This window comes from Glycine soja, chromosome 13 (assembly GCF_004193775.1).
Source record: "Glycine soja cultivar W05 chromosome 13, ASM419377v2, whole genome shotgun sequence".
NCBI classification, from domain to species: domain Eukaryota; kingdom Viridiplantae; phylum Streptophyta; class Magnoliopsida; order Fabales; family Fabaceae; genus Glycine; species Glycine soja.
The window spans coordinates 138,924-211,012 of NC_041014.1; the positions used below are offsets into that span (position 1 = coordinate 138,924).

General features: G+C 33.6%; 3 protein-coding genes and 1 long non-coding RNA gene across 4 annotated transcripts; all 4 read left to right on the plus strand.

The window, feature by feature from the left end:
- The first annotated feature begins 13,486 nt into the window (after positions 1–13,486).
- LOC114381499 (methionine--tRNA ligase, cytoplasmic-like) lies at positions 13,487–18,327 on the plus strand. The gene is made up of 14 exons (XM_028340770.1): positions 13,487–13,929; positions 14,044–14,188; positions 14,508–14,658; positions 14,985–15,140; positions 15,288–15,518; positions 15,598–15,741; positions 15,927–16,017; positions 16,335–16,441; positions 16,565–16,679; positions 17,144–17,271; positions 17,353–17,418; positions 17,539–17,667; positions 17,780–17,923; positions 18,013–18,327. The coding sequence occupies exons 1-14, from the start codon at positions 13,815–13,817 to the stop codon at positions 18,166–18,168; spliced, it is 1,878 nt and encodes a 625-aa protein (XP_028196571.1). The 5' UTR covers positions 13,487–13,814; the 3' UTR covers positions 18,169–18,327.
- A 17,173-nt stretch (positions 18,328–35,500) lies between these two features.
- On the plus strand, positions 35,501–44,867 carry LOC114382648 (ATP-dependent DNA helicase PIF1-like). The gene is made up of 2 exons (XM_028342208.1): positions 35,501–35,570; positions 44,395–44,867. Exons 1-2 carry the CDS (start codon positions 35,501–35,503, stop codon positions 44,865–44,867), a joined length of 543 nt encoding a protein of 180 aa, XP_028198009.1.
- A 12,527-nt stretch (positions 44,868–57,394) lies between these two features.
- LOC114382194 lies at positions 57,395–68,469 on the plus strand. Its single transcript, XR_003660207.1, has 3 exons — positions 57,395–57,819; positions 58,026–67,825; positions 67,920–68,469. It is a non-coding gene; the product is annotated as an uncharacterized LOC114382194 (long non-coding RNA).
- Positions 68,470–70,555: 2,086 nt separating this feature from the next.
- On the plus strand, positions 70,556–71,414 carry LOC114382193 (late embryogenesis abundant protein At1g64065-like; the record flags this gene model as incomplete). Its single annotated transcript, XM_028341453.1, has 1 exon — positions 70,556–71,414. A coding segment is annotated over one exon (594 nt), but the record flags the coding sequence as incomplete, so codon positions are not given.
- Positions 71,415–72,089: the final 675 nt, after the last annotated feature.

A 72,089-nucleotide genomic window follows, 5' to 3' on the forward strand; every position in this document is an offset into this window, starting at 1 on the left:
AAGTTAGTTTTAGTTAGAAATGATAAATTTAATTTAATTTGATAATTTAATATGTGTTATTAGTTTTTTTTTATCTTAAGTTAGTTTTAGTTACAATTTATAATTATAATTTTATGAATATGTGTTATTAGCTTTTTTATCTTAAGTTAGTTTTAGTTAGAAATGATAAATTTAATTTAATTTGATAATTTAATATGTGTTATTAGTTTTTTTTATCTTAAGTTAGTTTTAGTTAGAATTTATAATTATAATTTTATGAATATGTGTTATTAGCTTTTTTATCTTAAGTTAGTTTTATTTAGAAATGTTAAATTTAATTTAATTTGATAATTTAATATGTGTTATTAGTTTTTCTTATCTTAAGTTAGTTTTAGTTAGAATTGATAATTATAATTTTATGAATATGTGTTATTAGTTTTTTTTTATGTTAAATAAGTTTTAGTTAGAAATGATAAATTTAATTTAATTTGATAATTTAATATGTGTTATTAGTTTTTTTTATCTTAAGTTAGTTTTAGTTAGAATTTATAATTATAATTTTATGAATATGTGTTATTAGCTTTTTTATCTAAAGTTAGTTTTAGTTAGAAATGATAAATTTATTTTAATTTGATAATTTAATATGTGTTATTAGTTTTTATTATCTTAAGTTAGTTTTAGTTAGAATTTATAATTATAATTTTATGAATATGTGTTATTAGCTTTTTTTATCTTAAGTTAGTTTTAGTTAGAAATGATAAATTTAATTTAATTTGATAATTTAATATGTGTTATTAGTTTTTTTTTATCTTAAGTTAGTTTTAGTTAGAATTTATAATTATAATTTTATGAATATTTGTTATTAGCTTTTTTTATCTTAAGTTAGTTTTAGTTAGAAATGATAACTTTAATTTAATTTGATAATTTAATATGTATTATTAGTTTTTTTTTATCTTAAGTTAGTTTTAGTTAGAATTGATAATTATAATTTTATGAATATGTGTTATTAGTTTTTTTTTTATGTTAAATTAGTTTTAGTTAGAAATGATAAATTTAACTTAATTTGATAATTTAATATGTGTTATTAGTTTTTATTATCTTAAGTTAGTTTTAGTTAGAATTTATAATTATAATTTTATGAATATGTGTTATTAGCTTTTTTTATCTTAAGTTAGGTTTAGTTAGAAATGATAAATTTAATTTAATTTCATAATTTAATATGTGTTATTAGTTTTTATTATCTTAAGTTAGTTTTAGTTAGAAATGATAAATTTAATTTAATTTGATTATTTAATGTGTTATTAGTTTTTTTTATCTTAAGTTAGTTTTAGTTAGAATTGATAATTATAATTTTATGAATAGGTGTTATTAGTTATTTTTATGTTAAATTAGTTTTAGTTAGAAATGATAAATTTAATTTAATTTGATAATTATAATATTTGTTATTTATTTGAAATTTGGAGACTATGTGTAATTTTTATTATTAATTTTATTGTATTATATTTTATTGTGTAGGATCAATGGCATCTTCGTCATCATGTGCATCAAGTATACAAACGAGGTCTGGTCCAATTGAGGGTGACGTTTTGTGGATGCAACCCAAGCATGTTTCAGAACATGTTTGGAATGGAGAAGCAGACAGAAAACTACACATCAGACGAGCAGTGCCGACGTATCAAGGTGAATAACAAATACCAAAGGAAATTGTTCCTCTGCTTCGGCAATGTGGGTTTTATTGGATAATTAAGATGGGATACCTAAAGATAAATGCGGCCTTAATTAGTGCGTTCATTGAAAGATGGAGGCCTGAAACCCACACGTTTCACCTGAGATGCGGAGAGGCTACCATTACTCTCCAAGATGTGTCAGTATTATTAGGTCTTCGTACTGACGGGACACCACTAATTGGTTCAACAAATCTTGATTGGGCCGACTTATGCGAAGAATTATTAGGAGTCCGACCACAGGAAGGCGAACTTGAAGGCAGTGTCGTCAAATTAAGTTGGCTGGCTCACCATTTTTCTCACATAAATATTGATGAGGGTAACGTTGAACAATTACAAAGGTTTACCCGTGCGTGGATCCTTCGATTCATAGGAGGTGTCCTCTTTGTTAACAAAAGTAGTAGCAGAGTTTCCTTAAGGTACCTACAATTTTTACGTGACTTTGAACAGTGCAGCACGTATGCGTGGGGACCTGCCGTGCTTGCGTATTTATATAAAGAGATGTGCAGCGCCACCGATTACAAAGTTAAATCAATCGGAGGTATGTGCATCTTAATCCAAATGTGGGCATGGGAACGATGTACAACTTTAGCTCCAAAGAGGACGCCTCCCGTCATAGAAAATAAACCACTTGGACAAAGGTTTGTCATTTAAAAAATTAGATTTGAATTTAAAATATTTAATGATGGAACGTGTTGACAATGATGATTTCATTTTTATTGTAGGTGGCTGCGACGTGGAAATCAGCATATTGGCAATGATGATCTTAGAGTTTTCCGTCGCAAATTGGATCTGATAAAACGACATGAGGTAAGAACATCGTAATGTAATGGTTAAATGAAATTTTAATATGTAGCCACTTGACTGAAAATTGACAAGTGTGTTGTTATATGCAGTTTGTCTGGGAGCCATACACAGCAACTGTGATGGCAGTGTTGCCTCCAATTTGTGTGGTTGGAAGTGTAGCCTGGTTTGCGGTGGTGCCACTGATTTGTTTCCATGTTGTTGAGTGGCACCAACCCGATAGAGTTTTACGACAATTTGGATTGCAACAACCCATTCTCGGGTGTCCTTCGCAACCACAGAATCTCCATGGCATAACGCTCAAAGGAAAACAAGATGAGAATTGGTTCCACCTGTTGGCCCCAATCATTGGTCAGTGGAACAATCAAGTAGAGTTTAGGGTCGACGTTTATCCTCGACAGGAGGGCCTACTGGGTTATAACTCGGTCTACATGGTGTGGTATAGGCGTAAAACAAAGATGTTTGTCGACCCAAACAATGCAAACACAGCTGCATTGGTATTTATCTGTTTTTCAATGTTTAACTTTTAATTAATTTCTTAAGCATGAGTAATAATTTGTTGAGTCTACTAATTGCAGGGTGAAGTTGTGGAGACTTTACAATATATTGTGTCACCACAAGGGAGGAACACGTGGACGGTTGATGATCTCGTGCCTTACGTCGATAAGTTAGCGATTATATCTGAAGAGCAAGAGAGAATCACTGAGCCAGTGTCACATGGTCCAGCATCAGAGCGTGAATTCCCAGTCCCAGAGTTTCAGATTCTTCAGTCAAGTGTTGAAACTCGGGGCATAGGCAGACGAAGGGAGCCTGTTGAAGCCGAACAATATTCTCAACAAATGATGGAACGTGGTCATGGAATGTATTACACGCCAGCAACATTTTCCGAATATCCTTCACAGATGTATCAGTATCCCTTTGCAGGTCATCATATTGATACTTCTGAGACCTCACATTCGTTCGGTGGTGTTGCGGAAACACAACCTCATTTTTCATGGCCCACTATGACTCCTTCACAGCAGCACGATGCCCCCATGGCAACACCTAACGCCCCATTTGCTCCGCAATGGAATGTACCCGAAGCAATACCTGATATGGGCGACTTATTAGGTGTTGATTTGCGTCAGGAGTTTTCTGCAGAGGCTGAGCAAGCAGAAGCGGGGAGACAACGCGGCGGCAGAAGAAATCCTGATCGTCAAGCCCGAAGATGGGATCGACCATGTGGCACATCCTCACGACATCACGGACACCATAATGACTGATTTTGATGTATCTGTGTAATTTAGTTGTTGTTTGTAAGACATTTGATTTTGACAATTAATCTATCGCATTTGATTTATTATGCCTTACTAATGTATAGAGTTTATGTGGCGCATCAAACTATAATAATAAACTAAGTTTACAAATAAAACTAAAGTACACAAATGAAATAATAAACTAAGTTTACAAATAATAAACTATAATAAGTTTACAAATAAATTTTATGTGGCGCATCAAACTATAATAATAAACTAAGTTTACAAATAATAAAACTAAATTTACGTTAGGGTTAGGTTTTATGGATTATGGTTAGTTTTTAGGGTTAGGGTTGATGGATTAGGGTTAGGGTGTATGGTTTAGGGGTAGGTTTAAGAGATGAGGGTTAGGGTTTAGGGTTAGGTGTTATGGTTTAGGGTTGATGGATATGTTTTAATGTTAGGGTTTATGGATTATGGTAAAGGTTTAGGTTTAGGGATTAGGTTTTCGAGTTAGGGCAAGGGGTTAGGGTTAGGTTTTATGCATTAGGGTTAGGGTTTAAGGGATTAGGGGTTAGGGTTAGAGGTTAGGGGGTTAAAGGTTAAGGGTTGGATTAGGGGTTAGGGTTAGAGGTTAGGGGTTTAAGGGATTAGGGGTGGGATTAGGGGTTAGGGTTAGAGGTTAAGGGTTAAAGGTTGGGTTAGGGGTTAGGGTTAGAGGTTAGGGGCTTGAGGGATTAGGGGTTGGATTAGGGTTTAGGGTTATAGGATTGGGGTTTAAGGGATAGGGTTGGGTGGCTTGGGTTTGGGATAGGGTTAGAGGTTATAGGGTTTAAGGGATTAGGGGTTGGATTAGGGTTTAGGGTTAGAGGATTGGGGTTTAAGGGATAGGGTTAGGGTTAGAGGTTAGGGGTTTAAGGGATTAGGGGTTTGATTAGGGGTTAGGGTTAGAGGTTAGGGGTTTAAGGGTTAAGGGTTGGATTAGGGGTTAGGGGTTTAAGGGTTAAGGGTTGGATTAGGGGTTAGGGTTAGAGGTTAGGGGTTTGAGGGATTAGGGGTTGGATTAGGGTTTAGGGTTAGAGGATTTGGGTTTAAGGGATAGGGTTGGGTGGCTTGGGTTAGGGTTAGGGGTTTAAGGGATTATGGGTTGGATTAGGGTTTAGGGTTAAAGGATTGGGGTTTAAGGGATAGGGTTGGGTGGCTTGGGTTTGGGTTAGGGTTAGGGTTAGAAGTAATGTGTTTAATGGATTATGGGTTGGATTAGGGTTTAGGGTGTGAGGATTGGGGTTTAAGGGATTAGGGTTTATGGATGTGTTTTTAAGTAACGAATTCATTGAAACCCACAAATAGGTAATGTACACAAACCAAAATAAGTAATGTTTTTAACTAACAAATTTATTCAACCCCACAAATTCAATACATTGAAGAGAACTTAAACAAATACAAGTCACTCGACTAACATACATAAATCAATGATTCGAACAACTCCCATGCTCAGATTGCATTGGACAGCGACGCCTGTTATGCCCTTCGGCTCCACATCTACTGCATTTTTGTCGGTGGTCAGATGGTTCGACCCAATCCATCTCATTCCTTATCCTTGTTGATTTTGGCCGACCTTTCGCACAAATTGAAGTTGGGTCAGGGATTAGTGTCCATGCGTCATTAGAGGGAGGAATAGCCGCTTCATTCCCAAGAGGCCACCATTGTGGGGAGTAAGCTTTTAAGATGTGCTCATTTGTATAAACAACATCTATATATTGGTAGTAGTTCAGGCTCACGTAACCACAAGCTACAATAATGTGTGAATATGGATAGTGAAGCGCAGAATACCTTCCGCATTGACAATGACGATCATTCAAGTTTACTGCCCACTTTTGTCCGCCACGTTGCGTTATAGGGTTGAAGCTTTCCTCTACTTCAAACCTTGTGGAGTGGATATCATACACGCGAACGATGTGCGTACAAGCTTGTTCTTGATTTTTCCTCAGTTCTTTAACAAGCTTTGAACAATATACTTGGCCTTCATTTAACTGTCTTTGGGCTTGGCGGCCACGCTCAACAAAGTACTTTCGACACCTACTGTACGTTGATTTCACCAATGCTGTTATGGGAATGTTGCGACAATCCTTTAAAACCTTATTGATACATTCTGAGAGGTTCGTTGTCATGTGGCCATATCGACGTCCTTCTCTATCGTAAGCCATCGTCCATTTTTCCTTTGAGATGCGATCAATCCATGTTGCTATGGCTGGACTCAGTTCACGAAATTTTTCTAAATTTTGATCAAAAATGTGCTTGCATGGAGTGTAGGCTGCATAAAATTAGTTATGAATAACAATTTTAAGTATAAATGAAAGTAAAATAAACGTGACCATCAAATATGAAATCTTACCCAATTTCTTCAACATTTCTTTTTGTTTGGCATTATTGAATTTTCGATTGAAGTTGCTTGCTATGTGTCGCACGCAGTAGACATGATAACCGTGGGGAGGTTGCCAACCAAGTGCTTCGTTAGCGACAGCGGACTTTATACTCGCGTGTCGATCAGATATCAGACAAATACCATTTTTATCTGTGACGTGTTCACGCAAGTGTGCCAAAAACCATGACCATGCTGTCAACGCCTCACCTTCAACCACCGCGAATGCTAGAGGAAGGACACCACCATTTCCATCTTGTGATGTGGCCATTAAGAGGGTCCCACGGTATTTGCCGTACAAATGTGTGCCGTCAACTTGTATGATTGGCTTACAGTACTTGAAAGCCTCTTTACATTGGCCAAAAGTCCAAAAAACTCTATGAAACTGACGGTGTTCGCGACTAACCGTATTCCCAATGATAAAATCGCCATGTAGTACTTGAAAATATGATCCAGGAGAATGATTTTGCATGTGTGTTAGCCACGACGAAAGTTTCGCATATGACTCATCCCAATCGCCATATTCAATTGCAATGGCTTTCTATTTCGCCAACCACGCTTTTTTGTACGACACCTTGTACGCAAATTCACTATTAATCCTCTCTTGAATCAAAGAAATTTTTATTGATGGATCTTCTCTGACCATGCCTGTCAATAACATAACAAAATTTAAATGACAATTAACAAAAAAATAACATAATATGAACATAAAATACGTACCTACTACAAAAGTGGCAATTAAATCTGAATCAAGTTTTTCGTGATCTTGTGTCATGGTCATATTCAGACATGTGTGTGGTCCACCCCATTGTGTGACTTTCCACGTATCTGTTTTTTTGGATAAAATTGCCCTCATATAGAAAGGGCAAGGACACTCTGCATTTTTATTCAAGCAACAAACCACATACTTGTTCGATTTGCTTTCAACAACTTTGAAACTTTGATGCACCTTCATCACATATTGTTTGAGTGCATTTTTTACCGCATCTTTACTATCAAATTTCATGCCAACATATAATTCTTGGCCAACATTAAAGGTCGATGGCATCTCCAAACCGCAAATGTCCTCCTCATCAGGATAACTCCAATTGATATTGTTATAATGTAAAACATCATTCCAAAATGGATTTTCAATTCGTTGTGCACCTAACAGTTCAAAAAAAAAATTCAAATAATGCTTATTTAGCATTAAATTCAATTGACATCAAATAATAAATGTATTGTCTAATTTTTTAATTGAGCAAATTATACCTTCTGCTGGGTGAACAATTCTTACTGGTTGAGGAATGTCGGTGACTTCATCGTCTGTATCAGAGATACCGTCAATGCTGTCATCTTCGTCTAAAGACTCTTCAACGTATGAGTTAGACACAAGATAATCATCATCATCATGATCATCATCTTCGTCAAGATTTAAATTGCTCATATTTGTTGGCGGTTGTGTGTCATCGTTAGATACATAATTTCCACATGATGTAAGGGAATTTGTAGAATGAAACATTGAACCACCAGCCACATCATTTTCTATGTACAATTCAAGAACTGACATTTCTTGTTGTTGTTTAAAACTTTCCAGCATTGTCTCAACGTCTTCGTCATCACAAATTTGCAAGGCAATATATTTTCCTGACACTAAAAATCTACAGCTGATAGCAGAAATAATTTCATTATTTTGTAACTTTACCTTATCTCCAATTTTTTTCTTCAAAGCATTGAAACTGATTCCACGTTTAATCTGAATCGCTTTTTTACTGCCTTCAAATATTACACCATCATTATCTTCATATACCCTTCCATTGAAATACAACACTGTTATAATCGAATTCATCATGTACCTACAAAAACAATATTTTAACACGTCAAATAAATTATAAAATGGGACACACTTAAATCAAATGAATAATTTCAAACTAATAAAATCTAATCACAAAAGGTCCCTTTATTGGAATTTCACATTAAATTTGTCTTTTAAAATAATTTAATTAAGAAATAAATTTCATGGGACACACTTAAAAAAATGAATAATTTCAAACTAATAAAATCTAATCACAAAAGGTCCCTTTATTGGAATTTCACATTAAATTTGTCTTTTAAAATAATTTAATTAACTTGAAATAAATTTCATGGGACACACTTAAAAAAATGAATAATTTCAAACTAATAAAATCTAATCACAAAAGGTCCCTTTATTGGAATTTCACATTCAATTTGTCTTTTAAAATAATTTAATTAACTTGAAATAAATTTCATGGGACACACTTAAAAAAAATGAATAATTTCAAACTAATAAATTTTAAAGACAAAATAAAAAAATTCATGAACGAAATTAATAATATAAATAATTAATCTTAGCAATAATAACTTCAAAATGAAAAACGGTAATTACAAAATTACTACAAATATATTCAAATAAATATGATACGAGAAACAACAAAGCATCGTCAAATAAATTATTATGGTGTCTTTCGTTAAATGATTTGACGGAAAAAAATATAACAAAAATTTAAACGTATTGTTATGGTGTCTGTAATTTGTAAGTGTCTATATATCAATAGCATCAATCATTTGTACAATATCTCAATTAGGCGGACATATAAATAGTTAATCTTCACAATAATAACTTCAAAATAAAAATAGGTAATTACAAAATTATTACTACAAATATATTAAAATAAATAACACTTTCAACTTCAACGCATATAAATTTTTAACACACCAACAAATGAACCTAATCTAATTTAATTTAAAAAATACTATAACTTCATATTAAAAAAACACCAACATAAACACACTTCAAAGAACACTCATAAATTTTTAAGACACTAATAAAACATAAACACCAACACCAACTTAATATAATTATAAAATAACTATAAACTTCATATTCAATACAATTTTTTTTACACCAACACCAACTTAATATAATTTAAAAATAACTATACACATTTAAACTTTTATACCTTAAAGTTGTACCTTAAACCTGCCTTCAGCAACGTTTTTAGGATTCAACACAAAATAGGATAATAAACAATTTGAAACTCACTATTTTTTAGAAAAGGCACATAAAATATCAGCTCTCAGGTGATTTCAAGAAACGCACATGAAATGGGCGGAGCTGTGGTTTATAAAGGAGCTGAAATCGCCATTGCTAATGGCTACTTCATGCTCAAATTGCTAGTGCTACTGGCTACTCCTAACTGCAGCACAAATCGCCAGTAGCACTGACGCTTTCCACTGCCAAAAAGTTGTCCCTCCCTCCTGCAACGCTGCTGCACGTAGTCTGAGAGGACAACAGTCCCCTACCCTCAACTCGCCAGTCAAACTGGCGAGTCCAAGCTTCCTGCAACACGCCATTGAAGCTGGCGACACCATGGCCAGTTGTCGTGTCCAGAACGAAAGCGCCAATCCCTCCTGCGATTTGCATGGTCTCTACGTAAAAAAGAGCACCATGCAGGGATTACTTTAGAAACAGACCCATTTCGGGAAAATTTTTCTAAAAGTAACCCCATCTCAAAGCTCAGTTGATTGATCTTCCAAGGAGAAAAACCCTAAAATTATTACATTTTCGCTAAACTGCGAGGACAGGAAGAGGGGAAAACGGGAAAGCGATAAAATATAAGTACTTCAGTCGATGAAATATTCCAAGCCAAAACCAAATGACGTTATCCTTGATCCTTCTCACTAAGGCTTAAACTCTCTCTCTCTCTCCGCCTCTTGTAGGGAATCCCGGCCACGGGCGTTGATTGTTGCAACCGCGCAATTCTCTCTGTGAAGCCCTCCTCTCCGGCGGTTCCGACTTTTTGCCCTCAGGCTTCTAATCAAAATAGTAATTCTTGAAAAATAAAAAAGGCTTGATGGTAATTTTGTTAACCATATTTTTTAAGATGGAATCCTTCATTTAAAGTAGAGATGTTTAGGGTGTGTTTGTTTGGTTTGTATTTTTATTTTTTATTTTCATTTATGAGAATTGTTTTTAATGGTCAATGAATTCTGAAAACATATTTGTTGGTTTGATTTATTGTTTTCTGTTCTCATGATATAAAAATACTAAAAATTTAAAATATATTGATTTTTGTCTTTTTTATTTTTAGATTTATTTTAAATTATATTTATTGTCACCTCGTTTTTATTTCACCCATGAGTTCCTATTTTCAACTGAAAATACTGAAAATGAGATTTCATTGTTTTTATTTTTATTTTCTGATTGTTTTCTGTTTTCATTTTCACTGAAAAATCAAACACATTTTCATCACCATTTTATATTTTTGGTAAAAATAAAAACAGAAAACAATCAAACCAAACACCCCCTTGACTTCTTCTTTTTTTAAATCCTAAATCCTAAATCTATACTTTAGTCTCATTACTTTAAAATAGAGACATTTAATTTTTTATATTTATAAATTTGATAAATTTGATCCATCTAAAAGCTTTTAATGGTTAAGAGATAATAAGTATTGACTATGATATAAATTAAATAATAAATTAAGATCATATAAGTTAATTTCCACTTTTTCTACTTTTGTTGGAAGGATAAAAATTGTGAATTTTAAAATATTGAAGGATTAAAAGTCTTTATTTTAAATGATGAAGACTGATATTGTAGATTTTGAATAATAGGGGGACTGCAATTTTATTTAAGTCAAATAAAAATAAAATTAAAACTAGATTCATATAGTTAAATAATGATTTTCAAAATTGAATCAGATCAACCAGTTAAATTGGATGACCCTAAAAAAGAACCAATAAAAAATGAGTGGAACTAGTAAAACAATTAAAATCAATGTTTTCACTAGATGGATTAATTCAACAAAATTCAAGTTTTTTTTACCTTTTAGTAAAGAATGATAATTATTTTTGTCTCAATGTTTTCAAACTTGAATCAATCGTCAATTTGGCCGGAGTGCTAAGTCACTGAGTTAGGATCAATCACTTAGTAATTGATATGCATGATTCGATTTATATTAAAAAAATATTTAAATTTATAACTTATGAGCTTTTATACTTTAAAAATCATTAAAAAAATAATCAAATCATAGTGTATTTAATAAATTATAATTATAATAAAATATAAGGATATTTAGTAGTTTTTGTCGATTTTTACCATTTTTTATTGTTTTTTTTGCTGAATTTAAGTGTTTTTTCTTACTAATTTTTGCTTTTTTCTAGTGAATTTTAGCAAATTTTTATGTTTTTCAGTGTTTTTATGGTTTCGAGAGATATTTAACAAGTTTTTGTGATTTTCAATTTTTTGTATTTTATTGTTGATTTCCAATGTTTTTCAGTGATATTTTGATGGTTTTGATTGATTTTTAATTGTTTTTGCTTTTTTTTTTATCATGCGTTGTATTTAACATTTTTGTTGATTTACTATTATTTTGAACCTTTTGGCTAATTTTGAGTATCTTTTAACTATTTTTATGTTTTTAGTGATTTATAAGTGTTTTTGCTGTTTTTTTGTGATGATATTCAGTGTGTTTTAGAAGGTTTTTGATGATTTTCAGTGAATTTTTGTTTTAGTTTTTGGTTAATTTTGAGAGGGTTTTAGTAATTTTTAATTTTTTTGAGTGATTTAGCTATTTTTTATGTTTCAACTATTTTTAGAAAGTTTTTGTTGATGTTTAGTGATTTTTTGTAGTTTATTGTTGATTTTGATTGTTTTAAGCATTTCATTTGTATATTTGTTAGTGATTTCACTATTTTTAATGGTATTTAGTAGTTTTTATTGATTTTTGTAATTTTTTTTATATTTTTTGAGCAATTTTTTTATCGATGTTTGAGTATTTCCATTGTTTTTTATTATTAGAGTTTTTTTAGTGTTTGGTTGATTTCAAGTGTTTTTTTGCAAAAAATTCTACATTTCTTTTAGTGATTATTAATTATTTTTGTTATTTTTTTATGCTTTTAATCCATATTTTGATTTTTTTTTATTTTAAGAATTTTTTATATTTTTTGGGGGTTTTAGGGTATGAGTTGGGGTTTGGAGGTTAAATTTTGGTGTTTGGGGTTGGGTCTAGGAGGTTAAAGGTTTAGGATCTAGGGTCAAGGATCCCGAGTTTAAGGTTTAGGGTGCAAGATGTAGTAGCATGTAGAGTTTAGGATTTAGAATCCAATATATAAATATAAAGTTTACATAGATTTTCTCAGAGATTACTTTGTAGTTTCTTGCAATTATTCACATTTTTATTTTATTGCTCACATCGATATTCTTTTACTTCTGTAAAAAGAACATGTGCATTGTTAACTACAATTCAAAGTAAAATATGAAACTCTTAAATTACCAGGTATCCCTTTATTGCCTATTAGAGTAGAAGAGTATAATTACTCATTTTATGTTTTTTAATTATGATAGTTAACTGTGTTAGTTCACTCAACTAGCGTAAGTAAGTTCATAGTTACTAATACTATTTGTAAAAATTGTCTAACTCTAGTATAAATACTAGAGATGTAACTGCTTAGAATTTTTGGTTTAAGGATTCGAGGTTTATCAATTTAGGAGTTTTGGTCTTGGGGTGTAGTGTGTAGGGTTGGGGTTGTAGGGCTTAGGATATATGAATTAGGATTTATGGTTTAGGGTTTAATGGTTTGAGGTTTATCAATTTAGGGGTTTTGGGGTTGGGGTGTATTGTGTAGGGTTGGGGTTGTAGGGCTTAGTATATATGGATTAGGGTTTTGAGTTTAAGGATTTGGGGTTAATCAATTTAGGGGTTTTGGGGTTGGGGTGTAGTGTGTAGGGTTGGTGTTATATGGTTTTTGGTTTTGTAGTTTAGGATTTAGGGTTTAGGAAAATGTAACCGTGTATTTAGGTTGTTATACGTGTGTATGTGGTTTTGTAAGAAATTAAATCCTCACTTGCTTTTATATAAATTAAAAAAAAAATTTTAGTTATTATATTTAACTGCCTTTACTATTTTGAATTTGATGTTTTTTTAGTCTATTTTAGTGTTAGATTTTTCTCACTAAACATATTAGACTGGTATTTAAGTCTATATGAGTGTTATATGTTAATACATGTTAAAAAAAATGAGATGCCAAAATATGAAACAAAGATACATATATGAATAAGAACTTAATTAATCCATGAAAAATATTTAAAAATTAAAAAATGTTGATGAAATAAGGCTTTTGTTACAAATCTTTATCATTTGAAGAATATTGAAAAGAATATTTTAAAGATACGAAATTAAAAAAATGTTGATGAAAAAAGACTTTTGTTACAAATCTTTGTCATTTAAAGAATATTCAAAAAGAATATTTTAGAGATATGAAATTAAAAATTTATATCATTTTTTACCTATATCAAAGTTGTAAGATATTGCCATCTACGATGGAGTTTTGGCAATAACTATAATGGATCGATTAGGAGATTCCTAATTTAATGCAAAATATTATATTTTAGAAAAACATCTAATGGGATTTTATATTTTAGAAGAACATATCGATAAGGAGATTCCCATTTGATATTATTCTAAAACCTAAACGTTAAAAAACCAAATATACACGCATAACAACTGAATACACCGATACATTTCCGTCAGCAGAACCACGCATTCAGTTCCCTTATTATTCTTCGTCTTCAACGTAATTGCCCTTTTCTTATCAGCTAAGCATATTCAATTAGCGTGCTTAATCTGCGATCAGGTGAGTTTCCAAATGGCGGAGAATGTGAAAGGATCGAAGCTTCCCATGGAAGGAAAGCGTAACATCCTTATCACAAGTGCCTTGCCTTACGTTAATAATGTTCCTCACCTCGGCAATATCATCGGATGTATGTCCCTCTCTCTCTCAACATTATTAAATTTTATGGTGTTTGTCTCTAATTGAAATTCACCACTCATCATCATATAGAGAGTAATGCATGTATTGGATTGATTATGATTAGGTGTGTTAAGTGCTGATGTGTTTGCTCGGTACTGTCGACTTCGGGGTTACAATGCTATTTACATTTGTGGCACTGATGAGTATGGAACAGCCACAGAAACTAAAGCCATGGAAGAAAATTGCTCCCCCAAAGAAATTTGTGACAAGTATGTGTGTTCTAAATTTTAATATTTTAATATTCTTTTTTGTAAAACTTGTGACAAGTATGTTATCGGAGGAGTCTGACACAGTGATAAAACTGTGTTTTGGTTTGGCCACGAGAAAATAGATGTTTAAATATTCATCTTTTGTAAAATTTACGATGGCAAAGATTTTTTTATTATGATATGCATTTTGTATTTTGCAAGTCTATATTTCATGATGTGGTGGACTAAACTTGCGAGTCTATGGCTTTACATTTTCCTTACACTCACTCGTTCCTTGAGTAGAATAATATAATACTCTTAATTCTCTGTGTATTTGTAGATACCATGCTATTCACAAGGAGGTCTACAATTGGTTCAATATAAGTTTTGATGAATTTGGGCGGACGTCATGCCCTCAGCAAACTGAAGTTTGTCATGCAATTTTTAAAAGTATATATGACAAGTGGCTCTCCGAGAACACAATACAGCAGGTAGTGTCTGTATTTAATTGTTTTTTGTTGACATCATTGTTCTTTCCTAGATGAGTGCTAGCCCTGGCATAACCGTAAAGTTGTGCATTGGTGATCGTTTGATCATAAGTTCAAATTTGGAACTATCTATTTATACATGCAAGGAGAAGACTGCAGACAATAACCTCTTCCTTACCTCCGCAAAAGTGAAGAGCCTTAAGCAATGGAGTATAGATGTTTTTGTTGTTCTTTCCTATGTGGTTGAAAGTTGAAGGGGAGTCTCCCGATTTAATTTCAAGGATGCGATTATTATACTTTGCTTTAATTAAATTCCTATCGTATTTCAGCTTTACTGCGACAGTTGTGAAAGATTCTTAGCTGATAGGCTTGTGGAGGGTACCTGCCCGACTCAGGGGTGCAAATATGATTCTGCTCGAGGAGACCAATGTGAGAAATGTGGAAAGCTTCTAAATCCGACAGAATTGAAAAATCCCAGATGCAAGGTATTAACCTCCCCTCCCCCCTTTCTTGTAAATTTTAACTCTAGGTTTTGCTAATTGATTAATTAATGTACTAGTACAGTTTTATAGTTGTTGAAGTACATGAAAGTTGAGAAATTCTTAAGTAATATTTTTTTACTTCTGTAATAGGTTTGTGAGAAACCTCCTCGTATTCGCGATACAGACCACTTGTTTCTTGAACTCCCCTTATTGAAAGATAGATTGGAAAAATACATCAGTGAGATGTCCGTGGTCGGTGGATGGAGTCAGAATGCTATCCAAACAACAAATTCGTGGCTTAGAGAAGGATTAAGGTCCCGTTGTATTACAAGGGATCTAAAGTGGGGGGTTTCTGTTCCACATGAAAAATACAGCGACAAGGTCAGTTTTTCTATTGAATTTTTCAAAATTTTAGTTATTTTTATTTATTAATTTTATAATTTGTGTTAAACATTGGAAGGTTTTCTATGTTTGGTTTGATGCTCCTATTGGATATGTCTCAATTACTTCGTGCTACACACGTGATTGGGAGAAATGGTGGAAAAATCCAGAGAATGTGGAGTTGTATCAATTTATGGGCAAGGACAATGTGCCATTTCATACAGTAAGTTGTTGTTTTTATACAATTTGTGGATGTATATGCTATTATATGCTTTTATGTTCATTGAGATAATGTAAGTCAGTATTTTGTTTTCTATCATTTTCCCTCACTGATTTGTGATTCTTCGGTCATGCTAAAAGTTTCATCTGTTAAAATTTCTTTGTAACCCAATGGAATTTATCCTTCAGGTGATGTTTCCATCTACTCTACTTGCAACCGGTGAAAATTGGACTTTAATGAAGACTATTAGCGTTACTGAATACTTGAATTATGAAGCAGGTTACTTATCTATTTTGCAATAGATTGTCAATGAGAGCTAGTTTTATTATGCTTCTACAAAAACACGTATATAGATATGGGAATGAAATGAATCAAAGAGGTAAAATAAACAAATTTTATTTGCATTAGTTAAAATTAACTTATGTATTGAACTTGTTAGGAATCAAATATTTATCTCAATTGAAAAGATCCCATAGTTAGAAGTTATCCAAAATGGGTCCAATGATGCATATTGCCAGATAGCTTACTTTCTATAGATAATGATTCACATTTGAACATTATGAAGTAACTCAATTTTACTGAAAATTTACTTTTAGGGAAGTTTTCTAAGAGCAAAGGTATCGGGGTATTTGGTAATGATGTGAAAGATACTAACATTCCAGTTGAAGTATGGAGATATTACTTACTCACAAATAGGCCTGAGGTAATTCTATTTTAAACATACTTTATCAATTTTGTTTTACCTTTCTTGTCTCTTGTGAAACATTAATGGATATTCTATTCTCTTCCCATTTATTAAATCTTTGAATGTGATTATGCGTTGTAGGTATCAGATACATTATTTACATGGCCTGACTTGCAAGCTAAATTAAACAGTGAGTTGCTGAATAATTTGGGCAACTTCATTCACCGGGTTTTGAGTTTTATTGCCAAGCCTGCAGGTTAGTCGAACTCTTGTCATTTTTTCTTCAAGTGTTGACTGATTAGCTGTTATAAATTTTTAGAGATTACATTAATTACCGCTATGACTATATCTTGGGACTATATTGATTAATAGTTGTCTTTGAAACTTTTGGAAAGTCTAAAGATCTATTATGTTGGAGAATAAACCTTTGTGCACTCACGCACAGATATGAACAGAGAATATGTTTCAATGAAGCTTGTGTGTATTTTCTTATCAAGCACTTACACATATGCACCTTTATATAGTGCTTTTATCAAAAACTGCTACAGCAGAAAACAGAAACCAGTATAAAACTAACACTCTAACCAACTACTACTAATAATACCCTTACTTATATTTGAATTAAACTCAAAGTTATTTCTTCGTTATTCTGTTATTATTAAAGTTATTTCATTTGTTGCTTCTTCTTGTTTAATGCACACATTACTTTGTCTTGTAAAGGTCGAGGATATGATTCTGTTATTCCCTCTATTCCTGATGATGTAAGTGGCGAATCCCATATTCAGACCAAAATATTTGCTGATAAAGTTGTGGCATATATAGACCAATACATAGAAGCAATGGAGAAGGTAGCCTATCCCCCTTTTGAAACAATATGGCATTGTAATTACTAGACAGTTTGATGACATTTCTTTTTGCAATTTGTTAAGGTTAAACTTAAGCAAGGATTGAAAACTGCAATGAGCATATCCAGCGAAGGAAATGCATATCTGCAGGTAACTTTGGAGTTGTTATATTGCATCCCCCCACCCCCCACAACACAATTCATTATTTTATACTATATACATGTTAAATGGCTGCCTAAGTTCTGAATTTTTTCCCAACTAAATTTATAGGAAGCTGAATTCTGGCGCCTTTACAAGGAAAATAGACCTCTTTGCTCCCTTGTCATGAAAACTGCAGTTGGGATTGTGTATCTTCTTGCTTGTTTGTTAGAACCTTTTATCCCATCTTTCACTCGTGAAGTAAGATAACTTCCCTGGGTATCTATATTGCACTTATGACAATATGTTTTAATATTGGTTACTTATTTCAAGACATATATTCTCAGTACTTGTCTGTTTTCTGGCATTGAAGGTATTTAAGCAGCTAAATTTGCCTGCGGTGACACATGTCTCACTTTGTCAAGACAAAGGAGATATTGATAGGGTAAAAAGACCCTGGGATATCATAAGTGCTGGTCATAAAATTGGAACACCCGAGCCATTGTTCAGGGAACTTGTAAGTGGTTTGCTTTCTGAAAATTAGTAAAGAGATTCAAGTTGTGCTTTTACTTTATTGTCATTGATGTGTTTAAAATTGTTAACCAGAAAGATGAAGAAGTGGAGTTCTATAGGAAGAAGTTTGCAGGAAGTCAAGCTGATAGGACTGTGCGGGCAGAGGCCGAAGCTGAAAATGTTGCTGGGCAGTTGAAGAAAACGAAACTTTCAATAATTGGAAAAGAGGAAATTAGTCTTAACCCCTAGAGAAAAACAGATATATTCTTGCTTCTTTAGTTCCGTGATGGACATATATCCAGCTAGTTAAACTTATACTTTGAGGAATAAATCAATAACCGTTCTTATAAGACATAAGTGGAAGCAGTTTGTAATTTTTAATGAAGTGATTTGGAAGTTGAATTTTAATTAATTTTTAGGTTTAAATAAATCGTATCAGGAGAATAATATTTATTTTATATGCACTTACCATTTCCTACAAAGATTAATTATTACTCTTAATATAAACTAGTTTGTACTAATGTTATATTAAAAAATACGCTAAAAAAATAGCTGACTTATCTATGATGTCTAATACATTGTGTGCACGGCATACTATATAAAAAAAGTATTAACTTAATCAAGAATACAAATTAATTAATTTTAAAATAATTGCCAATGAAAACAAGTTTTGTTTGTGTATGTATTTCCAAGTGCAGAGCGGAAACAAGTATTAACTTGACATAATGGTAAATTTTATTACTTAATTTTTATTATTTTATAAATTTTATTTCTGAAATTGTATTTTTGTAAATTTATCATTCAAATTTTTATTTTTTGTGCATTTGATCACTTTTTGATATTAGTTGTAATTGATGTAATTATAAATGATGTAGAAAATCGACTTTTTACATCAATTATAATCACAACCAACATAGAAAATCAGTTTTTTACATCAATTATAACAACAATCATTATATAAAAATTTAGAAAGTAACTTTTTACATTATTTTGTTACCGAAGTGATGTTAAAATTAACAAAAATTGGAAATTTTAATGGTATAATTTATGTAATGTTAAAAGTTGGATGGTAAAATTTATGGGAAAAAAACTTAAGTGGTAAATTCCATTAAATTATGAAAGTTAGGTGGTAAAATGTGTAAAAATAAAACTTTGGTGGTAAAATTTACAAAATAATGACAGTTTGGTGGTAATATTTACAATTAAACCTATTAACTTAACTCAACAACGAAAACTTATCACATGTTTGGGATGATTTTCAGTTTTGAGTATCAAAATTTTTAAAAATAACAACTAATTAAAATGATTAATTTTAAATAAACTCATTTTGAAACTTTTATATTGTATGAAAATTATTTTAAGAGTGTTTTTGTGTGATAATGATGATCGTGGTGATGTTAGCAAGAGTGACGACGACAAAGATACCAATGGTGATCATAGTGACGGTGATGGTGGAAGTGACATTGGTTTTGGCGATGAACCTCACCATTGGGCCAGACCTTAATAGTATAGACCCATCTACATCCAACAGTTTTCTTACCAGGAGGAAGGGAAACAAGTTCCCAAGTACCATTATTTTTAATAGTATGCATTTCATCAATCATGGCCTATCGCCATCCAGGATGATCAAGTGTCTCATGAATATTGGTAGGAATAGTAAGAGAAGACAATGAGAAAAAAAAATATGAAAGAGACAAACGATGACAACTCAAAAAATTATAAATAGGATGAGGATTACGAGTAGATTGAGTTCTTTCCTGATGGCAATGGGCCAATCTGAATCAGAGTGATGAGAAGAAGTGGAAGAGGAAGGATCCATGGTTTAAGGATTTGTTGGAGGAGAATGGGAATCACGAGGAGAAGATTCGGGCACTGTAAAACCAACTTGTTGTGTCTTGCATTGATATGTAATGAGAGGTGGAGAGACAACTTCAGTTGGACTTGGAGGAGGAGATGGGATTCCACGAGAATTTTGGTTGGAATTACCTAGTGGACAAGGAGATGGAACTGGAAGAACTTGTTGGAGGGAAGTAGGGTAATCCATCGAGGGCGAGAAGAAAGGTGTGTCCTCAAAAAAAAAGTTACATCAGCAGACATATAATATCGTCTTGTAGTTGGTGAATAACACTTGTAAACCTTTTGAAGACGAGAATAACCCAAGAAGACACATTTAATGGCCCTAGCAGAGAATTTGTCTAAACCAGGAGAGAGATCATGGACAAAACAAGTACAACCAAACACTCTAGGAGAGACATGAAACAATGGATCACGAGGAAAAATAATTGAGTGAGGGATTTGGTTTTCAAGAGAGGAAGAAGTCATCATGTTTATCAAGAAACAAGTAGTAACAACTGCATCTCCCCAATGGTGTGTAGGAACATTGGAATTTAACATTAGGGAGCGTGCAATTTCAAGGAGATGACGATTCTTCCTCTCTGTTATGCCATTTTGTTGTGGTGTATGAGGACATGTGGACTGATGTAAAATATCTTTTGAGGATAGAAAGGAGGACAGATCATGAGAGAAATACTCTTTAGCATTATCACTTCTGAAGATCTGAATACTTTTCCCAAATTGATTCTCAATCTCATTAAAGAAAGACATGAATATAGGCAAAAGTTTAGATCTATCTTTCATTAAATAAACCCAAGTACATCTGAAGAATTCACCAATAAAGGTTACAAAATATCTAAAATCAAAAGATGTGACACGATTTGGTCCCCAAATATCAAAATGAATGGTAGAGAAAGTCGAGTTACATCTTTGTGTAGTTTGAGGAAATGATGTGTTAAGATGTGACTGTTGGAACTGTCTAACAAACTATAGTAGATAAGATTTTTATGCTATTTTTTAGGAAAAATAAAAGTCATGTTGACTGATAGGATAAAGCAGTTTTGATCCTATTCTCTAGGCATGATCTGTTAGTGGTGTTATCTTTCTGTTAGTGATGTTATTTTTTTGTTAGCAATTACTTTCTTTTCCATGTTTTTAAATACGTTGCTTCATATCAGAATAAAACAAGTCTTTGTAGTCTCAATTTCTTTCTTTACGCTCCCTTTCATTGTTTAATATTTCTGCCTACTGTTATTAACAAAAAACAACAAATTGGTATCTAGAGCTCTTATCTTTAAGGGATCTGTGAGTTGAGAGAAATCGTAATGGAGGGAGAAACATCATACACAACAGGTTCACCACCAATTTTTGATGGTGAGGAGTACGAATTATGGGCTGCAAGGATGACCACTCATCTTGAAGCTTTGGATCTTTGGGAGGCAGTAGAAGAAAACTATGATGTTCCTGAACTACCTTTAGATCCAATGGTGGCTCAAATGAAGAATCACAGAGAAAGGAAGACCAAAAAGGCTAAGGCTAATATGTCTCGGTTAAGTTCATGCCAGACCAATATATTAGTAATTGAAATCATCAAACCTTGCAAGAATGTCTCAACAAAAATCCAGGAAATAAAAATGCGAAGGTATACCTGTGTTACAAGAGCATATAATGGAAGGGTGATATAGCTGTAGCGGCATAGCATCAAAATCCTGCAAACCCCATGAGAATTAATCCAATTATTTTATCATTCTAATGTTGGATGTGTATATAAAACTCCTGATCGCGTCCCCGTACTACTTGTTATTATGGATGCCAAATCTAACTGGCAAGTGTACTGAGTCGTGCAAGTAATAATAAAACGGTAAGAAACTGAGTATCGAACTCAGGGAACTTGTTTCATTTGGTGAAGTGTCATTCAATAAACAGGCATTTGTATGAACAAACAATAATCATGAATCAAAGCAAGGGTGTTTCTTATTCTAATTAATAACTACAGAAAATATGAGCAAGTGGGTGTTAAAACAGACAATTAAAAGCATTGGGTCCTCCTACTGAGTTACTTGATGTAATTAAGGGTTTTTCTTTATTTAAAGATGTTCATGTGTTCTATGCTGAGGGAAAAAACTCCAAACCACAATTCCTCGCATGAATGGACTAATCCTATTTAAACCTCATTTTCGGATGTCTCGTCGAACTTAGCCTAAACGGACTGCATTATGATTGCAGCATAATAAAACTAAATTACCGCACTCTGTGTCCAGACATACGATAACCTAGCTTGTTCTATCCAGTTCTAAGGATGCAATACATTTTCCAATGCTAAAGCTCCTAACCTTACATACAAATGGGTGATCAAACCACAAGCATGCATAAATTAAGCATGGGTAGAAACATTAAGCACATAAAAATAACTTAAAATAGATAGGATAAGAATTTACATCAAGTTCTCAGTAGAATTCCCCAACAAAGGGGTTTAACCTTCCATCACAAGGAAACACCTTTCACAATCAAGAAGTGGACTTTCAGAGAAAATAACTGATTACACAGTGGTGAGGATGTCTCCTCCACCTCTAGCAACCTAGAAATCTCTCCTAAACCTAAAATCCTCCCAAAAGCTAAGGTTTTTGCTTCCTTGCTCTATTTTTCACCTATGTTCTCTGTTCTTCATACTCTATCCTCCAAGCTCTTTCTTTTCTTTCACTCCAGGCTTTTAAAAGGGCTTTTTGTCCTCAAAGGCGCGCTTAGCGCCATTTTCGTGCTTAGCGCGAGTAAGTGAACTTTGGCTTAACGAGTCAAGCGCGCTAAGTGCCAGAAGGGATAGATGACTCGTTGGGTGAGCTGATGACGTGCTGAGCGCGTACTTGCATGGCAGATTCCCTTCTAGATTCCTCTTCCTCGCTAAGCGAGTTGATGCCTTGCTTAGCGGATGATACTTGCTAAGCGCATGTCCCAGGCTTAGCGAGACACCAGCTACTGCACCTTCCAATTTTTCTCCTTTTTGCCTGAAAATGAAGTGAAATTTGCATTAATTTCATGTGGAGAGCATTTACTTAACAAAGATTAAACTAAACAAGAAAATATTTACAATCCTAAAAAAAGAACCATAAATTGGGGAAAATATATACATTTTGTAAAACTTTTCTATACAAAAGTTAGTAGTAGATTACGACTAACAACTCCCTATTTACTATTGTTTTCAAATACAAAGAGATAACCTCAACTAACAACATAAGACACCACTTAAAATACGAAATGTGTTGTTAGGTAAGCAAGAGAATTTCAGAAGAAAGGCTTACCCTAGAGCTACTTTTACTATTGCAAGCTTGTAGTCAGTACGAAAACAATTTCTCACCCCAAAAGAATACTACAAATAAAAAATTGTTCTTTTATTATTCAGGAATATAGACAAGTAAAACACCTTAGCTAAGAGTCAAGATAGTGTAATGAACTTCATTACCCATATCCACAAGATATATGTTATTTGGAACGCATTCTGCAAGTGTAAGAAAATCAATTAGTTGCTAACTTTTAATAATTGATAAAATAAAATAATTAGTGTTACACAAAGAATTATACATTTGCCTTAAAGGTTGCATTGAACTTCAAATCTCAGTAATTATATATTGTCTATTCCGAACCTAAAACATTTATCCTAGTGACATATGGCACACATAAAATTTCTAAATTTCTCCTTGAGAAGGGAAAATGCAAAATACCCTTTGAAATTGTGTAGCTTAATGATGGAATTTGTGGTAGACATTTGCAGATCATGGTTAAAACTAGAGGATTAGCTCGTGCCTTAGATAGGGTTATTGGCAGAGGTCTGGGGAAAGAGGATGGTGATGATTCTAATGGTGCTCCCCAGCTGATCGAGGCCATACTCGAATCAAATAAACATTAAAATGCAGTAACTAGGAAGTGATCCTATGTCGTTTCCCAACGAGCAATGATAAACCAAATGTTCATAATATACTTGCAGTAACAATAACAATTGGGGGGGGGTTGTTTGTTTTGTGATTTAAAGAACAAGTAAACTGGAATACAAAATTAATAGTATCAAAAATGAGTTGTTTCCTTTGATTCATAAGCCACTCTCTTGTCCTAGGTTATGGAGAACTTGTCCCTAACATTTAACCACTTAATCCAACCCTATTTTAATTTACTAAGTGAAAATCAACTTAGGGTTGTCAATACGTGATTAGGAAACACATACACCAATTAACCCTTCGTTCATTAAGCATGAACGCAAGTTAGGCTCAGAGACAATTAATCGAACAGCTGCAGCTCGTGCTTATTGTCTTCATCTTCTGGGTTGCACTCTTTTTGCTAATAAGAGTGCAACCGATGTTCATGTTGTGTTCTTAGACGCCCTGTGTGACCTCACTCAGGCTAGGAGGTATGCATGGGGAGCTATTGGCCTCGTCCATATGTATGATCACCTTAATGATGCCAGCATCAGCACCAGCCGACAGGTTGCTGGTTACATCACGTTGTTACAGGTAATTAACATGTTTTTCATAAGTTAATTACAAAAATGTTTTAATAAGGGTATTTTATTTTAGATGTCCATTTGAAATTTGTATGATTTTCATGTAACCTCTGTAGTGTTGGATATACGAGCACTTTCCGTCTATTGCAGAGTGCAATGTTGATCCTGACTACGACGAGGTGTCACCACGTGCGTGTCCGTGGATTGCCACAAAGAAGACTGTGAAGAAGATATTTACAACGATGTACAGGCAGCACCTGGATCATCTCAGGATTCCAGATGTCTGTTGGATGCCATATGCGGAGCACTGACTTGTCTAGGAGTTTCATTTGATTTCATGCTATTTCGGTCAGCTCCGCTGGGGGCATGTTGCTGTCAGATACCGACCAAAGAGGTTCATGCATCATTTTGGATACGTCCAAAGCATTCCTGCTCTACCTATCGATTCATGGGTGTCATTTGATGAGATAGACGACTGGTGGATGCATTACTCCGACCATCTTGCGCCAACAGGTGAGATGTGCATTGGGCCAGGTCAGTGTGCGCCTGACTACATCGACTGGTTCTTCCACATTTCTCATCCATTCATGACCGCGGCACAGCCATCAGATCCTCCGCCAGATGCACCTGCTACGCAGCCCAGACATGTCCCTTAGGTCCCAAAGCCAGATATCCCTCAGGTTCCGGATGAGCCTGCCAGGTCCCTCAGACATGCAGTGGTAAGGGTTACTATATGGTTAGATGTATGAAATTCCATTTACGTCAATTTTTTAATACTAATTTGTTTGTTTTCTATTTAACAGGAGGCTTGCGATGTGATCGCCGAGAGGGTGGAGCGTCATCTCAGCCTAGGGGTAGTCACGCTAGGCACATTGACACATGAGGTCATCGAAGAATGCCTTAGGATTGCCTGAATCATCTCAAAATTATTTTAAAATTTTTATTGTAAAACCAAAATTATCCTTTCTAACAATTGAAGAAGATGCAACTTTTGATTGAGATATTATATCGAACACCTAACCATAAAAAATAAATATTTTAAACAAAGGAGTTAAAAACAGGCATAACACTAAAATTTAAAATAAAAAATCATATTCAATCAATAGACATTGCTAGAAACCCGTCTAAGAAAAAATGCAACAACTAAATGACCTAACACGCACACAAAAAATTGAACTAAAAAAAAAAGAAGGAAGGGTGTTAACACATGCGTATCAACAAAGTGGGTTCACCTTCAACAAAAAGTTAGATTCAAGTCTACTTAGAGGAAAAAGAAAAAGAAAGAAGAGTGTTATAATATTTTAAGGTTGAAAATGATGACATCTTTTATGAAGTTAAGAGGAAGGAAGTGAAAATATTTTAGACATAAATTTTCATAAGAAGTCATGTGACTAACACATGCTTACTTTCTATTAAATTATTGAATAGTGTTTAGGAGAGAGGAGGTCTGAGTGTAATATAAGCTAGACAATTAATAGTTTTTTTGTAGGAAAGTAAAAGATATCATGTGCAATTTTTTTTAAAAAAAAACACGTGCGAGTGTAATTTAATCTTAAATTGCTACCTAAACTTTTAATTTGCGTTATTACCATAAATTTTTTATGTTTGATTTTAGTATTTGTTGTAAGTCAAGGTCCATTAAGTGATGTTGTGTCATGTTACTTAACCGATAATACGACGTTCTACTAATTTGTCGCGACAAAATAAAAGTACAATTTTCTTTAAAAAAAATACATGCGACAATCTTGTTCGACTCTTTGATGACATAACAAGTTATTGGACAACCAATGTAGCAATCATGTTATCAAATAACATTGTTACTTAATAACAAAGACTAAAATTATACATATTTAGAAAAATAAAAGACCAAAAACACATTATTTAGAGACAAAAAAATAAAATTTTTGAAAAAAAAATAGAACCAAAAACTGAATTAACTCTAAAAATACAAGAGACATAATAAATAAAAGTAGTTACTAACCAAAATATAAGGGAAATAACATGACATAGTAATGGGTTAAATAGATTTTTATATCCAAGTGTTGAATCTTTTAACAATATGAAATTCATTTTAATTTTGAGATGCAAGGCTTTCATATACTCCCAACAATGGTTCTGACTTTTATGATTCTGATACTTGTAATAAGCCTTCTTTTTTATTTTAATCCTAATATTTTTTTTTTGTCAATTTTGATTTTTCTAAAATTTTCTTTTATTGTTTTAGTATGTGTTGGTATTTCCTAATGATATTACAATCCTATATTAAAGAAAAATTTAAATAATAGGGCTAAAATAAATATTTTCCAATATAAAAACTATATAAGAAAATTATAATATTTTTAGTCTTAGATAAAATATCATAGATCTAGGTCAAAATATATTGGATCAAACACTAGTCTCATTCACAAAATGTAATTGTCACTAGTTCAAGAAAATTTTATATATGAAAGAAATCAAATACAAATTCTTCAACTAAATAAATCATTCACCCACATCCACATCTAAAATAAACAAGAATTGATACTATTGTGTCAATTATATAATTTAAACAAATTTACAGTTTTATAATTATTATAACAATGACAAAATCTTATAAAAAAATATTTTATTGGGGTTAGAAATATATTTGTTTTTTTTTTTCAAACTCTATGATTTCAATTAATATTACAAATCCTTTATTTTTTAAGAAAATCCTACAAATTTAATACCGAAGCGACAAAAGTATTTTCAACAATAGGAAGTATAAAAAATATAAACCAAGGTCAATTACACAAATAAGCTTCAGATCAAAATCCACACTAAACAAGAATAGCACATACCTAGGAATTTCATAATTTAAATAGGACCAAAATGTTGAGCAAAACTAGTCTTGTTATAAATGACTTAAAAATATTACCATTTCCCTTTATTTTTATTTTTTTTTACAAAAACACGGTAAAATACTTGCATTTCATTACTGCTTCAAAACAAATAATGGTAAAATGTACAATACCTTGTTCATCATATTCCACTGACCAACTTGGGGTAAACAATTCTTTTCTTTCAAGGAAAGGGAAATCTGATTTCATTGAAAATTATATCTTTGGAGATGTATATTCTGCCATCTGCAGCAAGGCATTTAGAGCCTTCATGGGAAAGAGAGTAACCCAAAAATATACATACTTTAGACCTTGGTTGCAGCTTGTGCTGATTATAGGACCTGAGAAGAGGAAAACAGGCACAACCAAAGACTTTGAGGAATTTGTATTTTGGCAGCTTGTGAAACAGTCTTTGATAAGGTACTTCATTTTTAATTGTTGAATAAGGAAGTCTATTTATTAGGTAAACACTAGAAATGACAGCACGATCCCAATAGTCAAGTGTCGTTGAGGCCTGAGACAACATAGTTAATGTTGGATCAAGTAGCCTCGAAATAATTAAGAAGGGGGGGTTGAATTAATTATTAATGAACCTTTACTAATTAAAAATCTATGCTTCTTAATGTTACTAATTCAATTAGGCTTTTACAACAAAGTTAAGAAAGTAAAGAACAAAAAGAGAAACTTAACCAAAAGTAAAAGCGATAATTAAAGTGCATAGCGAAAATTAAAGAGTGTAAGGAAGAAGAAGACAAACACAAGAGTTTTATACTGGTTCAACAACAACCCATGCCTACATCCAGTCCCCAAGCGACCTGCAGTCCTTGAGATTTCTTTTCAACCTTGTAAAATCCTTTACAAGCAAAGATTCACAAGGGATGTACCCTGCCTTGTTCTCTTTGTAACAACCAAGTGGATGTACCCTCCACTTGAACTGATCCACAAGAGAGGCAAGAGATGTACCCTCTCTTGTTCTCAGTCACAACAACCCAAGTAGATGTACCCTCTACTTGTACCACAAAGGATGTACCCTCCAATGTGTTAAGACAAAGTTCTCAGGCGGTTAGTCCTTTGAAACTTTGTGAAGGGGAAACAAAAGATACCTCAAGCGGTTAGTCCTTTGAAATTTTTTGTTTAAGGAAAAGGGAAGAATCTAAAGAATTCTCAGACTGTGTCGTTTTCAATTCTTTGAAAAGGGAGAAGGGAGACACAAAATAATTCAGGCGGTTAGTCATTTGTTCTTTTGGAAAAGGGAGAAGAGAGACACAAAAAGAATTCAGGCGGTTAGTCCTTGGCGAATTCTATTTGGCAAAGGGAGAGGAGAATGAAAAGATATAACACACTCTTGTTTTCTGTGAAAGAACAAGGTTTGGAAACCATAAAACTTTAGAAAGCTTTTGACAAAGGAAGAAGAAGAAAGATATCAAAAGGTTATCAAAAAGTTGTGTGTAAAAGTTGTAATAATTGTTATTGAAATGCAAGTCAAGGTCTTGCTTTTATAGACTCTTCATGTCTGGTCAAGAAAACCATTGGAAGAGTTATGACCTTGAGAAAAACCTGAAAACCATTGGAAGAGTTACATCTTTTGATTTTTATTCAAAACTTGTCACTGGTAATCGATTACCAAAACCATGTAATCGATTACACAAGGCATTTTATGAAAGGATATGACTCTTCTCAATTGATTTTGAATTTCAACGTTCAGATACACTGATAATCGATTACCAATATCTTGTAATCAATTACACCATTTTGAAATCAATTGGAACGTTGCAAATTCAGTTAAAAGCTTTTGAAATCAAACTTTGCTATTGGTAATCGATTACAGGTAATTGGTAATCGATTACCAGAGAGTAAAAACTCTAGTAACTTAGAAAATTTTGAGAAAAACTCTTTTGAAAAATAAAACTGTGCTATGTTTGTTTTTTTGAAAATCTTTTCAATACTTCCCTTGTGAAGTCTTCTTGATTTCTTTTCTTGAATCTTGAATTCATCTTCTCTTGAATCTTGAAATCAAACTTCTCTTGATTCTTGAATCTTGTTGACTCAATCTTGAAATCATTCTCTTGGGCTTTTTGTCATCATCTTTGTTATCATCAAAACTACTTGAATCAACTTGATTCATCATCATGAAGCTTGCTTCTACAGTTAAAATTGTTTCCTGTATGTATCCGTGTTTCCTCTCCACAATCCCATTCTAATGGTGCGTTTGAGGACAGATTGGTCTATTCATAATACCAAGATCTATAAGATATTTAAAGTATTTAAAATTAGTATTTTAAAGATCATTTTAAATATATTCAAATAGTTAAATGATTGTTTTAAATACTTTAAATACTTTGGTAACTCAATTTATTTAAAGTATTTAAAGTATTTTAAATAAAATGAGTTACCAAAGTATTTAAAGTATTTTAAATAATCATTTAATTATTTGAATATATTTAAAATGATCTTTAATTCAAGTGTTATTCAAAATATAAAATTGAATATATTTAAATAATTGAAGGATTATTTTAAATTTTAAAAATCAAATAAGATATCAAAATCAATTTTTGAAAAGATGATACATAATTTAAAAACTTTTAAATAAGAGGAAGTTAATTTCTAAACTGAATGTGAAACTCTTCAAATAAAGTAAAGATCATAGTTTAATAATTTTTCACTTGTCAATATTTCAATTTTGAAGAGGAAGAACTGTTAGAAGAGATAGAATGAGAGTTTATAATTCTGGAATCAATTTTCATAACTTTGTTATTATCAAAACGAAAAGATCATAAATATTTTTTATACAAAAGTGAAATGAATAAAATTACTAACATTAAATAACTCAGTATAACTATTATTAAAAATGTGTTTTTAATTTACGTGTTTCAGCAAATTGTAAACAATAAAATACATTGTTTGGAAACCATAATTATTAAATTACAACTTTAAACTGTTAAAACAAAGTAATATAAAAATTTCTCCAATCATGCAATCATTTGATTCACATATTTTTATTGTACATCATTTCTTTTATTCCAAACAATATCAAACAATATATAATATTAACATGTTACCTTAAAATCAGATGTAGCTCAACATTAATTATTCTAACTTCTTTATCTTTTATACAAACAAAGCCCTGACTTCCTGTTGTATGTCATTGTGACACGTGGCAAACTAAAAAAAAAAAAAAAAAACTCTGCCTTTTCTCTACGTAGTGGCCCCTCTTTGCATTCCTTCTTTTCCCACTCCCTCCACGTGTCCTCTGCCAGTTGTATGTCATTGTCACACGTGGCAAACTAAAAAAAAAAAAACTCTGCCTTTTCCCTCTACGCAGTGACCCCTCTTTGCATTCCTTCTTTTCCGACTCCCTCCATGTGTCCTGCCTGTTTTTTATCCATCCTTTCTCTCATTTGGGTTTGCCTTCTGAACTTCCACTTTCTCTCCAAAAAAAACAAAAAGCACCTCCCGAATTGCCCTTTTCTCCAAACCTACTTACCGACGTTTGGTTTTTCCGTCTGTTGCCGGTTTGTCTTGCATTGACTTTTTTTTCAAGTTCTCCCGTTGGGTGACTTTCTTATCATGTTCATTCTCTGTTTTCCTTTTTTTCCCATTACTCTTACATTGTATCTGGGTTTTTGTTGATGACTTTTCCTTAGTAGGTTGTTCTCCTATTCAGGAGTGGTTCTTTTTGGTTTGCTTTTGTTGTCTAGATTTGTATTTGCTTCTTGCTCGCTGAGCTTTCTGTTTTGTATTTTGCTTCCTTTTCATTCTCGGTGCTTTGCATGCAATCATTTTTTTTTTTGCTTTGGTTTTTATATATATTGCTTTGGACTGAAAAAAGGTGTGACCTTTGTCTGATTTTGATGTTGTGGACTACTGTTTGTCTTGCCTCCTCTGTGGTTTGGCCTTTGTGTTCATTTTTATGCCTAAAGCTTTCAACTTTGTATTTGGTTCCTTTTCATTCCCTTTATTCTTCTGGATTTTTCTTTTCCGATTACTCTTTACCTTTTTTGTTTGGGTTTTGCTAACATCTGTTGCTATTTTGTTCTCCTCTCCAGGTCTGGAACTACGATTTTGTTCTTCTTTTTTGATTGCTTTCATTGTCCAGTTTTGTATTTGGTTCCTTTTCATTCTCTGCCGATTTGTTGATTTTTTAAAACGTCTCCATTTACTAAATGCTATAAACAAACTATTTTTTTACCATGCCTCTGTCTATGTCTTCCATTGTCAGTGGTATTTTGTCTCCTACAATTTCCATCCTATTTGTTGTGTATTTGTTTGTTTTCATTCTACACTAAAGGTTTTGGAAGTTGGTATGCCTACCGTTTTTTGCTCCTGTTTAGTGTTTAGCGTATGCTTGCTACTGTTTTGGGTGTACCTTTTTGTTTTTATTTTATTCTAACCAGAGGGTTTTGAAGGACCGGTCTTTTACTAGGACTTTGGTTTTACTGTGTTACCCAGGTTTGTGCATTCTTTGTCGGTACATCTATCAGGTGTGCTTTCTATTTTCTCTCTATTTGTGTGCTTTTTCCTAATTTTCTGTGGACTTCATTATCTGTGTTGTAGCCATGTCTCGAAAGGAAAATCTCATATCTGAGTTACATACAAGAAAAGGAACATGGAAGATAGTTGTCCGTATCACTAATCTTTGGGAAGTTAGAAAGCAAAATAGTAAACAAGCAATTAAGATGGTGTTGATGGACCAAATGGTTATTGTTGTGTTCTTTCTGCTTGTTGTTATTAGTAATTTCTATTGTATGTGATGTGACTTCATTTTGTGATTTAGGTGTTTCAGGGTACAAAGATTGGTGCTACTCTCTGGCAAGAATTGTTCGTTGAGTTTTGGCACAAGTTACATTGTGGTTCTTCGTATTTGGTTCAGAACTAGAGGATTGTTGACAGTCAATTTGAATACAGAGTCAGCCCAATTCCACTTTTGGTTTATTTCATTAGAACTACATCTGTCAAGGAGATCCAGCATCCAGAAATTCCTTCTAATGTCTACATGATTACTCTGTTTGCTGATATAATCTCCGGGGTGGCGCCACGCCATACTTTAGTGGGTCAGTTTATTGAGTTTTTCATATAACAAACAATTTCGTATACATTTTTCTCTGGGACTAACGTTTGTGTTGGGTGGTCATCTTGGGCAAGACATTGTTGGGGTGGTCGCTGATCTCATTGATGTTAAGACAGTTAATCCCCCTCACAGGATGACAGTCAGGCTCAAAGATAACAGGTATTCAAATGTCCTAATTTAAGATATATATCCTCCCAAAGGAACCAAAATAAACCATTGCAGCTTCTCCTTATTATTATATATCATCAATAGGTTAGCAACAATTAATATGGTGATTGTGATTGTCTGGTGATAGTAACTCGGACATCATAATGATTGTTTGGGAGTACTATACTATTCAGCTTCATGATGCTATTGACAAAAACCTTCTGCTTCAGGAACCATTGATTGTTCTGTTGAGCCTGGGTAAAATCAAAGATGCTATAGGTCAGTCCGGTGTTAATTGGTCTTTGTTTTACAGATTTATTCCCTTTGGTCAATAAATATTTATGTTGTTGCTCATGTTGACGGATATTTTTCTAGACAAGTATCCTCTGAGCATCCAAAATATCAAGTATGGGTCTAGATTGTATGTCAACATTGACATTGCAAAGATACAACAATTTCGTGATATGTTTGTCATTAATTTTGCATTTTTTATATGTTGTCTTGCTGCAACTCTAATTTTTTTACTTGCGGTCCATTCAGATTGTGTGTCCCATTTTACTCTGGTGGAATAACACATGATAAAGGTGGTTCTCAGTCCCAATCTAGCCAAAGTAATCTGGTAGATAAGTTTTTGCACAATGCTCAGGTGGTCAATATATGTGAAATTAACAGCCTCAAACAGGTGATAGCTGTTGAGCCTGAAAGTTCACTGCCAATTTACCATCCTACGGTGGGTATTTTGTTCCGATTTTTTTTTCTGGGTGTAGGATTGACAAATGTTTTTAACTATTATTATGTGACAAATCTTTGCTTATTATATTGTTGTTAATATATATATTGCTAAATGGGTCCACAACCATCGTTGTCACAATCCGCTAATTACGATCCAGGAAACATAGGTTGTTTAACTCCAACCAAAAGGATTAATAGTCAGCAAACCAGTTCTGATTTTGATTCAGATGAGTATACACAATATCAGCTATCAACTAACAAACATATCAAACCTGAGTAATTAGTGGTTACAAAATCCTGTGGCATCAGCCTGTATGTTTGGTTTAACATCAACTTCATCATTTTGAATGTGTTATGTCAGTACATATGACAATATATTTTGTGATGTACAACAACATTTAATACCAATGATGTATAAACAATCAAATATATATATATATATATATATATATATATATATATATATATATATATATGAATCATCGTATTTATCCTTTAACTTATGTTTGCTCTTCATCCGTCTCATACTCTTAACTTTCACCATTGACATGATACTTATTAAATTAAATCAGAGGATAACAATTGGCTGTATAGTGAACCGGATAACATATAAACCCATTGTGTTTAGTTTGTTTTGATGTAACTGGCTCTACATATGTTGTGTATGGAAAAAAAAAACTTCCTTCCTTGCTTTATCCTCCTGTGATGCTTACTGGTGTCGGTTATAAACTGATCCTTACTACTAAAATTGGTTATTTGTAGAAAATTATCAGAATATGTAATTCATCGACATTATAGACTACAAAGATTAATACTATGTGTTACAGTCTTATTATATATCCAAATAAAACATATTAGCTTTTGTCATTTAATGTTTTTATTTATTTATATTTATATTTATATATATTTATATTATATATAATCATATTATATTTGTTAGCGGTGGTTCCCTTAAGTTCGAGACTAAGGGCAGTCTCCAAGAGGAAGAAAGGAAATAACAAACTTAAGCCTGAATGTTCTACGTTTTATTTAGTGCCTCTTGATATTTAAAGGCCTATCAAATATGTATAATAACCGCACTCCCACTACGATAACCGCTACAATAACCACCACAATAACTACTTATAGAATGACAACTACCCCTATGGCAAGTTTTCATGGCAGAGCATCTTCTTCCTAACACTCCTTAGCCCATCAAAAACACCTTGTCCTCAAGGTGTTGGGTGCAGAAAACAGAACCTGGATCCCAAATGAAAATGGGTGTAAGAATTAGTGCCTGAAGATGATTGCGGAGACAAAGCCCTTTGGCAGCGACGAGAATGGTGAAGAGGAGGAGGAGGAAGGGGTGGTTGAGATTTGTGTCCCTGACCGTGGCAGCACACACAATAGAAAGGGAGAAGCGAATGTCAAAGAGAAGGATGTTGCGACTGGATGGCTTTGTGAGACCGGTTACTGGCGATTGGGAGGGGATCGGAGGAGAGTGTGTGGTGCTTGTTAACGGGAAGGTGGGAAGTTGCCATGGGAAGGGGAGGCAACGTGATTTCTACTATTGGTGGAGGCAGTATGGTTTTTGCTGTTGGTGGTGGTTTAACAGAGGAAGAAGATGGGTTGGTTACCTTGGGAAGCAAAGGCGACATAGGTGGTGACTTCGCAAAGGCAGAAGATGGAGAGGGTTGTCTGGGTACCATGGTATTCAGTATCCGGAGAATGTCATCAAGTTTGGAAGCAATGGAAGTTTGGGCTGCAGTGGTGGAAGTTTGGATTGCAGTGAGTTTGGCCATGGCGGCCTCAAGACGATCCACACAGGCGGTGGAAAGTTCGGTGTCCGCCATTGAAGAGTGGCAGGTCGGACCAATTGTTAGCGGTGGTTCCCTTAAGTTCGAGACTAAGGGCAGTCTCGAAGAGGAAGAAAGGAAATAACAAACTTAAGCCTGAATGTTCTACGTTTTATTTAGTGCCTCTTGATATTTAAAGGCCTATCAAATATGTATAATAACCGCACTCCCACTACGATAACCGCTACAATAACTACTTCTAGAATGACAACTAACCCTATGGCAAGTTTTCATGGCAGAGCATCTTCTTCCTAACATTTACATTTGTTGTGCTTTAATGTGACATATGATTATTACTTTACGAAGGATGTAGCTTGCAGTATGCCTTTGAAACAAATGGTAACTTATGGAAACTATCAAAATCCATTTATTATATTTTATTGGAGTGTGTGATTATATTTCTTAAAATTAAATTTGCAATTTTGGGGGTTATGCCTTTGTCAGTACCCAGAATAGCTATAGCCTATAATCATTTCTCATTTTGCAGATGAGATGGTCATTGTATCTTCACATAGAGATATTGATATAAATAAATATTTAACTAAAAAATATATAAATATACATTATATGACTTTTCTCTTCTCTCTCCTGCCTTTCTGTTGTGTTTCTCCTTCCTTCAATGTTCTTGGTTACTCTTTCTCCTTCAATCTTCTGTTTCTCCATCTTTGTCTTTCGCAGTGTTCTCTTTTCCTTCTATTTGTGATGGTTTTTACTTCATGCGTGAGTATGCTTGCGATTATTTATTTATTATTATTGTATTATTATATTAATATATTAAATATATTAAATTATATATTATATTATATGTTATATATGTTATTATATATTTTTATATTATATCATATATCATATGTTGTCCTTTCAAGTCACCTCATCATAACAAATTCCAATAAACAGCGGTTTCGAAACCCTTTTAACTACTGCTTCAATTTAAAGTTAAATTAATTGAATTGATAATTATTAATTGATGATTGGTTAATCATTCATTAGTTTATTCATTATTAATTATTAGTGATTAGTGATTATTAGTGATGGGGAATTGGGTATCGTAGATATAAAGTCTTTATTTTACATTGTTGTTATCGTCAAGTGAGTAACAACTCTTTCATCATTCTTCCAACACCAAAACCAAACTGTGCCCGCACAATGAGTTCTGTAAGATCCACTGCCTCCACCATCGTAAGTTATTCTGCTTTTATTTAGTTCAGTCTTTATTCTTCTCATATATCCATCATTCTTTATACATTATTGTTTTCCTTTATATTTATAAGTTTCTTTGGCCGAATTATTAATCTCCATAGATATACAAACAATTTATTTGCTTCATGTCTCCCAAAAGTTTAACTATGACACATTTCGTCGTTCAGGCAGCACCCAGTTTCTTCGGCAACCCAGCTATATACAAATTTCAAATAATTTTTTCACATTGATAGAATATGTGTTTCCGACTGATTATCTTATTCATTTTATTGTATAACATTAACATAAGAATTATATCTACTATTGTGGAGTTAACCATCTAATTGATGTATAATTCCAGAACTTCATTCAAATACCATCAGCATGTTACAGACAATGGGGTCCTACTTACCTACCGTATGTAACGTTTGATTACAATGTAGAAAAACATTTTATAAAGATTAGAAGAGATGGTAACAAATTTTATTTTGTGGATGGATTGAAGGACTTCAGAAGAGCGTTGGGTATTCATGAAGGCCTGGTGGTTCATTTTGCTGCACCCGATAGAAATACAAGCTTTTATCTGCATTTCATGCCACCACTGGACAGACAAACATCTGGCAGACCTTACAGTACCACGAGAACATATGTCTTTACCATCAATATTACCAATCGTATCATCTCTACTCCTACACCTCTTGGTAAGAGTATCCTTTTTTATATCATAAACCACCATCAACAAAATTCCCGTCCTTCCGATTCTAATTAACTATGTTGGTTTAAATATAGGTGTTGCCACCTGATGCTGTGGATATCATTGGCTGCAGATCTCAATATCTTACTGTTGAACCACCCCGTGGTCATCAGATTTAGAGGATGTCTATCCAAGATGGTCTACAAACTCTCACTACACCTTAGTACCAATTCCCGAGACACAACAACTTGATGGCTCGAGATGAGGTTGTCTTTTTTCATCTTCCAAACCAAGGTGTATGGGAGATCATCCTGAGGAAAGAGATCGGATGGAATAAAGACGAGTCCACCTAAATAAGAGGGAGAACAGTTATAACAATATTTCGTTGCTTTGGTTGTCCCTTAGAAAAACTGATATGTTTTTTGCTTTCAAATGTGTTGGGGTATTAGACAATATTATATTTGTTGTTCCACTTGATTCAATATATGGTATAAACATATTTCTTATTCACCTGTTCAATTGCTTGGTTTTTGTAATCTTTAATTTTAATTCAATTATTATTATTATATTACTGCATAAAATATTATCTATCGAGCGACTGAATCAATTATATATCTTAGCCTATGACAAAACACAAAAGATGTTAATGCTCACCATTCCTATAATTATTAACCAATGGTTCTCAGCATATATTAATAATTAAAATCTCATACTTAAGTTATCCCAGGCATACACAAATTATTCATATGTACAACAATAACAAGAATGTCGTAAATATATATTCCTTCCTTTGTGTATTTTTAAAAATAATAAATAATTGTTATATTGTCACTAATCTCATTAGCTGCAAACACACTTAATGTGTGCAGGTAATAAAGTGTATACTGTTATTCTTCTGTCCTTTATAGACGACTATTTTTTGGGATGCCACGCTCCGTGCATTTGATGAACCAAATTTAGATACAACTTTACCAGCAAGACTGACTTACCTTGATTGGTTAGGTGGTTTCACCCAGTGTATAATCAATCACTTGCATTGTAAGTAAACTCAATCGATATAGCACCCAAAGTTACTTCCTTCATTCCATGGCCTTTCTCAATTCCCCGTCGATGTCAATCAATCAATATCAATATTAATGTAATCGAAACTATTCTTCAAAAACTTTTTATGTTTTCAATTTTTTTGCCAATGCACCATTTATTTTCAAATATTTTGTTTCCTCCCTCATCAAACATTGAATGTATTCAACTTCAAAAAGAAGGACGATGATCATAAATGCTTAGACATGAGAGAATTTCCAAAACAAGCATTTTACAGCAACAGACGATTCGCACAACACCAAACCATCGAGTATGAAATTTAATGTGTTTTACTACATACTTTTGTATTCTTCTATGCTATTGTGCTTTTTGAATTGAAAACACATATCCCTTCACTGGTGCATCCAAATGACTGTGATATTGGTATCATTTTTTTTACCAACTACTACAGTTACTTATGTTGTAAGTTTTAACTTTTAATTTTCATGGTCTTTGGCAATTATAAACCAGTTGTTACAAAAATCAAACTTCAAATGGACAACTATGTTGAACGAAGAAAGCATAGGAAAATTATTTTACAACAAAAAAACAATGTCCAGTCACTAATGGTAACAATGAATACAAAATTGTAATTCATTTATACATTATTGAGATTAATATTATACTTACAAACACTATTATTATAAACAACTTCCAGTATACCTCACAGTGTAGCACAACCTTTAACCATCATAACCCCACTACAAGCTCCCAATCTACACCACCGACAAACATGACTTTATCAATGAATCGATCTTGACATCATTCGACTGACCATACAGTCAATGTTTCGTTCATCTAGAGGAATTTGATGTCATCTTATGACAATAAAAAAAATGAAGCAACCCCTTCTACATCCACATGCCAACCCAGTGATTATCGTTCCAACATCACACAGTGTTACATTCATATAGGTAATTTTTATTGTAATGTTATTGTTACATATCTACATAGACACATTTGATTTTTTATTACATCATTTTCTAATCTTATTCTACAATCAAGTTATATATATGACATCGTGATGTCTGTTTATGCAGATAAAAATCACACACCATCTAACACTACACAGGAAGATCAATTTGTGATTCATGACCTCTCAGATTGCACTGATGACGATGTGAATATGACACAGGAAAACATGGATATAGGTAATCATCCATTATTTATATTGTGCTTCTTGCATCATTGAATAACTGAATGAAATGCTTTCAGCTCATATATTTTATGCCAAATTAATATATATAGAATACTCATTCAACGACCCAACAATAGATGATCTTGATGATTATGATGATCAGAGCATTCTAGCCGCATCATTTGAATATCAAAATACAGGTTTTCCCTAACATCTTTAAAATGCATTCTTTTGTCTTCGATGTATAAAATTACTGATAAGTAATTTATAGGTAGTGCTTACATTGATATTGGAGATCCTGTATGGGAATGCCAACATTGTAAAGCTATGATGTGGTATGATGAGAGGATAAAGAAAGACAAACAAAGCAGGAAACCAAGGTTTTCATTATGTTGTTCTGATGAAAAAATACAATTGCCTCTGTTGCAGCAACCACCCCATCCATTGAATTACTTACTTTTCAATGACCACGATCCTACAACTAAGAATTTTCAGCAAAACATACATTCGTATAATCTAATGTTTGCATTCACATCATCGGGTATAAAAATTGGCACATCCTATAACACTAGAAGGGGACCTCCAACTTTCCGTATACATGGCCAAACACATCATCTTATTGGAAGTCTCCTCCCTATGCCTAATAACCCACCCAAGTTTGCACAACTATATATTTATGATACAAACAATGAGATCAACAATAGACTTTCATAGAACCAGTCAGTATTTATACTTATGTTACACCTTTTAAAATTTCCATTTTCAAATGTCTGCCAATTGTCCTCTGACTAATTTCAAATTTACAGCATGCATCGTATGCTTAATGAAGACATTATCATTGGAATAAAAAATATGCTTGATGCTCACAATCATTATGCCCAGAAGTTTAGGATGGCAAGGGATAAATTGCAATCTGTTGCACTTCCTGACCTCAAACTAAAACTGATTAGTCAAAGACAAACAGATGGAAGATGATATAACTTACCGACTACCACTGAAGTTGCTGCTTTGATTATTGGTGATGATCACACAACTGATAAAAGATATATCATAATAGAAAAACAATCTGGACTTCTGAAGAGAATACATGAACTTCATCCTGCATATTTGCCTTTGCAATATCCCCTTTTATACCTAAAAGGAGAAGATGGTTACAGAGCATATATACCTCATAAAGATCATGCCAATATACATACTGCAAAGAGAAAAAAAGTTACACTATGGGAATATTTTTGTTACAGGCTACAGTCAAGAACCAATGAAGCTCAAACTATACTTCATTCGAGAAGATTATTTCAACAATAGATTGTTGATGGATATTGTATGATTGAGTCTCAAAAACTAAACTATGTTAGGCAACATCAACAACAACTCAAGGTTGACAAATACATCAATTTAAGTACCTCTAATGATCATCCTCAAACACTTGGTAGGGATAAAGGAAAGAAAATCATACTGCCAAGTAGTTTTGTTGGTGGTCAGAGGTATATGGAGCAACTCTATTTTGATGGGATGACAATTTGTGGACATCTTGGATTTCCAGACTTATTCTTAACATTAACATGTAATCCAACATGGTCAGAAATACAACGCAAAGTCACACAATCCAATCTCACCCCTCATAATTGCCCTGATATTATCACACGAGTTTTCAAAATAAAACTCAATCAATTGATGAATGATCTAAAACATGGCAATATCTTTGGTAACATTATTGGATGTAAGTGATAAAAATATCTATCACTTTTCTCCTACTTTGTAAATTTTAGTAAATATACACTATTGATGTTTATAGTATCACTAATCCAACTTTATTGCAGTTATTTATACAATTGAGTGGCAAAAAAGAGGATTGCCACATGCCCACATTTTAATCTTTCTACACCCTTCAAACAAATATCCAAATCCAGAGGATATTGATCGCATCATTTTAGCAGAAATACCAAAACAAACACAGCCATCCCGAATTATTTGAAATAGTCTCCAGCCATATGATTCATGGACCATGTGGGTTTGCAAATAAAAGATCACTGTGTATGGTCAATGGGAAGTGTATTAGATATTTCCCTAAAAAATTCCATGGATCAACAATTGTTGACCAAGATGGATTTCCAATTTATAGGAGAAGAAATGATGGGCGTACAGTGCTAAAAATGGTATTGAACTTGATAATCGATTTGTTGTGCCATATAATCCACAATTGTTATTGAAATATGAAACACACTTGATGGAAGCTTGCTTGTGGGGCTTCTATGGAGGCTGGATCTTTGAGCTTCAATGAGGTCCTTTAATGGTGATTTTCCACCATGGAGATGCAGCGGAAGACAAAGGAGAAGAGGAGAGAGGAGGCGCCATCCACTAGGGAATAAGCCTTGGAAGAAGGAGCTTCACCACCAAGATGAGCCTTGGATAAGAAGCTTGGAGAGGATGCTTCAATGGAGGAAAAGAAAGAGGGAGAGAAAGAGAGAGGGGGGAGCACGAAATTGAAGGAAGAAAAAGGGAGAGAAGTTGAACTTTGTGTTGTGTCTCACAAGACTCTCATTCATCAAAGTTACCACAAGTGTTACACATGCTTCTATTTATAGACTAGGTAGCTTCCTTGAGAAGCTTTCTTGAGAAAACTTCCTTGAGAAGCTTCTTTGAGAAAACTTCCTTGAGAAGCTAGAGCTTAGCTACACACACCCCTCTCATAACTAAGCTCACCTCCTTGAGAAGCTTCTTTAAGAAGATTCCTAAAGAAGCTAGAGCTTAGCTACACATACCTCTCTAATAGCTAAGCTCACCTCCTTGAGATGAGAAGCTAGAGCTTAGCTACACACCCCCTATAATAGCTAAGCTCACCCCCATGACAAAAAAACATGAAAATACAAAAAAAAAGTCCTTACTACAAAGACTACTCAAAATGCCCCGAAATACAAGGCTAAAACCCTATACTACTAGAATGACCAAAATACAAGGCCCAAACGAAGAAAAAACCTATTCTAATATTTACAAAGATAAGCAGGTCATGCTTAGCCCATGGGCTCGAAATCTACCCTAAGGCTCATGAGAACCTTAGGGCCTTCCCTTGGATCTCTAGCCCAATCTACTTGGAGTCTTCTACCCAATGCCCTTGCGGGATAGGATTGCATCAACACTTAAATGTGGAATGGTGCAATCAAAGTACATCAATCAAATACTTGTTCAAATACATCAACAAAGGTTCTGACCGTATTACAGCCATTCTTCTTAATGATCTAACCTCGAATGGTGCACACTCTCAGGTTCAAGATGAAATTAAACAATATCTTGATTGCAGGTATGCTTTTATTCTCACCTCATAAAAACAACAACATAATTGCACATAACTTTATTTGTTATAATATATTTAGCTCAAACTGGGCTTCATCGGACTGTGTCTTCAACAATATGCACCATTCTGCTTGATTCACTAGGTTTGTGTCTCCCCTAGAAGCATGTTGGAAAATTTTCGCATTCCCAATGCACGGACGTTCCCCAACAGTGGAGCGGCTATATTTCCACCTTGAAAATCAACAACCAGTTTACTGGACAGATAACCAACAAATTGGTGAAGTTCTATCACAAAACACAATCAAAGAATCCATGTTCACAGCTTGGATGCATTCTAACAAAACAAAATATGCCCTTATGGGCGGGATCTTACTTAGCATCAATATGTCTCAAGATTTGTTTATGTTACCCGCAAAAGATGCTAGCAACCAAGAAAACAAGGAAATACAATAGGCAAACTTATATGGGTCCCACCTTCAACTGGCGAATTGTTTTACCTCAGAATGATGCTTTCTTATACCAAAGGTGCATAGTCTTACAAAGACATTAGAACAATCAATGATATGGTGTATGGTACATTTAGAGAAGCATGTTTTGCAAAAGGCTTTCTAGGTAGTGATCAAGAACTTATTGGTGCTTTACAAAAAGCTAATAGTTGGGGCACTGCATACTGCCTCAAAATTATTTGTCAAGCTTTTATTTATGAACACCATGGACAGACCAGAATATGTTTGGCAATAAACATGACAATGGATGGTAGATGATATCAGATTCAATCATAGAAAACAAGGTAATTTTATATATACTAAATAAGAACTTATTACCCGTAATCATAATGTTTATTACTATACTAATCACAGGTATCCAACTTATTGAAAAAGAAACAATCCATTAATGCTTGACTGAAATTGAAAATATGCTACAAGCCAACAGAAAAAGCCTATGAGATTTTCCTTCCATGACATACACATACCCAATAGGATATGCACCCAACGAACACCATAATAAACTCATCCGCGATGAAATGGCATATGACAAACAAATATTGGCAGCAGAATTCAACAGATCTTACCATTTGTTGACAGGTATATAAAAATTTGTACACTTTTTATTTAGACCCTCCTCAATCAGAACAGTGCATATTACTAATTCTTAATATGTCAATATATAAATACAGACGAGCAAAAATCTATTGTCGATACCATTATCCATGTCGTTGACACTCAATCAGCATGAGTTTACTTCCTCTATGGATATGGTGGAACTGGCAAAACATTTGTTTGGACAACATTATCATCTGCTATACGCTCTAATGGTGGTATTGTTTGTACAATTACTTCAAGTGGAATTTCTTCATTACTATTGCCTGGTGGTAGAACAACACATTCCAAATTTGATATACCAGTGTCTGCAACACAGAATTCAACATGCAATATTCATCAAGCCAGCGACTTAGCAGAATTATTGAAGGTTACAAAACTAATAGTCTGGGATGAAGCTCTAATGTGTCACAAATTCACTTTTGAGGAACTTGATAAAAGCCTTAAAGACATTATGCACAACAACTTTCCTTTTGGAGGCAAAGTTATAGTTTTTGGTAGTGATTTCCGATAGATACTACCTATTGTTCCAAAAGGTAATCGCTCAGATATTGTCCATGCAACTATAAATGCATCATACATTTGGGATCATTTCTAGATTCTTAGATTGACAAAAAACATGAGGTTGTTATCAAGTGCTTCCGGGCAGCCCAACAATCAAGAGCTCAAACAATTTTCTGATTGGCTACTCGACATAGGTGATGGCAAAGTTGGACAAGATAATGATGGATTTTTTGAAATCACCATCCCAAATGAGTTCCTTATAACGGACTATACAGATCCTATCCACGCTATTGTTGCAGCCACATATCCAAATTTGATACATAACTATAGCAATATAGATTACTTGCAAAATGGTGTTGTTCTTGCCTCTAAAAAAGATATTATTGACAAAATAAATGATTATGTCTTATCACTGATACCCAATGACGAAAAGGAGTATTGTAGTGCAGATAGTATTGATAAATTAGATGAACTACTCAATTCTGCTTTTGGATTATTGACACTTGAATTTATGAATTCATTGCAAACATCAGGCATACCTAATCATAAATTAAAACTTAAGGTTGGTACTCCAATCATGCTGATACAGAATTTGGACCAGGCTGATGGATTGTGCAATGGAACTAGGCTTATTATCACCAAACTTGGTTCTAATGTGGTTGAGTCCAAAGTCATTACTGGGCCTAATACTGGAAATAGAACATACATACCTAGAATAAATATGTCTTCATCTGATTCTCTACGACCATTCAAACTTACTAGGAGACAATGTCCGTTTATAGTTTCTTATGCTATGACTATAAACAAGTCTCAGAGACAATCATTGGAACACATAGGACTGTATTTGCCACACCCAATTTTTAGCCATGGCCAATTATATGTTGCCCTTTCAAGAGTTAAAAGCAAAAAAGGACTACATATTCTTATTCATGAAAATCAAGGTATTCCAAAAAATCTTACCACTAATGTTGTTTACAAGGAAGTATTTGTCAATTTATAAACAGGTATGCTTCCATCCTACAATTCAAAAATGTCGCATTTAAATGCTATTCAAATATTACGCCGATATTCATCCCTGTTATTACAACAACATCTAACTCAACATTGTATATTCCAGCTTTTCCACTCTCAAATCAAAGTTAGACGAGTTAGACCCCGTGCTTAATAAATGCACTGCACAATTGCTACTGCTGTATTTCCCCTTGGTGCATTCTAATCATGGTACATACCCTACTAGATGTAATCATTATCATGCATTCATACTCACTAATTTTAATACGGGGAACTGTATAAAAATCGTGCAAAGCACTCTTCACGTCTATCAGTTGTGACTGTTCGCAACTCTTCTCTGCACCAACCATCGAGGAGTCTCCATTTAATTGGTGGTTTTAAAGAACTAACCGCTCCACCAGTTACAAACCCAAAAAATGCATACACACACACACACACACACACACACACACACACATATATATATACACACACACACACATATATACTACATCGCCTTTTAAACTCCTTCGTATCTTACGTAAACATACAAACATGAGCACTTCCAGATCCCACTCAACTGTTGTAACTTTTTTCATGCAATTTCTCCTTCTCATCTTTGTTATATCTATTTTGCTTTGTTTGCTTGGTTGCTTACTATTTTTATTTCATTCCTGTAGCGTTCATCCGATTGCTTAGCCACCATCAGATTTACTGCACCATTACATGTTCAAAAGGTCAGGATTCACACTCAGGAAAATTTACGTAAAGGGGTCACCTTTAGAAACTATTTACCTAAAGGGGTCTCTTTTAAAAGTAATTACGGAGGGGGTTTGTTTTGCATGGAAGTCGCTGATGGTGCTGGCGATAAAGCTTGACCCGCCATTGCCATTGGCGTTACAGGACGTGACATGGACGATACCGCCATTTCCACTGGCGAGACGTGGTGACGTGGATGGTACCGCCATTGCCACTGGCGATACAGGCCACGTAGGCAAGTGAAGAAGGTCTCGCCTTCTATAGTGGCGAGATATGTGAAAAGAAGGTCTCGCCTTCTCTAGTAGCGAGATACGTGGTGCATCACGTGATGAAGCTCAGCCCAGGGTCACAGATTTGCAGTGTTTAGGGTTACAGCTTTGCAGTGTTTAGGGCAGCAGCATGCAGAGTAGTAGGGACTGAAAACGCAGAGTAGCCTTAGCCTTTTGACCGTTGCTTGTTTACGTTTCCTTCTATAAAAAAAAACCTCCAGCAACGTAAATTTTTACGTAAACTTCTCTTCTCTTCTCCAAGTTGAGCTTTTCTCCTTTCTCCTTTGTTGAGTTTCAGTGAGAGTGTGTGCGTGCTGCGCTTCCTTCAACTTTGCTTTGCTGTGTATTTCTCTTCCATAATTCATTCCTGGTAAGTGATTTTCTTAAATAAGATTTATATATTCTGATTTATATATTCTGTTGTTAATATTATAAAAATAGTAGGTTTGTTAGTATTAATAGGTATTGTAAGTTTAGGTTAATTAGGATTAATAGGTATTGTAAGGTTAGGTTAGTTACTATGTTGTTCTTAATTTTTATGTATTAATAGATATTTGAAGGTTAGGTTAGTTAGTTTGGTTTGTTGTATATATTTTTAGATATTATATATGTTAGTTAGTTTGGTTTGTTGTATATATTTTTAGATATTATATATGTGATATAATAATATTATCTTTAGAAATATTAGACACACGAAATATACGTAATATTAGCTAGCTGTAGAAATATTAGACACACGTAATATTAGCTAGCTGTAGAAATATTTTTAGTCAGCCACACGTATTATTAGCTTTAGAAATATTAGGCACACGTAATATACGTAATATTAGCTAGCTGTAGAAATATTAGGCACAAGTTAATATTAGTTTTAGGTATATATTTGTAAATTTTAGGGCAAACGTAAATTTTTAGTTTTTGTAATATTAAGCATTTTACATGTAAATAAATAATTGTAATAATAGATACACGTAAATTTGCCTTTTTAATGTTATAATTTTGTATGTTATATATAGATAGTATAGTTTTAAATAAATGAATTGATAAGTTAATATTGTTTGAGTTAATTATTTTTAGTTTTTAGTTATATATATATATATGATAAGATAGTGTTAGTTTTAGTTTGTAGGTTAATATTATTTGTTTTAGGAAATTTACGTTATTAAATATATGATACATTGTACATTATTATTATTTTTGTATATATATTGTTTAAATAATTTTTTACATTTCAATATTTGTTTGTATTATAAATAATTTGTTAGTCCATATTTTATTTAATTATTTTTTTGTTAATTGTAGAATATATTTATTTATTTATTTAAATTTGTCTTCACATGTATTTTATATTATCTATAGAATATATTCAAAATTGTCCAGTTTTATTTATTACAAATTTATTGTTATATATTTAATAACGTTTTTATAAATGTGCGTAGTTTAATTTATATTATCTACAAATAATGTATAAATTGATTTGTGAATTTATTGTATTATATTTTATTTTGCAGTAGCAATGGCATCTTCATCGTCATGTCCATCACATGTTAAAATTAAGTCTGGCCCTATCGATGATGATGTATTATGGATGCAACCTAAGCATGTTTCAGAACATGTTTGGAATGGGGAAGAAGATCGAAAATTACATATCAGACGAGTTGTCCCTACGTATCAAGGGGAAGAAGAAATTCCAGAGCAAATTATTCATTTTCTTCGACAATCTGGTTTTTACTGGATTATTAAGATGGGATACTTAAAAATAAATGCCTCATTAATTAGTGCTCTGATAGAAAGATGGAGGCCGGAAACACATACGTTTCACATGAGATGCGGAGAGTGTACTATTACTCTCCAAGACGTCTCTATATTGTTAGGTATACGTGTGGATGGTTTACCATTAATCGGTCCAACAAATCTTAATTAGGATGATTTATGTAAGGAATTATTGGGAGTCAGACCACAAGAAGGTGAAATTAAAGGTAGTGTGGTTAAATTAAGTTGGCTGGCTCACCATTTTGTACAAATAAATAACGACGACGACGAAGAACAAGTATGAAGGTTTGCCCGTGCATGGATACTGAGATTCATTGGAGGTGTCTTGTTCGTTGACAAAAGCAGTAACAAAGTTTCGCTAAGGTACCTTCAATTTTTACGTGACTTTCAAGACTGTGGCACATATGCATGGGGACCTGCCGTACTTGCTTTTCTATACAGAGAGATGTGCAGTGCCACCAATTATAAAACTAAATCAATCGGAGGTATGTGCATCTTACTACAAATGTGGGCGTGAGAATGATGTCCAACCTTGGCTCCAAAGAGGACTCCTTCCCAAGTAGAAAATAAACCACTGGGGCACAGGTTAGTCATTTTTAAAAGCGTTTTTCATTTCAAAAGAATAAATGGTTTTAGGGTATATTAAATTTTAATCTTTGTAGGTGGCTGCGACGTGGAAACCAACATATCGACAATGATGATGTGAGAGCTTTTCGTCGCAAGTTGGATATTATGAAATGTCATGAGGTAAGAACATGGTATTGTATTTGTAAAATAAAAAATGATATGTGTTATTTTACTAAAATGTTGACAACTATGTTGTTATATGCTGTTTGTGTGGGAGCCTTACACAACAACTGTTATATCATTGTTGCCTCCCATTTGTGTACTCGGAAGTGTCGCGTGGTGCGCGGTGGTGCCACTAATTTGTTTCCAAGTTATTGAGTGGCACCAACCGGACAGAGTATTGAGACAATTTGGGATGCAGCAACCAATTCCAGAGTCTCCTTCGCAACCCTTAAACATTCATGGCATAACATTAAAAGGGAAACATGACAAAAATTGGGGGCAATTGTTCACCCCAATGATTGATCAGTGGAACAATCGCCATGCTTTTAGGGTCGACGCTTATCCCCGACAAGAGGGCCTATTGAGCTTTAACTCGGACTACATGGTCTGGTATAGGCGAAAGACAAAGATGTGTGTTGACCCACAAAATGCAAACACGACTACATTGGTATTTTTTTGTTTTTTTGAATATTTAACTTGAACATTTTTTTAATGATGCCCATTAATTTTCTGACCCTAATAATTATAGGCTGAAGTTGCAGAGACATTACAATACATGGTGTCTCCTCAAGGGAGGAATACATGGACAGTTGATGATCCCGTGCCTTATATGGAGAAAATTACAATTTTATCCGAAGAGCAAGAGAGAATCACTGAGCCAGTGTCACATGGTCCTGCATCAGAGCGTCAATTTCCCGCACAATAGTTTCACATTCTTCAATCAAGTGTTGAAACTCAGGGCATAGACAGACGAAGGGAGGCTGTTGAAGCGGAAGAATATTCCCAACAAATGGCGGAGCGTGGCCATGGAATGTATTACACGCCACAAACATTTGCTCAGTATCTGACACAGATGTATCAGTATCCTTTTCAGGGTCATCACACTGATACTTCTGCAAGCCAACATTCGTTTGGTGGTGTTGCGGAAACACAAGATCATTTTTCATGGCCCTCTATGACCCCTTCACAGCAATATCATGGCCCAATTCCAACACCTAATGCCCCATTAGGAACACAATGGAATGTACCGGGACCAATACCTAATATGGGTGACTTATTAGGTGTTGATTTGCGTCACGAATTTTCTACAGAGGCTGACGAAGAAGAAGCGGGGAGGCATCGGGGTAGAAGAAATCCTGATCGCCAAGCACGAAGATGGGATCGACCATGTGGCACATCCTCACGGCATCACGGACACCAAAATGAATGATTTGCATGTCTCTGTTTAAATATGTTGTTGCATATTTCTCATTTGAATTTCACACGTAATGTATGGTATTCAGTTTATTAAGGCTTACTTATGAATTTCTCATTTGAATTCCTCGCTTGATCCACTCCATTTATTTCAACTTCTAAATGTAATTTTTATTCATTAGATGCATATGACTCTAGAGTAATTTTATTTCAACCCTAAACCCTAAGGCTTAGACCCTAAATACTAAATCCTAAGACTTAGACACTAAACCATAAACCCTAAACCATTAACCCTAAATTCTAAACCATACACCCTAAACCCTAAACCATAACCCTAAGGCTTAGACCTAAAACCATAAGGCTTAGACACTAAACCCTAAACCCTAAACCCTAAACCATTGACCCTAAACCCTAAACCCTAAACCCTTAGACACTAAACCCTAAACATTAAACCCTAAACCCTTAACCCTAACTTATAAACATTAATCCCTAACCGTAAACCCTAAGGCTTAGACACTAAACCCTAAACCTTACACCATAAACCCTAAGCCTTAGGCACTAAACCATAAACCCTAAACCCTAAACCCTAAACCCTAAACCCTTAACCCTAAATTCTAAACCATACACCATAAACCCTAAACCCTTGACCCTCAACCCTAAACCCTTAGACACTAAACACTAAACCCTTAACCCTAACTTATAAACACTAATCTCTAAGCCGTAAACCATAAGGCTTAGACACTAAACCCTAAACCTTAAACCTTAAACCCTAAGACTTAGACACTAAACCCTAAACCCTTAACCATAAACCCAAGACCCTAACCCCTAAGTCTTAATCCCAAAACCCTAAACCCTAAGGCTTAGACCCTAAACCTTAATCCTTAAAACCTAAGCCTTAGGTGTTACTCTGTTGTCTTATTCTGTAGTGTTTAGTGTTTATTCTGTAATGTCTATTCAGTTGGGTTTAGTCCATGTTTCAGATAGTCCATAATGACTAAGTCCATAGTTTGTCATTGTAGATAGTTAAAAAAAAACTAAGGTAGAGAAAAGAAAATAACTAATGTTTCTAACTAACGATGAACACCAATGTCACTCAACCTGGATTGATCCACTCCATTTATTTCAACTTCTAAATGTAATTTTATTTCATTAGATGCATATGAGTCTAGAGTTTTTCCAACCTTCCTGTTTGCTCAGGGGTTACGGATTAGGGCTTATGGGTTATTGGTTAGGGCTTAGGGCGTTAAGTACAACATTTTACATAGTTTTCCTTTAGTATGAATTTTGAAAATAAGTAATGTATAAATTTGCTGACAAAAGTACACATTCAAAAATAAGTAACTGACGATTTCATTGAAGACCACAAAGTAAATACATTGAACAAAACCTAAAGCAATACAAGTCACTCATCTAACATACATAAATCAATTAAATGAATTACTCCCCCGGTCAGATTGCATTGGACATCGGCGCCTATTGTGCCCTTCTGCTCCACATCTACTACATTTTTGTCGGTGTTCAGATGGTTCGAGCCAATCTATCTCATTCCTTATCCTTGTTGATTTTGACCGACCTTTCGCATGAATTGTAGTTGGGTCAGGGATTAGTGTCCATGCCTCATCAGAAGGAGGAATTGCCGCTTCATTCCTAAGAGGCCACCACTGTGCGGAGTATGCTTTTAAGATGTGCTCATTCGTGTAAACAACATCTATATATTGGTAGTAGTTCATGCTCACGTAACCACAAGCTGCAATAATGTGTGAATATGGATAGTGAAGCACAGAATACCTTCCGCATTGACAATAATGGCCATTCAAGTTAACTACCCACTTTTGTCCACCATGTTGCGTTATAAGGTTGAAGGTCTCCTCTACTTCAAACCTTGTGGAGTGGATATCATACACACGAACGATGTGCGAACAATCTTGTTCTTGATTTTTTCTAAGTTCTTTAACAAGCTTAGAACAATATACTTGTCCTTCACTTAATTGTCTTTGGGCTTGGCGACCACGATCAACAAAGTACTTTCGGCACCTGCTATATGTTGACTTGACCAATGCTGTTATGGGTATGCTGCGACAATCCTTCAACACCATATTCACACATTCTGAGAGATTGGTTGTCATGTGACCATATCTTTGTCCAGATGTATCGTAAGTCATGCTCCATTTTTCCTTTGAAATGCGATCAATCCATGTTGCTATGGCTGGACTCAATTAACGAATTTTTTCTAAATTTTGATCAAACACATGCTTGCAAGGAGTGTACGCTGCATCAAGTTTGTTACCATCAAAAGTTGTAGGTAGATATGAAAGAGAAAATTAACTTCATTTATAAAATAAACCTTACCCAATTTCTTGAACATCTCTTTTTGTTTCGCGTTGTTGTATTTGCGATTAAAATTGCTCGCTATGTGTCGGACGCAGTACACATGATAACCGTGGAGAGGTTGCCAACCAAGTACTTCGTTAGCGACAACAGACTTTATACTCGCGTGACGATCAGATATTAGACAAATTCCATTTTTATCTGTGACGTGTTCACGCAAGTGGGCCAAAAACCATGACCATGCTGTTAACATCTCACCTTCGACCACCGCGAATGCTAGAGGAAGAACACCACCATTTCCATCTTGTGATGTGGCCATTAATAGGGTCCCACGGTATTTCCCGTATAAATGTGTGCCGTCAACTTGTATGATTGGCTTACAGTACTTAAAAGCCTCTTTGCATTGACCAAATGTCCAAAATACTCTGTGAAATTGACGATGTTCGCGACTCACCCTATTACCAACAATAAAATCGTCATGTAGTATTTGAAAGTAAGAGCCAGGAGAATGATTTTGCATGTGTGTTAGCCATGACGAAAGTTTCACATATGACTCTTCCCAATCGCCATATTCAATTGCAATCGCCTTTTGTTTTGCCATCCATGCTTTTCTGTATGAAACCTTATAGGAAAATTCATTATTTATCCTTTCTTGAATCAAAGAAATTTTTATTGATGGATCTTCTCTGATCATGTCTGTAATTAAAATAACAAATAACACAAAAGTAGGATAATATGAACATAAATAACGTACCTACTACGCAAGTCACAATTAAATCTGAATCAAGCTTCTCATGGTCTTGTGTCATAGTCATATTTAGACATGTGTGTGGTCCACCCCATTGTGTCACTTTCCATGCATCAGTTTTTTTAGATAAAATTGCCCTCATATAAAAAGGGCAAGGAGACTTTGCGTTGTTGTTGGGGCAACAAACGATATATTTGTGTGATTTCGTTTCAACAACCTTAAAACTTTGATGCACATTCATCACATATTGTTTCAGTGCATTTTTTACTGCATCTTTACTGTCAAAATCCATGCCAACATATAATTCTTGTCCAACATTAAAATTCGTTGGCATGTCCAAACCACAAATGTCCTCCTCGTCCAGATGACTCCAATTGATATTATTATAATGTAAAGCATCATTCCAAAATGGATTTTGAATTCTTGGTACACCTAATAATTTAAAAAAAAATCACATCAACAAACTACTCGTATTTAGTTACCATTAAATACAATTCTCATAAAAAGATAGATGTATTCAACTAATTTTGTATTTCATAAAATTTACCTTCAGTTGGGTGAACAATTGAAACTGGTTCAACGATGTCGGTGACTTCATCGTCTGTATCAGATATTCCATCAACACTATCACCTTCATCGAAAGACTCTTCAACGTATGAGTTAGACGCAAGATAATCATCATCATCATGCAAATTGCTTATATTTCTTGGCAGTTCCGACACATGATGAGATACATTATGTCCACATGACGTAACAGAATTTGCAGCATGAAACATAGAACCACCAGCAACATCCTTTTCTACGTATAATTCTAGAACTGACATTTGTTGTTGTTGTTGAAAACTTTCGATCATAGTTTCAACATCTTGTCATCACAAATTTGCAATGCAACATATTTTCCTGAAACTAAAAATCTACAACTTATAGTAGAAATAATTTCATTATTTTCTAACTTTACCTTATCTCCAATTTTTTTTTCAAAGCATTGAAACTAATTCCGTGTTTAATCTGAATCGCCTTTTTACTGCCTTCAAATATTACACCATCATTGTCTTCATATACTCTTCCGTTGAAATACAACGCTGTAATAATTGAATTCATGATATACCTACATGAACAAAATTAAAAATAATTAATCATAACAACAGTAGTTTTAAAATAAATAAGTGTATTTGCTTGCTTCATCTACTAACTTAAACTTAAACTTAAACTACAGATTAAAATTTCATTCTAACTTCAAAAAACTAGAAGGGAATCAAGTAATTATTTGTAAGGTCTGTCCACCCATGAACAAAGGCTTGTAAATAATTAAACATTATTAAAATAACTTCAAGGTAAAAAACCTAATTACAAAAATTAATAACCTTAAACTTCACGTTAAAATTTGTTTCTAAATAAAAAAATTATTACTTCAATTAAATATTTTGTGAATGATAAAAATAAACAAATCTATTTGCTTCCTCTATTAAACTTAAACTACACATTGATACGTCATTCTAACAAAAAAATTATTACTCCAATTAAATAATTCAAAAAAAATTCCTTAACTTCAAAAACTTGAAGAGTCACCTCTAAATATTTTTAACTTACAAATACCATCAACAAAAGTTTATAACTGAAACGGTCACACATCAAATTTTTAAGCCACAAAAACCATGAACAAAGAGGATTACAAATAATTACTCATAATAATTTTAAAATAAAAATTATAATTCAAAAAATTAATAGACTTAAACTTTACCTTCAAATTTTAGTCTAACAAAAAAAATTATTACTTCAATTAAATATTTTGTCAATGATACAAATAAAAATATATATTTGCTTGCTCTGTTAAACTTAAACTACACATCCATACTTTATTCTAAAAAAAATTACTCTAATTAAATAATTTATCAAAAATTCCTCAACTTCAAAAAAATTTCAAACACAAAATGAAAGGGTTATAAATGGAAGGGTTACACTTAAATAAATTTCAGACACAAAAACCATAAAAAAAAGGCTTACAAATAATTACTGCTAATAATTTTTAAATAAAACATCTAATTCACAAAATTAATTAGCTTAAACTAGAAGGGAATCAGGTAAATATTTGTAAGGCCTAATTACAATAATTATTACGCTTAAACTTCACGTTCAAATTTTTTTCTAAAAAAACAATTATTACTTCAATTAAATATTTTGTCAATGATAAAAATAAAAAAAAATCTATTTGCTTGCTCTATGAAAAATTCCTCAACTTCAAAAAAATTTCAGACACAAAATGGAAGGGTTATAAATGGAAGGGTTACACTTAAAAAAATTTCAGACACAAAAACCATAAAAAAAGGCTTACAAATAATTACTGCTAATAATTTTTAAATAAAAAATCTAATTCACAAAATTAATACGCTTAAACTAGAAGTGAATCAGGTAAATATTTGTAAGGCCTAATTACAATAATTAATACGCTTAAACTTCACGTTCAAATTTTTTTCTAAAAAAACAATTATTACTTCAATTAAATATTTTGTCAATGATACAAATAAAAAAATCTATTTGCTTGCTCTATGAAAAATTCCTCAACTTCAAAAAAATTTCAGACACAAAATGGAAGGGTTACACTTAAAAAAATTTCAAACACAAAAATCATAAAAAAAAGAGGCTTACTGCTATTAATTTTTAAATAAAAAATCTAATTCACAAAATTACTACACTTCAAACAAAATGAAAGAAGGCTTTAAAAAATTGACTCAATAAAAAATCATTCCTTTAAATAAATACAAAATATCCTTACTTTAAATAAATAAATAACTTTCAGGATGGAATCAGCAAACTTCAAGAAAACTTTTCCTGCCTTTCTTTCTCTCTTGGGACTACTTTGTTTCTCTCTTCAGACTACTTTGCTTTTCTCTTCAGTGTGAAATTTTGTTCTTACAAATGCTCTTATTTAAAGGCAATTTACACGATGCATGTGTGATCATCTCTACAATAAAAAATTACAGTCCATTAAAATTGTATGCATGTGAATATAAAACTGTATCCATGTGAACCCTCAGCATGCCCATGCCCTAGCTTGCAAATCATCAATGCCCTAGCCTGCTGCATGTCATCCTAACCTGCAAACAGTGCCCTAGTAGCTGGTGTGTGAAGGCAGAACCAGTGCCCTAGTAGCTGGTGTGTGAAGGCGTGAAGGCAGAACCTCGCATGCATGGTATCCACGTTGGTCTCGCAAGAACCAATGGCGGGACCGATCCACGTTGCAAATGTCCCGCCATTGGTATTGGCGGGTTGCCCTGTCAGCAAGTATCTCGCTGGAGCTAGTGGCGGCACACCTTGAACCGCAATTGGTGCTGGCGGCACCCAGCCACATCAGCAGCATTCTCGCCAGAGCTAGTGGCGGCATCGTCGGTATCGCTGGTGCAGCTGGCGGCATCCAACACAAAATAGACCCCCCCAACAATTACTTTCGAAAGGGACCCTAATCCGTAAATAGTTTCTAAATATGACCCTCTGTCGTAAATTTTCCTTCACACTCACAAACATGGTTCACTTAACATCATTTTCATTTTTTTATTACCTACTTCTGTTGACTTCTTTTCGATGCAGAACCTTTTGCAAGTCCCATTCTCTTTTCATAGCCAATGGATGTACAGATACCCAAAGTATGTTTTATTCCACTATGATGGCAACAAACATTTCATTCAAGTAAGGACGTATGGTAGCAAATGTTTTTTTGATGATGGCCTAAAGGAATTCAGAAGGGCACACGATCTAAATGAGAGTGTCATTCTTCGTTTTGTTGCTTTTGACAAAAATACTACTTTCTCCGTTGATGTCATCGGACCTACACACATGCAGTTGTGTGTAAAGCCCGTTGTATCATCCGGTAGACATATTTTTACAACTGATGTCACAAAGGAGATGATACAGCTCAGCCTCCCTTTGGTGGGTTTTATTGCACCTTTTATCATTTATAATCATTTGTAATTGTTTTTTTTCCTTCCATTGCCTGCTCATTCCTTCCTGATCAAATTATTTGACCATTCTTTTCGTTGTTCATACAGATTCTTCCAACAGTAGCTTCTAGATTTGTCTATGGTTCCAAAAAATTTATTACCCTTCAGTGTGGACTGGCAAAATGCACCCAGTGGGATGTTACCATCCACAATGATACGCCATCAATTGCTGACCCATGGTTCCACTTTCTTCATGAAAAAAAGATTGATGCCCGGAGATGAGGTAGTCTTATACTACCGGTTTGATGACCATGCATGGGAACTGCCGATCAGGAAATATATTGAATGGGACAACGACGACATCAACTTTGACGACTGACTTTTCTTCAATGAACAAAATTATTTTGTATTTTTTAACATTTTGAACAATTTTTCCTTTTGTTATCATCCAACGACATTAGTATTTTTATCCCGTTTGACATGCATATCCAACAACATATTAACTACCTCCTCACATAATTTACAATTTCTTCTAAAGATTTTTGTTTTGCTTTCTAATTTTGTTGGAGCACATCTTTATTTTTTTGCCTTATTTTTGGATGGATGGTTGCTATTATTTCCTAAACCTCATATTTTCTGATGTTTATCTTTAGACATTGATTTTGTTGTTTGTCGTTTATGCCTTTGCTTGAAAAAAACAACACCTCTTTCTGCAAGTTCGTCTTCTCATGGCTTTGTGCAAACAAGAAGGTTCGATATTTCTGTGGGTGACTGTTGTGTTCAATTGTGTTGCATTATTTTCAACATTTGTATTTCCCTGTGTGTCTCTTTTTAGTCTTGCCAATTTTTTATTTTTTTTTTTCATTTTTCTTTACAATCAATCCTTTAAAAAAAACTATCTACATAACATTTATACCACTTACAAGATATAAGTCCCGACGTCTGCACGAGCGTAAAACTAGTTTCAATACACAAATAAGAGTATGCCCGTGCATCGGCATGGGCTCACGGGCTAGTTAACTAAAACAAGAGAATTTGGAAATTCTCACACGCACACACTGCGGCCTCACTCTCGCTCGCAACCCTAGCTCCCACTCTCGCTCGACGCTGTTTCCGCTTGCTCGCGGTGGTTCAGAGCAATCTCTCTCGCACGCACGGTGGTCATAACTGGTTCATCTCTCTTCCTATCTCAGAGATCAATAATCCGTGTTTCGTTTTTTCTTTGATTGTTGTTTCAATTTTGATTTTATTGATTTATATTTTGTTTTTTTATTTCATTTATATGTTTTTCACTGATTGATTTCTTAGTGGGTGTGGATTTGGATGAGTTTGGGGTCGAGCTAGGTAGTGAGCACCGTGTGTTTGTGAATATGCAGGAAAGGGAAAGTGAGAATAATTGATTGATTGGTGCGGAATGTACATGTCGCAGTTCTTTCAAGTCAGTATGTTTGATGCATTTGTACTTGGGTATCTAGTTTTTCAGTTTTGGTTTGAAGACATGCACATAGATACAGGGTGAGGCTTTATCTCCTTTGCAAAACAGGGCAAATTCCGAATAGGCCAAAGTATGAATAATTGGTAGTGTGTGCTAAGGTTTGAGTTGGTTGTTACAGTTTTGTTTTGATTGATGCATTGGATCTTTGTTGTTTTTGTGCCTATCTTTGTTATGTGTTAATTCTGATCTGGAAAACATACAAATCTACACATGATAAGTTTTAATCTAATGCAACTAACATACTAATCTACTCTTGAATTCTCATAAATTTGGTGGGAAAAAAATAGAAAACAGAGAATGACATTACATAATTAATTTAGATAAAGACTTAGTAGATTTCCTTTAGAATGGTATACCCAAATGACTGCATAAAATGACTAGAGAAAAGCGTACCTTAGCAAGCTACTTTTCCAAGTTCACAGACTGAAATCATAGAAATTGCAAAATTGGATTAAATTGCCTACGATTAGATTACCAAGATTGGATTAGATTAACAAAATCAGATTAAGTCGTTGTGGACTTGTGGTTATGATTCATGAGTATATGACAAAAATTGTTGACTACCTGCACTTCAAGAAGCTGGCTTGTGGACTCTGAAAAGGAAATAATATTAATTGTTTCTACTGGATATTGGACCTGGATGACTGAACAACAATCATAAGTTAGTAAGCCATGTCTTATCTGTAACAACTGTGAGCACATGAATCAGACAGCACATGGCAGAGGATATAAATGATAGAACAATGCAGATTCAGAAGTTCCTGGACGAAGTGGAAAAATATAATCCATTTTTTTATTTCATTATTGAAGCACTTTTCCCCATTTCTGCAATTAGATAATTTTGTGGACATCATGTCCAAAAACACAAGTTCCTTTGAGAAAGAAACACCTTTTGCCGAGGCTGCTCTCATGGAGATCCCCTTCCAACATAAAGAAACCATGGAATTTGGAATACTTGGGTATGATCCTAATTAAGTTTTACTAGGTATGAACAAAACCAAGCATTATGCATAACTAAAACCTTTTGGTGCCTAAGTGTATCTTCATTGTCATGAATAGTTTTAGAATTACTTTCTAGCTATGATGCTTATCCATTTCATTGCTACGTGATTGCCAACACTATCATCAATTGTCATTTTGTGCTTGTTACTCGAACCTATGCTAAAGTATATTGGGAAAAATTCGAGTTTCACATTGGTTAGTGCCAAGATAGAGTATATAAGTGGGGACAAGCCTCACCCTATGAACTAGTTATTGGGGTCGAGTTCAGGTCCAAACTTACATTCTAAGATGATATCAAAATCTGTCTTATATCCATTAAACGGGTCACCCACTATGTTATGCACGCACCAAGCCCAAAAATGTTGGGCGTGAGGGGGTGTATTGGAAAAACCCAAGTCTTACATCGGTTAGAGATAGTGTCAAAATAGAATATATAAGTGAAAGACAATCCTCACCTCAAAAGCTAGCTCATAGGGGGAGGGTTGTCCCCACTTATATATTCTATCTTGGCACTATCTCTAACCGATGTAGAACGAGTTTTTCCCAATAAAGTAAAGTATGAAATAATTAGAAATTTGGTAGAAATCGTTTTGAATCCCCAAATAACAATAATTGATCGAATTTATCAGGACAAGATGGATATATTCAACTAATGTTTTAATGATAGTGTATTATTCAACTAGTAAGCTATTTGATAAAAAAAAGGATTAAAACATAAAAAAGCCTCTCTTCCTTCTCATAAGTTCAATGAGACTCTAATACTTTTTGCTTCTATGTGACAGTAGCAGAGATAAACTGACACAATGTAAAAGCAATTTGATAAAAACTTATAGTTTACTAAGCTATGAAACAAACCTGATGCAACCAAGGTAAGCTACGTTGTGTGTCACCAACATTAACTTGCTCTAAACAACATTTGAATTATCTTGCTTCTTCTACAACACATGAAAATGAATAAAATATGTAAATCTATCATCACACTTACAGCTCATAAAACAAAATAATTACAACAAATTCATTAAACTCTTACATGTCATTCTCAAATCTCAACGTGACTACTTTATGACACTGAAACAAAATAAAAGTGCAAAACCTATGTTTTTATCTCAAATCATCCAAAATTAGGTCAAAATGAGAGAGAGGAGAAGATTTACATTGAAACAAATAAGAAGTGCAAAGCCTAGCAATGCAAGAAATTAAGGCAAACAAAATTAGGTTAGAATGAGATAAAGAGCAAAGATAAAGAACGAGCAAAGCATATTAAAAATTAAAATGTTTCAACGCCTTGTCCGAGAGTGAGGGATGATAGGGAATGAGAGCATTGAAAGCACCGCAACCCCTATTTGCAAGCTTTTTGAGCTAGCAAATGAGAATGAGCTAAAGATTTGAGAATGAGCATCGGGTCTTCATGTCACAACTATAATAAACAAAAAAATTTAATTATGGTTTTACTCCTTCAAATTAAATGATTAGTGTAAGGGGTCCATCTCAGTTAGTTGAGTAAGATGCGTGAGTTATTGTACCTCTCTCACATTTTGATTCTCCCACAGATAAAAAATATTAAATGATAATTTTTTTTCTCATAGTAAAATTTATAGTATTTTTAGTTTTTTAAAAAGCTTAATTATCAATTTGGTCACCAAATTTTAAAACTCTTCAATTTGGTCCTTAAATTTTCTTAAAATGTCTCAATTAGTTCCTTTTCGTCAAATGACGTTGATGTCTTTAGGATGCGAATTCTGGCAGTTTAATTTACAAATAGTGACAGCTAAAAATCACCACTATTTTTCTGTCAAATCCACAAATAGGTTCTCAGTTGCACACTTGTTCTTGTTGTTTCTCATTGGGGTGGGACTTTGCATGCGTGAGTTGAAAAAGGAAACAAGATTTTTAGCATAAGCATGATGATGATGATGTTGGATTGAAATATTTGTGGTGCAGAAATATCTGAAGGCCATAGTCCCATCCTCTATTAGGTCTTGTTGTATAGTGCTGCAAATGGATAGATCCTTAGATTTTTGTCTAACCCCCTCGTAATATCTGAATCGTTGTTTGTTGCCATCCTCACCTTCCTGTCCCTGTCAATCCCCACTTCCACCCACATGTGTGTGGTGCACCGCATCACCTGGTTCGCATTGACCCAACTCTGCCATCGTCGGTGCATAGTGCACAAACAATAAGAACAAGTGTGCAACTTCTTGGTCCTAGCATTTTTTGGGAAGAAGCAGCTTCGTAATATTTCGCTGAATGATTCGCTTTCGTCTATTGGAGAATTTGTTCCGGCTAATGAACATGTTGATATAGTTCTTGACAGATTACCAGATGAATTTGAGTCATTGGTTATGCTTATTAGTTATAGGTTTGAGCCTCTCACGATTGATGAAGTCAAAACTTTTCTTCTTGCTCATGAGACTCGCATTGACAAGTCTTGCAAGAAATCAATTGCTTCCATCAATCTCACTAAAGTTTTTAAACCTAATTTTTGCCTCAATTCCTCGAAGCAAGTGTGTTCCTACACTACTCCAGAGCTGCAAGCCAATCTTGCTTAGGCTCAACACAGTGCTGCTCACAGCACTAACCCGATCTACAATAACTACTATGGAGGTAATCGTTTCCTCAACAATTGTTGTGGAAGTTGCTGCAATTTCTCTCGCGATGGTTGTGGTGGTGGTCGCAACTATGGTCATGGTGGTAGATAGTCTAACATTAAGTGTCAAATCTATCATAAATATGGTCATGTGGCTTCCTATTGCTATTACAGGCATGATGATAACTATGTCTCTACTCAACCAATGGCCTATCCAAATCAGAATCAGTACTCAAATCAAAATCACAATCAAAAGAACCAACACCCAAACCAATACCAAAATCAGTATCCCACTAACCAACATCCAAACCAATATCCCACTCAATCTTCCCATTCATATCCTAATCAGCCTCCATATCGGAATGCTCCACCTCAACGCAAAAATCCACCACCACAAGCTCATCTAACTCGTGCTCAGTGCTCCTCTCCACAAAATTGGTATCCAGATTTAGGTGCATCTCACCATGTTACAAATGTTTCTCAAAATATTCAACAGACCACACCCTTTGAAGGACCAGATCAAATTACTATTGGTAATGGTCAGGGATTAAAATCAATTCATAAGGTGTAACCTCCTTTTAATTCGCAAACTCCTCTTGTTCTTAAGAACCGGCTATTTGTTCCTTCTATAACCAAAAACTTGATGAGTGTCAGTCAGTTTTGTAGAAATAACTCTATTCTTGAGTTTCATTCTTAGTTTTGCTTGGTCAAATCTCTTGTCTCTAAAGAGGTCCTTCTTCAAGGGTTGGCTGGTGCTGATAACCTTTACCAATTCCCTAATCTGCTTTAGTCATCTAGACAGCAACTCAAGTCTCATTTCACTATCAATGCCATTTCATCTGATGTTTCAGAACCTGTCTTCAGAGCATCTTCTTCAAATTTTGTTTCCAATTATGTAAATAGTATTAATGATGCTTCTGTTGTAAATACAATTTCTAATAGTTCTATTTCTTTTGCCACTTGGCATTCTAGATTTGGACATCCTATTGTTGATACTATGAAACTTGTATTCAAACTCTGTAATCTGCCTATGATCAATAAAACAGGTTCTGACTTTTGTTCACATTGTTGCATTGGTAAATCCCATAGACTTCCTTCCTCCCCTTCTCTTAGTGTCTATTCCACTCCTTTTGAACTTATCTATACTGATTTGTGGGGTCCTTCTCCTCTTGTGTCCAGCACTGGTTACAGATATCATGCAATCTGTTAGGTTACCGATTAAGCAAGTGTATGAAGGAAGGACACATGGAAAGTATAAGAGGAAGACGGAGCACCAGCCAGAACCAGGATTAGTTAGTAGTTAGCCTTGTAACTATTCAAGTCAGTTAAAGGCAGTTAGTTAGTTAGTTGTCACCTATAAATAGAGATGGACAGCCTGGAATTACTCATTCGGGAGTAATCACGGTGGTTGGTTAGGGAGGCTAGGCTCCAATCCCTAGATGTGCATTTGTACTACAAAAGTAATAAAACGAGAGATTAGGCTGGTACCATCACAATCTTTGTTGATGCACACAACATATTTACTTGGCTATACTTGTTAAAAAGTAAATCAGACACCCTAACTATTTTTAAACAGTTTCAAACTATGTTTAAAACTCAATTAAACCTACCTATTAAAGCTGTTGGGAGATGAATATAGGCATTTCTCTAAGTATCTTACCAATCTTGGTATTATGCATTGACCAATCTGTCCTCATATGCACCATTAGAATGGGATTGTGGAGAGGAAACACGGACACATACTAGAAACAGTTTTAACTATGTTGTCTCATGCCTCAATGACACTTGACTATTGGGATCATGCTGTCATTTCTAGTGTTTACCTAATAAATAGACTTCCTTATTTAGCAATTGAAAATGAAGTACCTTATCAAAGACTGTTTCACAAGCTGCCAAAATACAAATTCCTCAAAGTCTTTGGCTGTGCCTGTTTTCCTCTTCTCAGGTCCTATAATCAGCACAAGCTGCAACCAAGGTCTAAAGAATGTATATTTTTGGGTTACTCTCTTTCCCACGAAGGCTCTAAATGCCTTGCTGCAGATGACAGAATATACATCTCCAAAGATATAATTTTCAATGAAATTAGATTTCCCTTTGCTTGAAAGAAAAGAATTGTTTACCCCAAGTTGGTCAGTGGAATATGATGAACAAGGTATTGTATACATTTTACCATTATTTGTTTTCAAGCAGTAAGGAAATGCAAGTATTTTACCTTGTTTTTGTAAAAACAATAAAATAAAGGGAAATGGTAATATTTTTAAGTCATTTATAACAAGACTATTTTTGCTCAACATTTTGGTCCTATTTAAATTATGAAATTCCTAGGTATGTGCTATTCCTGTTTAGTGTGGATTTTGATCTGAAGCGTATTTGTGTAATTGGCCTTGGTTTATATTTTTTATACTTCCTATTGTTGAAAATACTTTTGTCGCTTCGGTATTAAATTTGTAGGATTTTCTTAAAAAATAAAGGATTTGTAAATATTAATTGAAATCATAGAGTTTGAAAAAAAAAAACAAATATATTTCTAACCCCTATAAAATATTTCTCTACTTTAGTTTTTTTATAAGATTTTGTCATTGTTATAATAATTTTAAAACTGTAAATTTGTTTAAATTATATAATTGACACAATAGTGTCAATTCTTGTTTATTTTAGATGTGGATGTGGGTGAATGATTTATTTAGTTGAAGAATTTGTATTTGATTTCTTTCATATATAAAATTTTCTTGAACTAGTGACAATTACGTTTTGTGAATGAGATTAGTGTTTGATCCAATACATTTTGACCTAGATCTATGATATTTTATCTAAGACTAAAAATATTATAATTTTCTTATATAGTTTTTATATTGGAAAATATTTATTTTAGCCCCATTATTTAAATTTTTCTTTAATATATGATTGTAATATCATTAGGAAATACCAACACATACTAAAACAATAAAAGAAAATTTTAGAAAAATCAAAATTGACAAAAATTATTAGGATTAAAATAAAAAAGAAGGCTTATTACTAGCATCAGAATCATAAAAGTCAGAACCATTATTGGGAGTATATGAAAGCCTTACATCTCAAAATTAAAATGAATTTCATATTGTTAAAAGATTCAACACTTGGATATAAAAATCTATTTAACCCATTACTATGTCATGTTATTTTCCTTATATTTTGGTTAGTAACTACTTTTATTTATTATGTCTCTTGTATTTTTAGAGTTAATTCAGTTTTTGGTTCTATTTTTTTTTCAAAAATTGTATTTTTTGTCTCTAAATAATATTGTGTTTTTGGTCTTTTATTTTTCTAAAATTTTAGTCTGTTATTAAGTAACAATGTTATTTGATAACATGATTGCTACATTGGTTGTCCAATAACTTGTTATGTCATCAAAGAGTCAAACAAGATTGTCGCGTGTATTTTTTTTTTAAAGAAAATTGTGCTTTTTAGTTTGTCGTGACAAACTAGTAGAACGTCATATTATCAGTTAAGTAACATGACACAACATCACTTAATGGACCTTGACTTACAACAAATACTAAAATCAAACATAAAAAAATTTATGGTAATAACGCAAATTAAAAGTTTAGGTAGTAATTTAAGATTAAATTACACTCGCACACGTTTTTTTTTTAAATTGCACATGATATCTTTTACTATCCTACAAAAAAAACTATTAATTATCTAGTTTATATTACACTCAGACCCCCTCTCTCCTAAACACTATTCAATAATTTAATAGAAAGTAAGCATGTATTAGTCACATGACTTATGAAAATTTATGTTTAAAATATTTTCACTTCCTTCCTCTTAACTCCATAAAAGATGTCATCATTTTCAACCGGAAAATATTATAACACTCTTCTTTCTTTTTCTTTTTCCTCCAATTAGACTTGAATCTAACTTTTTGTTGAATGTGAACTCACTTTGTTGATACACATGTGTTAATATCTTTCCTTCTTTTTTTTAGTTCAATTTTTCTGTGCGTGTTAGGTCATTTAGTTGTTGCATTTTTTCTTAGACGAATTTCTAGCAATGTCTATTGATTGAATATGATTTTTTATTTCAAATTTTAGTGTTATGCCAGTTTTTAACTCCTTTGTTTGAAATATTTATTTTTTATGGTTAGATGTTCGATATAATATCTCAATCAAAAGTTGCATCTTCTTCAATTGTTAGAAAGGATAATTTTGGTTTTAAAATGAAAATGTTAAAATAATTTTGTTTGTTCACATATTTTAATTAATGTTAGTTAACAACATTAATAGGAGGGATAAAAGTAATGTGAAAAAAATGGGTTATCATGTAAAATGAGACATTTAAAATAGAAGTATAATGTTTTTAATAAATACAAGTATCCTATAAGAAGAATAGAAGTATAATATTTTTAATAAATTGTATGTTCTACAACTTTAAGAAATAAAAAAAAGTTATGAAATTGTGATAATGAATAAGACTTAATATATATAATTTAATAATTTTTTTGGATAGAGCAGCTCCTTAACTTATGTCCATAAGGCCCATGATATTGATAGTCGGTTTAATCTTGGCACCCTCACCTTTATTGTTTTGACAAAAATATCCTTAACGGAAACTATTATATAAAATTAAACAGCGCAATTTACGGAAACTACTTTTACAAAAAGCTAAAGAAGTAGAGGGTGAGAAGAAGAAAAAAAGGTTTGTTAATGACATGGGCCTGTCCATATGGGTTACATTTTCAGCCCACACCCACAGCAGCCCAACTCAGCCGACGCAATTATTAAACAACCTAACCCGGTTTACCAATTACCAACCCCGAGTGCTAGCATCCCCAAATTTTAGAATCAAACAAACCTCAGTACCAAGAACCCTATGCCTTCACAAACCCTAACATCGATTCAGATCGTTTGTTCGCACTTCAATCTCCAAGTGATAGGTACACTCTTCTCTCCCCATTCACTCGCATTGACTTTTGCTAGTTGAAGTCTTTCATTGTTGTCAAATTCAGATCTGGTTTCCCTTTCTCCCTCTTGTATCTTATCGATTTTGGTTCATGGCATGCCTCTGTAACTTTGTTTCTTTCTTCATGTAATCCTTGCAGCAAGAACTTTGTTTCTGTACTTTATTTTCCACCAATTAAAACTTACGAATCTGTACTGACAATTGTTACATGTAATTAAAGCGGGTCAATTGATATATCTTGGGAATAACTTTTTACATTATCACTTGTATTATTATTTTTTCTCTGGTGCATCTACTGTGAACACCTAAAAATTGACAATGTATTTGAGATTTTACTTAGCACTGCATTTTAGCCAAATGCACCATACATGTTTAGCTGACTTCTTCCTCATACATGCTGGTTTTTTTCTTTCTCTTTAAAACTTGAGTCTGTCTATTATTGTATAAGCACTTAGATATCATATAATTTATTTTTATAATTGAAGAAATCAGTTTAAACTATTTTCACATAAGATATAAGTTGTTTTCATTATTTATCCTAGAATGCTTACTGAAGATAAGCCAAAGTAAACTTTAAATAAGCTCTTCTAAACATACCTTAATTTGATCATTGCTTAGGAATGAGAATGCATGGTTCCAGCTTGAATATATTTAAAATGCTGAGAAATGTGATTATTTTAGTAGGGATCAGGTGCCAAATCCAAGGTCTCATATCTATAGATTCTATACTTATTATTGTTGAAACCACATTGAAACTCATCAAATTTGTTTTTAGAATAGGAAGCCTAACATAGTTTCTTTACTGAATGTGGGCTCCCACAGACAATGGCTTACCTCAGTTTTAAGGTTTCTCCACCAGATGTGTACTGAAGTGTGGCCTTTATTAAATTCAACCCTGTTGAGCAGTTATTTAGGTTTTCAGAGAGGAAGATGGGGGAGGGGGAAACTGTGTTTTTATATTTTATTGTTGAATAGTAATTGAGTTATTATATTTTATCATTTAATACTACCTTTCATAAACTGTAAACTTTTTCCCTCGTTGACTAGCTGAAAAATTAACATTGTGGATCATGACTCCCTTTTTGACAGCTCAATTTGTTGGAAAATATTAAGTTGTGGATGTAATTGACTTGTTGATATCAACATTGAAAGTAAGCCTTCCTTCTTAAATGTTGTCTGTCTCTGATTTGTTGTGATGTCCCTTTGTCATCTCCTTTCAATTGCCTCTTCATTCTCCCTCACCAGGTTGTGTTTCTTCCTGTGTTGGTTGGTGCTTTTCTTAGTCAATATTTCCAATCTCTTGTTAAATTTGGCATGCAGGTAAAGTCAATATTTTATAATTGCATTATTAAGCATAGGCAGCTTGCTGCTTGCTACCTTTTTTGTGAATGTTGGTTCAATTTCACATATCTGCTGTATCACATAGATACCAGGGCAGAGATTGAGTTTTTAGAAATGAAGATTAAACTTTTATTTCATTTTCTGGTTCAGTACGTAACAATGTGGCTCTCAAAAAGCTAGATATCTTCAAACACCTTCATTTACCAAATACATGTTGACAATTTTTTTTGCAAATTATTAGGAACAGAAACATAAACTTGAGTAATTAGATAGCAATTTGCTATGCATATTATACAAATGAATGCACTCAAATAATTCTGTAATTGACTGTTCGAAACTGTAAGATTTAATGCATTTTTATCTAACTAAAATTGTGTTTGAATAGGTAGAGTGTATGCCAGATTTTAACTAACTATTCTAATGTTTTTTTATATATGTTAAATAATTAATAATATATATATATATATGTTCAAAAAAAATATAAATATATATATAAGTTTTTAATATTATAAAATTATGATATTATTATATTTATTTAATATTATTTCTATATTATTTAATTATTAACATTATTATTATATATTAATATTGTTTGGCTACCATTTAACTAGATATGTTAAACTTTAAAACAAAAATATAAATATATATATGTAAGTTTTTAATATCATAAAATTATGATATTGTTATATTTATTTAATATTATTTTTATATTATTTAATTATTAACATTATTATTATATATTAATATTGTTTGGCTACAATTTAACTAGATATGTTAAACTTTAAAACAAATATATATATATATATATATATATATATATATATATATATATATACAAGTTTTTAATACTATAAAATTATGATATTATTATATTTATTTAATATTATTTCTGTAATATTTAATTATTAGCATTATTATTATATATTAATATTGTTTGCCTCTACATAAGCCAACCCTAGTGGTATATATGTTTTTTTTTGCTGAATCCCCTAATGATATATTGAAACCGCGCCGCAACATAGAGCCCTCTCTCTCTCTCTCCCTCCCTCCCTCCCTCTCTCTTCCCTCTCTCTCTGGGAAGAACAAAGTAGAAGAAGCAACAGAAAACAGAACCACCGAACCCACTCAGAACCACCAGTGCTTCGAAGTAGCGGCGCAAAAAACCGCTCTGCAACCCGCACCGCTCCGCCGCGACCCAAAACTGCGCCGCTACACATGTGCCCGTCGCGGATGGGTGCCACTCTGCTCCGCCCTGCTGCTATAGCGGCCGCAACGGCTGCTATTGACAACTATGTTAACACCACTTATTCTGATTGTTCAGACTTCAGTGACTATTCCCTTGCATTGAATGTTCTTTAAATGTGGTTACTACAAGTGTTCTCACATCTTTTGCAAACTCAAACCCTTGACTTGAATGAGACCTCTTTGATTGAAAACTACTACCAAATCTTGTGATAGACTCTGCTGTTAACAATTGATTGAGTATCATTCCTTGTTTTCTTCTTTTCCTCCAATTATTTATTATTTAATCTGTTTCCGTGTCGGTTCTCTCTATTTTTCTATATTTTGTAAGAGGCACTCTACTCCTTTGTTTTGTGTCTATCTATTCTTATGTGTTGTTAGTCCAAATAAGTCATTTGACCTTTTTTATACTAAACTTTTTGATAATTTTCTTTTTAAAATTAATATTTTTCTAAATGAAAATAAGTATAGCAAACATTATTTTAACCTATTGAAAGTATCTTCATTCAGTAGAGTTGTAGTATGTACTATTAGATAAAGTGTATTATAAAAAAAATAGTGTATTAGAGTCGATTAAAAAGGGGGGAAATTGTAGTACATCTTCGAATGTCAAAGTGTCAACTGTGGATGTAGTTAGTTCTTCGGTTCTGTCAAGCAAAAAAGCAATACCATCACTCCGCTTTTAATGGCAGTTCCGTTGAACAGCCTTTAAAGTGTAATCCTACGCATCCCCGTTCAACAGTTTCTCTTCTCAATTTTCGTGACTGCCGACTATCATTTGATAACGGATCCTTTGAAGGTAAGTTACCTTTAGGGTTTGTAAGTTATATATATGTCTTTGTTAGAAATTATAATGCTTTAATACGAGTCTTTATCCTGACTTGAATTAGGATTGCATTTTGAGAGATTTCATCTTTGATTTGCGGTGGATGTATGCGACCAACACCCACCCCTGATAACCTCAATTGCATTCCCAGGTATACCAATTTTCACCTTTCTTGTCTTTCGATCGAGCCGACAAGGAAACTAAATATTGGAAAGTTATGGCCTTTTGCATTTGTTAGAAAGGAAATGAAATTTGAAAAATTAAGATTATAAACTTTGTATCTGAAATCACTGGAGAGGACAACCCTGTAAGTTGTTATATTTCCCTCCAAACATCCAGTACATTTACATGTATATATAAGAAACAAATACCCCAAATATACTTGGTAGTTGGTATGACATCACTGTATATGTTTTTAACATTTGCTTACTGTATATGTTTTTAACATTTTCTTGACAATATAGGCTGATGAGAAGGAACAAGCAGAATAAAGGTAGGATCTGGTAAAGGGAGAAAAGTGTGCCTGACGGTGACAGGTGTTGTGATTGCAATTGTATTGCTAATTGTGATACTAGCGTTGACAGTGTTCAAAGCCAAGCATCCTGTTACCATAGTGGACTCAACGAAGCTAGAGGACTTTCACGTGAGCTTGGATCCAGTAAAACTAAGGGTAGATTTGAATGTGACCTTGGGAGTGGATGTCTCAGTGAAGAACCCGAACAAGGTGGGATTCCAGTATTCAGACAGCGCTGCCCACCTCAATTACAGAGGGCAGCTGATAGGTGAAGTCCCGATCTCTGCCGGAGAGATTTCATCCGGTGAGACCAAAGGATTCAATCTCACCCACACCATTATGGCCGACCGTTTGCTCTCCAATTCTCAGCTTTTATCTGATGTCACATCTGGTACATTGCCCCTAAGCACTTTCGTGAGGATGTCTGGGAAAGTCAGCATCTTAGGCTTTATCAAAGTCCATGTGGTTTCCTCCACTTCTTGTGATGTTGCAATTAATCTTTCTAATGGAACTGTTGGGAACCAAGAGTGCCAATACAAGACAAAACTTTGATTAGAGGTTTTTAGTTCAAGAGTGAAACTAGACTTTAGATTAGTAGACTATACACGTATTGCTTAATGATGAATTAATTTTGTTCATATTTCACTTTGTTTCATTTGTAGTTGTGATTTGTATCATACTAGACGGTCTCGACCTACACTCTCCCTTTAAGTTAAGCTCCACATCTTTATGCAATTTGTAGTTTTAATTAATATGTAATTACAGGGTATTTCTTTCCTTCCACTTTTAATTTTATTAAGGAATTGATACCCTGCTATAATTAATACTATTTTTTTAGAATTCAAAGCATTAGACATATCTGTTGATATTTATTATTCCAGTAGCAAAGCAATTTTGTGACCCCAAAGCAGGAAAAAAATTTCAGTCCTGTTATTGCATGTACTCCTACCCGCAAGTTATAACACCTGACATGTGTGATCATTTTTTCTTTCAAAACAAAAAATTGAGAGGAAACTGTATATATTTAAAGTTTGTTAACTAAACAATGGGATAGGTTTTACAGAAGTATTGTAAATTTGCTCCTAGTGCAGAAAGAAGCATTTCAATGTGACAATGTTTCATGTTTATGCAATTTTTCTTCCCTCTTTCTCCCCTAATGACTTCAGCCATTTTTATCCTTTGATCCATCTGAGCAACTAATAGTCTTATCATATTCCCCTTTAACAATGCCGAATACTACTACTAAATTCGCTGGTATAAGCTTAAATGCTTTAGAGTGGAGTTCCAATGTCTTTCATTCTCTAACTTGAGCGAGCAGTACTACTGAAGTCGTTGTAAATTGGATCTTAATGCAACGCTTCGTAGAAAAATGTTGCGTTAGTTACCGTTTCATTACCTTCTTTTGGGGTTAGTGATGTAGATGATCGAAGAGACAAGAAAATTGAATGGAGGGTTGGGCTCCCATGACTTCAAAGCTTTTAATTTTGAGTGT

What these genes read in the sequence shown, in the direction of transcription:
- LOC114382648 (XM_028342208.1), top strand. Translation starts at nt 35,501, where the DNA reads ATGTTCTTGGTTACTCTTTCTCCTTCAATCTTCTGTTTCTCCATCTTT. An exon ending in CTTTCGCAGTGTTCTCTTTT is followed by an intron (nt 35,571 to 44,394) that starts CCTTCTATTTGT and finishes ATTCATTGCAAA; the next exon opens with CATCAGGCATACCTAATCAT.
- LOC114381499 (XM_028340770.1), top strand. Translation starts at nt 13,815, where the DNA reads ATGGCGGAGAATGTGAAAGGATCGAAGCTTCCCATGGAAGGAAAGCGT. An exon ending in ACAATGTGCCATTTCATACA is followed by an intron (nt 15,742 to 15,926) that starts GTAAGTTGTTGT and finishes TTTATCCTTCAG; the next exon opens with GTGATGTTTCCATCTACTCT. An exon ending in TACTCACAAATAGGCCTGAG is followed by an intron (nt 16,442 to 16,564) that starts GTAATTCTATTT and finishes TATGCGTTGTAG; the next exon opens with GTATCAGATACATTATTTAC.